Source organism: Notechis scutatus, chromosome Z (assembly GCF_049901735.1).
Source record: "Notechis scutatus isolate UNSWTSFEM ecotype Mainland chromosome Z, rNotScu1.2, whole genome shotgun sequence".
NCBI lineage: Eukaryota > Metazoa > Chordata > Lepidosauria > Squamata > Elapidae > Notechis > Notechis scutatus.
Window position 1 is genome coordinate 5,286,502 of NC_142025.1, and position 72,089 is coordinate 5,358,590.

A 72,089-nucleotide genomic window follows, 5' to 3' on the forward strand; every position below is an offset into this window, starting at 1 on the left:
CCAGAAACAGGAAGTAAATGCTGGTTTCCAGAAAAATAATAATAATGAGTGATATAATGTCAATGGGGAAGCCGAATTCACTTAACATCCTTGTTCCTCACTTAACAACTACAGTGATTCACTTAATGACTCTGGCAAGAAAGGTCATAAAAGAGGGCAAATTAACAAATATCCCACTTAATAAGAGAAATTTGGAGTTCAATTGGGATGGTAAGTTGAGGACTTTCTATATAAATGGAGGCCAGTTGCAAAATGCCCAAATCATGGATAGGGGGAGAGGAATTTGAATACTGGAACTTTGAATCCGAATTGTAAACCCCCTTTCCAGGGTCTGTCATAACTTCAAAAAATAGCTAAGAAACTGATTGTAAGTCAAGGACTTTATAGCATTTAGTCTTGTTCACCTTGTAGGGAAAATCACATTTCACTTATTTTGGCCATGTGCTGGTTAGACAGTATATACCAGAGATGGTATACAGCTGGTTCTGACCAGTTCTGAAGAACCGGTAGCGGAAATTTTGAGTAGTTTGGAGAACCAGCAAATGCCACCTCTGACTGGCCCCGCCTCCATCTATTCTCTGCCTCCCATTGAGTCCCAGTTGATCAGCTGGGTTTTCTTTGGATGCCCTGCACAGGAAAACAGAGCTGGAAAGCAGGTTAGTGGGGTAGGGAGGGAATGGAGATTTTACAGTGTCCTTCCCCTGCCATGCCCACACCAAGACATGCCATGCCCACCAAGCCATGCACACAGAACTGGTAGTAAATTTTTTTGAATCCCACCACTGGTATATAAGTAGTTACTTTAGGAATGAGAGCTGCCCCCTTAAGGGAATGCTTCATGGGAAATGTAGTTAATACCTCATGGGACATGTAGTTCATGTCATGTGGTCACATCTGCAATCCTGATTGGTCACTGAATTGTTCTCTGGTTGGGCTGTGGGAGTTTTTTGGGCATTCTTACCTGAACCCAGCATCGAAGGGGAGATGTCCTTTGCTATAATGTTATGGGATGGAGATAACCATCTTTTCACACGATTGAGGCAAAGATTGGACATTAGATGAATATCAACATAACCGTGAGTTGTACTTTGAGGATGCCTAATATATCCAATAAATTAACTTTGCAGGGAAGCCTTTGTAGTGTTTAACAGCTTTCCCACAGGAGCGTGGGGGCATGAAAGTGAACTACATTTCCCATGAAGCATTCCCTTAAGGGGGCAGCTCTCATTCCTAAACTATATACTGTCTAACCAGCACAGGCCACCTCATGGAGGGGAATCCACTGGAGAAAGCAATTATGCTTAGAAGAATTAATGGTGCATTTAGTCCTTGACTTACAATAATTTGTTTAGTGACCACTCAAAGTTGCAACAGTACTGAAAAAAAAATGACTTATGCCTGTTTCTCACACTTACAACCCTTGTAGCAGCCCCAGGATCATGTGATCAAAATTCAGGTGCTTGGCAACTGGTTCATACTTATGACCGTGGCTGTGTCACATGGCTGAGGTTCTTTTGCAAGAAAAGTCAATGAGGAAGTCAGATTCACATCACAACCTGTTACTAATTTAACTGCAGTGATTCACTTAAAATCTGTGGCAAGAATGGATATAAAATGGGGAAAAATCCACTTAACTGTCTTAGCAACAGAAAGTTTTGGGCTCAATTGTGATCATAAGTGGAGGACTACCTGTAAAAGGAAAACAGGCTATCAAAGAACATGGTAGCTGGATACCATCAAAACTGACCCCAGTCAGACCATAGAAAAACTCAAAGAAAGCATTGCAAGATTGGAAGATGTGGAAAGACCAGGCTGATCAAATCGCCAAAGAATTGGACACCATTGAATAGATAATGCCTTATGCCTTTGTAGGGCTGACATCATCCCAGGTAAGGACATAAAAGTTAGGATAATGGCTGGAACACGACAATTGAAGCTCCTGCTGTTCTTAATGTGCAACCCAATGCACAAAGCATAGCTGGAGCTTTGATCACAGGGTTGCATCAGCACCGTGAAATCTGGACCTCCCCCAAAGGCAGACTGCCAAATTTCCATGGCTTTCCAAGTCAAATTTGGACAATTCAAGAGGCTGCAAACGTGGATAATGGATTGTCAATAGTGTTAGCCAGGGAAGTATTAAATGCATACGTCATGATGTTTCTGAGCAAGGACTGGATTGTTCTAAGTCACCTTGGGGCCAGGGGTAGTGGGCAGGGGAAGCTTAGTGGGAACAGAAAGAGAAAGTTTGATCGAAAGGTTAAGGCACCCGGTGAGAAACCAGGAGATGGTCAGTTCGAGTCCTGCCTGAGGCATGAAAGCTGGCTTGAGGACTTTGGGCAAATCACCAGGAAACTGGGAGTTTTAGTCCTGCCTTTGGCATTAATGATTTTGGCATTAATCAATAGGAGACGGTAAGTTCTAGTCCTGCCTTTGGCCTGAAAGCCAGCTGAATGATTTCAGGACAATCACTAGGTGACAGTAAGTTCTAGTCCCACCTTAGGCATGAAAGCTGGCTGGGTGACTTTGGGCCAGTTGTTCTTTCTCAGCCCAACTCACCAACTCACAGAATTGTTTTTGGGAAAATAGGAGGAGGCGGGGGTATTATTGTATTTTATAGCCTCATGCTACCTATGGAGTAACAAAGGCAGGATAAACACCCAATAAATAGGTAAACATTGTCAGAAGTAGCTTTATCCTGAGACTTTCTTTTGGTTCTCCAAATTTCTGGAGTTCCAGGCAGAAGAAGATTGGTGAATTCTTCCCCTAGACCTGGCCCCATCGAACTGGATGTGAGTCCCATCAAAGGCAATCAAAGGTTCCAGTCTGCTAGCAGATTCCTGCTCCCATAGGAGGCCATCCCCATCTTTTGAGGGCCTGGAGATATTTGGTTCCCCCCAGTGCCCCTTTCCTCCTCACGTCTTCCCTCTGTTCATGTTCATGGACTTTTGGTGGGGAGGGAAAAAAAGCAAATCTTATTCAAGTAATCCTTGGCCTACAGAAGTTCATTCAATGATCATTCATAGTTGAGATGGCACTGAAAAGTGTGACTTATGAGTAGGACCATTTTTCACACTTACTGTCGTTGGGGTAGCCTCATGGCCATGTCATCAAAAAAGCAGGCGCTTGGCAACTGACTTGTATTTATGACGGTTGCAGTGTCTCAGGATTATGTGATTCCCTTTTGCGACTTTCTGATAAGCAAAGTCAATGGGGAAGCCAGATTCACTCAACAGCTGTGTTACTAAGTTACAACTGAAGTGTGTCAACTAAAAAAATACCCCTTTGGTCTTTTTAGTTGCTAGCGGAAAGGGAGTGGGAGAAAGCAGTGCATTCCTTAAATGCTTCAGATAATCACCTTGGCAGACCAAATCTGTTGGCGCTCAAGATTATTACTGGAGAACACGATTGATGACTCTTGGCTATGGATGTGTCCCATTGGAGAATATACATCCAGGGGGTGGGGGGAAGATTAGGGTCAAAGGGGAAAGGAAGGATGCATTTTAGCGTCGGCCGCACCCAGCTAACGCCGACATGGTCACTCCTAATAAATCTTTTTTTTTACTCTGAGAGATGCGGCTAGAGACTTATAATTTGAATGAGGGTGGATTTGTTGGAGCCCTGACACAGTGACTCACTTAACAACTGTGACAACAAAGGTTGTAAAATGGGACAAAACTCACTTACCAAATGTCACAACAGAAATTTTGGGTTCAATTGTGGTCATAAGTCAAGGACTAATCAGATATGTGCAGGATATTGCACTCCACTTAGAGGGGATGTTGATTAAAATAGCAATAGCCCTTAGACTTATATAGCATTTCACAGTGGTTTACAGCCCTCTCGAAGCGGTTTACAGAGTCAGCCTATTGCCTCCAACAATCTGGGTCCTCATTTTACCGACCTCGGAAGGACAGAAGGCTGAGTCAACCTTGATCCAGTCAGGATCGAATTTCTGGCAGTCGGCAGAGTTATCCTGCCATGCTGCATTCTAACCACTGCACCACCAGGTCTCTGCAAAAGCTACGTGTGGCTGGTTTAAGCAAAACACTGCTTAGCATAATGTGCCAATACTGTTAAAAATGCTTCTGGTGAAACAGCGCGTGAGCAGATGGTCAAATGTATTTATTATTTATTTATTATTTGTTAAGCAAATTTATATAGCCACCCAACTGACACTTAAATGACTCCGGGAAGCTTATAGCATTTAAAAAACCCACCTGATAATTTAAAAAAAAAACCCCATGAATTCAACCCCTATTCTCCTCAGTGGGGTACAACAGTGTGGGAGCCAACCGTACCTCAGGGAGAATGGCATTCCATAAAGAAGGGGCCACCACCAAGAAGGCCCTTTTTTTTGGTCCCACCAGATGTCCCTCCCTAATCAATAGGACCCATAACATGCCCTGACTTCCCATCCTGGTGGGTTAGGTGGATGTAATAGAGCAGAGACAGTCCTTCAAATAGCCTGATCAACTCCAAGTCATGGAGACTTTAAAGGCAATGGGGAACACCTCAGGATACAGAAAAAGAAAATGGTTCAATCTTTCTTTTTGATGTTAATTTGGTCTATGGTTCTCATGTACTTTGGTGACCAAAATCACCCCTGTATATAATGTAGTGACTTTAATTTCCTGGAGGAAGATTTACTGTAGGAAACCCTTTATTTTATTTTTACTTTATTTTACTGACCCGTAACATGCCCCGGCATGTGTCTTCATTTGTAGACCAGTGCTTCCCAAAGTTTTGACCTCGTTACCCAAAACCACTTATCAGAAAGTCTCTTCAAACTTTGAGGACTTGTCATAAGTCCTTTCCTCAGCAGTGTCATAAAATTGAATAGTCACCGAATGAAGGGTCACAACCTGAGGACCACCTGTATTATAAAAACACCATAGAATGATCTTTATGTCATTTCAACCGTTGGACCGGTCATAAGTCATTTCTTTCAATGCCATTGTAACTTCAAACAGCAGCTACAGAAATGGTCGTGAGTGAAGGATATATTACAGAAATTATATATTACCTGTATGCTACCTGAATACAGCACTGTTTCTCCACCTTGGTGACTTTAAGATGGGTGGACTTCAACTTCCAGAATTATCCAGCCATTTATGCTGACTAGAGAGTTCTGGGAGTTGAAGTTCACAAGTTGCCAAAGTTGACAAGTGCTGATCTACAATAGGTGATTGTTGATAACTTTTTATTACCAAATGATAGGAAAAACATATTTTTCTGAGTACTAAAATTGACATAAAAGAAAAAAAAAAGGGGGGGGGTTTAAAGGGATTAGTACTATAATTGTTGTTTTTGCCATTAATTATTGGGTTTGAAACTTTGAATGGATATACCCAGCCATCTTTTATTTAAGAGTTGGTCTGAACCAACTCATGAAGAGAAAGGAGAATTCAGAGGAAATTTGAACCCTTTCAGCCAAAACACAGCAAATAATCAACACAAGAAAAACAACTACAAACTAGTTTTCAGAAGTCATTTGTTTATCTTCATATGGAGGTTAAAAAATACCCCACAGGATATCTAAAATGTTCAGTTGAGAATATACAAAAAAGGCATAATAAAATTTTTATAATTGATTTAAACATGGTTGCAAGAGGTAAGGGAAGCAATGCCTCTAGAATAAAATACATACTAACAATTGATTAATTACAATCCTAAAATAAAAAAGAGGATAATAAAATCATTATATGTTTAACTGCCTTCCTCACTTGACTAGACAATAATGTTCCCCGTTTTTCATCAGAGGGGACGCAGTGAAGAAAATTCTTAACATTCTGTAATTTCCTCTAATATGTTACTCTTGCTAAATAGTGCTAACAAATCTGCCCAAAGAAAGTGTAATAAAACTAAAAAGGGATAAACTCTTTACTTTCATTTGGGGAATATCCCCCACACTCATTTTGTGATGTATCTCTATCAGAGAAAGCATTTGGGAAGAGAAATCTCCCTAGGTGTACAAAAAAGGAAACAGAGAAAAATAGAAAAATAGCAATAGCAAAATGGCTAATAGCAAAAAGGGCCAGAAAATTAGTATATTTCTCAAAATGACAGCTGGTTTGGTGTAATATGGAGGCCCAAGACTAGAAACCAGGAAGCCACGAGTTCTAGTCCCACCTCAGGCATGAAGTTAGCTGAGTGATCTTGGGCCAGTCACTCTCTCTCAGCCCTGGGAAAAAGGCAATGGCAAACCACTTCCAAAAATATTGTTGGGGAAAATTCAGTGATTAATCCAGGCAATTGCCAGGAATTGAGATTGACCTAAAGACACATATAAAACAAAAATCAATCTTCAAAATATTGCTTGAGAACGACTCTAATTTTGTCACTCAAATTAGATGAAATTCTGTCCTTCTGTTGAATACCCTAAGGCAAACATCTTCAGCTGCGATGGATGTTGTTGAAAGACGCCATCTTGTTTCTGTATTTTATTTTGTAGTTTTGGCTTTTTCTTTTCTCTATGGAACTGGAAACCTGGATTTCTACTGAATTGAAAGTCATTTTAATCTTCAAGAACCAGCTTTGAAGGAATATCTTAAACTCATGCCCAACATTAAGACTTATTATTCAGAGGGCAAAGAGTGTTGGGGTTTTTGTTTTTTTTTGCTCTTCCTTTAAAAAAAAGAGTAATGGCCACAAGAACAATAAAATTGCTTGTGGGTTTAAGTCCTTTTTAAATCCCAATCGAAGTAGTTGAATGCTGAACGGTCAACATCAATGATCTTGTTGACCCCAATAGTTCAGCTCAAGGATGTTTGCTTATTTCTTCACTGGCTTAGAGTTGCTAAAGGTGACAAAGACCACCCCTGTTTCTTGGTGACTATCATCTGAAGGAAAATTTGCTGGACTGTTGAGATATCGGCGAAGTATCGGAGAAGCTGTCACTTCGTATCTGGTTGGGCAAGACACCATGTCACAACTGGAGGAAGTTTGAGTTTCTGATTGTTTGGTGACGGTTGTGGATGATGTGATGATTTTGTTTCCGAATTCATCTACCTCCTCGTACTGCTCAGTCACTGTCCGGGTAGCCCCATAGAGTTTGGATCCATCATGGCTCGTTTGCAATTCTAGGATACTTTTCTGTCTCCTGGGATTGGAAGGACTTAAAGCACTTAAAGAAGTCTTGGAGTTGTTATCAGAAGCTCCTTCTTGGGCTGTGTCCTTTTCCTTGGTGTCATTACTATTCTGGTGTTGAGCCAAGTGCCTAGGGCTGCTGAGTTGCTGCTGTTTAATCAAACTTCCTCCTGTCTTAATTTGGATCACCTCCTGATCCCCTTCATCAAGAGTCCTGCCGTAGCCATCGGACCTCACCGGTTTACTCGGCAAGGAACTGAAAAGATCTGGAGATAATGCGTCTCTTTCGGTGGCCACTTCCATAGGGTGGGGTGAAACTAAAGGCGCAACCTGGGGTGACTCTGTATTTTTCCGTGCAGCAGATTGAATGGAGATGTAGGATGGAGAAGAAGGAGAACCTGACCGAGGCTGAATCACATGTGGGACTTCTAGGGACAGTTTGGGTACCTTGTGCTGGTCAGCCATCTTGTCTTCTTCCCATGATGGATTTTGTGTCCCTTTTACTTGTTTGGCTTTGCTGGATATAATACTGATTTTCCGTATGTTGTTCCCCACTGGAAGACTTTGAGAACTTCCAAGCGATTCCTTTAGAAGACCTGAAAGTCCAGCAATGTCTGATTCAGACTTGAGGCTAGAAATGGAGTACAGAGCTTTCTTAATGGCGTCTTCAATATCCAGAAGTCTACTGAGGGTTTGCTCCTTCAGATGAACAATCTCAGCACTGGCTCTCTCCAGATCTTCGAACGCTAACTCCACCGAGGAGACGCTCTCTGAATCTTCTTTAAGTTCCTTCAGCTGCTCAGCTTTCTCTACTTTGGGCTGTTTTGTCTGCTGAGTCTTTTCGTCTCCCACCCAATCAGCCACATTCTCAAAGAGATTTCTCAAGGCTTTGACATCCACCTTTGAGGTCTCCTCTTCAAACTCCTTCACTTGGGTCAAGATTTCTTCGAGAGCCTCCTGTTTCCGTAAGTTTTCAAATATCTCCATGGCTTCCTTGACATTTCCTTTCATGATCTCCTCTTTGTGGACGGATAATCTCTTGCGACGTTCTTCTTCAGTTTCTTTGCCAACCTTTCCCCTCATGACCACCCCAAGATTTCTCTTCTCTGTATCGCAGTCATTCTTTGTTCCTGGGTCTCTTGAGGCATCCCTGTTGGCATTCGGATGTCCTGTAAAAACCTGTCTGGCTTCTAAGTCAGAAGACCCCAAAAGAGCAGATGCCGACCTGTCTGCCTGTGATTCCACGTTTGCTCTTTCTGACTTTGATGATGTGATATGTGTCATGACAGTTCCTTTCCTCAGAACATTGGCGTGGCATTTCGCAGACAAATAGGGCTTCCTCTCAACTTCTAGATTAGGAAGGTTCATTTGGCATTCAAAAGGTGTGAGAGAATCTTGCTTCTCCAGTAAAGAACATCTCTTTCCTTCTTGGGGTATTTCCTGGAATCCTTGAAGGTCCTTGGCTAGATGACATTTTCCTCCTTCTGGACTATGCAACCCAGTTTTTATTGTTTCTAACGGAGAGCTGTGGCCAATCAAGTCCACTTTGGCCCTCTCCTCTTTCCTTGCCTTAGATTTCTCTTCTTTGTCCTGCAGAGGCAATTTGATGATACCTTTTCCCGATTTCTTCTCAACACTGATGTCCTCAACATCAGTCACTTTGGGTAAAGGACACATAGCTGAATCCTCTCTACATCCCAAATGCCCCCAGATCTCAGCTCCGCATGCTTGGTTCCTCGTAGGCGAAGTGTTTGGCTTGTTCTGTTCAATCAAGGTGGGGGACTTGGAAGGAGAAGGGAGTGGAGGTGCTTTTCCTGGTTGTCCTCTGTTGACACCAGCAGGATGGGGGAATCCCTCCTTCAAAAGGAATTCTGGTTTTGGGGGAATAACGGGCCTTTTCCTTGGTGAGGCGATCCCATCAGGTTTGGGTGGCAGTTGTGGCTTCTCTGAAGGTCTCTGGTGACCTGCTTTGGTTGGGGAAGACAAGGGAGTTTTGAGGTCACATGGCTGCGTGGAAGGGGAACAGCACCGAACTTCAGCCTGTCTTGGTTGGGATGAGGCTGTGTGGACATCAGGCCTCATCAATGAAGCTGGAGGAAGAGGAGGAGGAGGAGGAGGAGGAAGAAAGTCATTAACATCTAGTGAGTCTGCAGATGCCACTACTACAGTAACTGCCTGGTCACTAACACACTTAACCTCCTGCCTCTTTTTACCCATGGAATGTGACTGCCCTGCATTTCTGTATATCATGGCTGCTTTAAAGTCGCCTTGGGACACATTAACGTTAGACTTCTCCAGAGACGCGAGCGCGGCTTTTAAGTTGCCACGGACCACGTCCTCTTTCTCGACTTGTCTCTGCTCAGTTGCAGCATTCTGCAGGGCTCTGATAGCTGTCTTTACATCCCCTCTGATTATAACATCTTGCTCGCGTTCTTCAGGAATGGAGCGCTCTTGGTAGTCCGATTCAAGGAATGGGTTTACATAGGACTTCATGGGCTTGGCTGTGTAAAGGCCGTCCTTAATACTAAGATCTGTCCTAGGTAACACTTGGCCAGTTTGGTGGGTTACAAAAGGCTGTGTCCCTCCCTGTCTTTCCTCAGAGTCACTGACCTTTACGGGCAAGGACGCCGGGCTCTTCTGAGACAGGTTGACGCCAGGCTCCAACACCTCCTGCCTTCTAGAAGAGGGCACTTTGCTACTTGGCTGTGGCTTGCTGGCCTCACAGCCTTCTTTGGGCATTGTGCTTTGCACTGTTGCATCGCAAGTTTGGGTCCCGCACAGTTGCATGTTGTCAGTCATCCTCTGCAGCTTACTCTGCACTTGCTGCTGCAGAGTTTTGGCTTCTGCTGTGGCTTTCCTTAGACTGTGCATTGCAGCTTGAAGATCGTTCCCAGGAACCTGCGTGGGGGATTGAGCTGTTGTTGAGTTGATTTCTCCTGCCTTACAGCTGTGGAGAACTTCAACCATCTTCTGATCTGCCGCTAGCATGGATGTTCTTTCCTTTCCACCTTCCAGAATTATTTGTTGACCTGGTGTTCTTTGGCTACTATTTTGGGCTCCTTGCACCAACTGGGAGGGCAATGTGACAGGTGGAGGAACTATGCATTCTTTGGATGACGATGGGGTCCCACATTGTACCAAATGAAAGGGGGTACAACTTTGATGATTTGCATGGGGGACTTCTTTTTCTGACACTCCTTCTTTGGTCTTCCACAAGAATGCTTGCTCAGAGCGGTCAGGATTCCCTTGGATCACATCTGCCATCATCACAACTCCCTCGCTCTGCACCATGGTTGGTGCCGCGACCTCTTGCCTGATTTTTGGCGGTTCTTCTTTCGCTTGTGTAGAAACTAGCAATTCTATCTCTGACTCCCTCTGGAGGTTCTTTAAGTAGTCAAGATCTCCCTTCTCAATGCAACGAGTATACAATTGGACATTCCCTTTCTCGTTGTCCTCTGGTCTGATGGTTGCTGTGGTTCTTTGCTCTCGTGAGGAGGTCAGAAGATTCCCGATCACCGACTTCACATCGCCTTTCACAAAGGTATGCTGTTCAGCCACCCACTGGCGTAGAGAATAAATAATCACCTTTGTTGAGCCTATGTCTGTCTCCTGCATAACTATTCCCTTCTTAACTGAGATCTCTTGGCTAAGAAGTTCTTCAAGAGTCCTTGCCATGTTGTTCCTCATTTCCTCTTTGCTCTTCTCAGCTTTGTCAGTGTCCAACAGCTGTATGGGATTAATTTTGATACCACCATTCTCCTCTTCTCGCACGAGCAACCCACAGGCCTCCACATTACTGTTCTGAAGGAGTTGCAACAAGACCATTTGCAAATTGTCTTCCACAACCTTTTCCTTTTGAACTTTGGGGGTTTCCTGGTTATTAAAGTGGTATGCCGCCATCTTGATGCCCTCCGTGTGACTGGCTTCAATAAGGATGCCGTTCTTTTGGATCAACTGATGGAAGAATAACAGTTCCAAAGTATCTGATGGTGTCCTCTCCTTCGCCTCTGTTTCTCTAGGGCTGAATTTGTCCAGAGGAGTACTTTCAAACAACCATGTAGTGCTTTTTACACAAGCCTGAGGAATTTCTTTCAGGGACTCTGTGCTTGTTGAAGCCTCTGTGTCTTTGAGGGTGTCCATCGGTTGAGTCTCAAAGAGCCAAGTGCAGCGTTTGACATCCCCTTTATGGACATCTTCTCTCTGGACTGTGGTCAAGCTACAGGCACCTTCAGAGTCTCCTTTCAAGGAATCCATGGGTTGATTTTCAAAAAGCCAGGTGGATGTCCTTACATCTCCTTGCTGGACATCACTGACGCTAACCATCCTCACGTACTTCTTTTGGCTGAGTCGTTCCGACTCAAAAAGTTGCTTGTTAGATTGGACATCCCCCTTCTGTAGATCCTCAGCGGTCTTCAAGGCGGGCCTCTTTTCTTCAGCAATGGAGCCGAGAGGCTCTGTTTCAAATCTCCACCTGGCTGATTGGACATCTCCCTTCTTGAAATCTTCTTGCGTTACAGCTCGGATCACAAAGACCTCTTCATCTTTCTTGATTTCATCCAACGGTTTCGTTTCAAATTGCCACCGGGCACCTTTCACGTCCCCTTTTATGACTTCTTCCTTCTTCACCGAGGTCACTTCGTGGTACCCCCCATCTTTGTCCTGAATGGCGTAGAGGGGCTGAGTCTCAAACAGCATAATGCAAGAGTTGACGTTAGTTTCTCCCGATGTTTCTTCGTGGACTTTTTGGGTTTGCGTCTCGTTCTCTTTTTCGTGGATCTGATCAAGAGAGAAGGTTTCGAAAATGAACCTTTTGCCCCCAACATCTCCGCCTTGAATGTCCTTTTCCAGAGTTGTCTCTTGGAGACTCTCGGCACGGCTCTTCAAGGTGTCCATGGGGCAGTTTTCAAAGATCCAAGTGAATTTGGGCACGGCGCCAGGCTCAATGTTTCCATCTACTGGGATTTCTTTCATGACTGTCCTTGATTTAGCTGCTGTATCCAAAGGCTTGGCTTCAAAGAACTCTTTGACTCTGGATACCTCTCCAGACTGTATCTCCACCCGGCTGGAGCACCGGATCATTTTCTGGCTGTTTTCAGGGATATGACTGGACAGAGGTTCCGTTTCAAAAAGGTGCCGGACAGTTTTCACGTTGACCCCTTGTAATTCTTCCTGGCGGAAGGACTTTCTGACTTGTAAGTGTTGTTCTTCTTGACCTCTCAGGGTATCCAAAGGTTGAGTTTCAAACATCCATGTATATGACTTGACATCAGCTTGAGGCACAGGGACTTCTTGGTCCTCCTTCATCTCATCTCTTTCACACAGGGCATCCATTGGCTGTGTCTCAAACAACCAGAGGCAAGTCTTTACGTCTCCTCCTTGAGAAGCTTCCCTTTTCTCGGAAATGCTCTGCTCTTCTTGGTTGACTTGGCTGTGGATGACATCAGTGGGTTGGGTTTCAAAGAGCCACTTGGCTGTCTGAACGTCTCCAGCCATTATCTCCTGCTTAGTGATGCCCTTGATCACATCCACTTTTTGGATGCTCCCATCAAACTCATCTAAAGGTTTGGTTTCAAACATCCATTTGTAGTTCTTCACACCTCCACTGGTCACTTCCTCATCTCTACTCACAGATGTGACCCGGTGGAAGTGGCCAAAGCAGTCCTTAAGGGCATATAAAGGTGTTGTTTCCAACAGGAGCTGGTTGCTTTTCACCTGCTCAGAAGGGATGTCTTCTTCTCCATTGGTGACCTCCTCAGTGCTGACTTGCCTGATGCTATCTAGAGGAAGGGTCTCAAAGAGGCTCTTGAATGCTTTCACATCCCCTTTCTCTACCTCTTGGACAGGTGCAGTAGAGAAATCTTCAGCTGGAGATTTTGAGATGCTTCCAAAAGGGCAGGTCTCAAAAAGATGCTTTGTTTGCTTCACAGCTCCTTTCTCATCTTTTGAAAGCTCCACTCTCTTTAAAGGCCCAACTTCAAAATGATCCCTCAGGGTTTCCATAGGCTGGGTTTCAAATAACCAGAGAGTTGATTTCACGTCCCCTTTGACAACTTCTTCCTTAGCTGGAGGGCTGTTGGAGGATTCACCTTTCAGGCTGTCAAGAGGTTGAGTCTCAAAAAGTAGGCACTGTTTGCCGACATCGGCTCCTTGAATAAGGTCTGGAGAAGCCTTGAAATCTCCTTCGGACACTGTGAATTCCTTTATGGCGTCTAGAGGTTGAGTTTCAAACACCCATTTTGTTCCACTGACATTTCCCTTGGCAGCTTCCTCTAGAGATATTCCACGAATGACCTGCACTTTGGAAGTATCCTTGTTGATGGTGTCCAACGGCTGGGTTTCAAACAGCCACCGAGCCGTCTTCACGGCGTTGGTTTGTGTTTCTTCTCTGCAGATGGATTTGATCTCGTGAATGCTTCCCGTTTTATCCTGGAGAGCACAGACGGGTTCAGTCTGGAAAAGCTTGATGGTTTTTTTGACGCCTCCTTTGAGTTCCTGGATTTCTGACTTGAGCTGTAGGATGTTCTCCTCCTCCACAGAGTTGCAGTGGCCCAAAGCTTCTAAGGAATGAGTTTCAAAGAGTTGGGCTGCTCCTTTGACATCTCCTCTCTCAACGGGTTCTTTCAAGAGTGCTTCTTGCACATCTGCTTCATCCAAGTACATCTTGTTTAAAGAATCTAAAGGTTGAGTTTCAAATAACCACCGAGCTGTATGTACGTCTCCTTTTGATTCTTGTACCTCCGATGCTTTGGCTGAAGTGAGCATCCCGTCTCCCTGAGAAGGTTGGCTTTCAAACTTCATGGACCTGTTCTTTACATCTCCACTTGGGATGGCTTCCTCCTCAGACAGCTTTTTAGCAGCTTGGCGTTCCCCAATGGAGTCCAGGGACCAGTTCTCAAAGATCCAACGCATGGACTGAACTTCACCTGGAACCACCGCGTCCTGAGTCGCCATGTCTGGCTCATTGGGGTCATCTGGACTCAACATTTCTGCCAGGTCTTCTGACACAGCCTCTTCCAGATTTTTTCTTAGCTCAGGATGCATGTGGCGGTAAAGCCTTTTCAACTCGTTCACTTGGCGTTGCTGGTAGAACTTGGAGAAGGATTCTTTAGGTGGAGGTAAAGGAAGAGAACTGGAATCCTGTGTCACAGGGGCAGCAGGAGAGTCCTGGAGGTGAGGAAGAGGAGGAAGAGGAGGTGGTGGTAGATCTTCCGCTGCTTTTTTCACATCCGCACTGGAAGCCCATTCACTCTGAGCGTCTGCCATCTCTAAGGAAACAGGGTTTTCAGCATCAGTATTAGGCCACCATCAACCATCCTGTTAGTGTGAAACTCCAACTTCATGCGACAGGTTGGGTTAATATTGAAAAGAGGTACCTTCATTCCAGACTTCACACATGCAACAGGTTGGGTTAATATTGAAAAGAGGTATCTTCATTCCAGACTTCACACACACACACACACACACACACACACCGCATCCCACACCACTGAGAATTCTACCACCAATACTACAGTAGTCCTTGACTTGCAACCACGATTTCAGTTGTAAGTCATTTCAGTTATAAGTCGAGGCACCACTTGACTGGAGTTGGTATTATGATTGTCGTAAAGCAAGCCACCATGGTCGTTAAGTGAATCACATGGTTGTTAAGTGAATCCTGCATATCCAATGTACATTTTTTTGGCCATTTTTTTTGCTGGAAAACACAATTGTAAATTGGGGTTGGCGTGGCTGCAACTGGTCACAAAAGAGAACTGGTGGCCCAGTACCCAAAATGCAATCCCATGACTACAGGTATATCAGCTGTAACTTTGAGGATGGGTAGCTAGAAGCTTTTTGAAATACCTTTTAATTTTGAATAATCATTAAGCAACTGGCCACTAAGTGAGGACTACCTGTACTTTGTGAATAAGTGGGGTAAAAAGGTGTCTAACTTGACACCAAAAGACAGCCAAAGTGGTACTCTGGTGTTTAATGCCTTATTCGGACATTCCAGAATGTAACGAGGGTCACGTAACCTGGTTGGCATGAGGTATGGGTAGCAGGGATAGAGGTGGCAAAGAGCAGTCCACAACTACTTGCCTTTGGACATTGGACATCTGCTCCTTGTGAATGGATATCTCCACTTTCCCAGGAATCTTTTTTGCTACAGGCTCAGATATCCCCTATCCTAGCTCTATTAATGCTATGCGATAGCTGAAGAAAGAGAATTCATTGTATTCCATGAGTAAAGCAAGCCAGCCTTTTGCAAGCTGTAGATCTGGCTCACGCTGAAGTGTTACACCCGAAAGTTTGGAATGAACAATGTTCAAGAGACTGATGTCCCTGTATCAGTCTCTTGACATTATTTATTGGGCTCCTCTAGCAAGCTCACCTGAAAAGAAGAATTAAGAGTGACATAATAACAATCTTTGAATATTTGAGAGGCTGCCGCACAGAAGAATGGGTGAACCTCTTCCCCAAAGGCAAAACAAGATGGAAACTAATCTAGGAGAGACCCAACCTAGAAATTAGGAGGAACTTCCTGACTGTGAGAACAGTTAACAAGTGGAATGGCTTTTGCCTTCAGAAGTTTGGAGGTTTTTAAGAAGACCGAAAAGCCATCTGCCTAGAATGGTACAGGGACCCCTGCTTCAACAGGGGGCCGGCTAGAAGATCTTAAAGACCCCTTCCAACTCTATTATCCTGTTATTCTTGCATGTTTGAAAGTTGCTGATCATTTTCATTTTTTTCATTGCTTAGGAAAACCGACAAATAGGAATGTGAAGCAGCTCCAAAGATTAGAAGCCTTCCAAAACCATCCCTTATATTTCAACCAATTGTGTTAAAACGATTGATGGATTCATTGGGACCCAATAAATCGGCACCAAGAAAATCTTGTTTGGAAAGAATCACTTAGGCATCCTATTCCTTCAATGGTTTCAGCTGGAGAGTTGGAATTTCAGTAATATTTGAGGGGTTCCTACAAAGATGAAGGGGGGGGGGGTGTCAAACTATTTTCCAAAGCATCCAAAGACAAGACGAGAAGCAATGGATGGAAACTAAACAAGGAGAGAAGCAACCCAGAATTAAGGAGAAATTTCTTGACAGGGAGAGCAATCAACCGATGGAATGGATTGCCTTCCTAAGTTGTAGGTTGCTCCATCACTGGAGGCTTTCAAAAAGAGACTGGAATGGCATAGTCTCCTGCTTGAGCAAGGGGTTGGACTAGAAGATCTCCAAGGTCCCTTCAAACTCTATTATTCTGTGTTCTATGCAGGGATGGGCTCCAGAAACGTTAGCAACGGGTTCTCTGTCCAGTTGCTGGGTGGGCGTGGCCACGGTGGGCGTGGCCTAGTTGGCCTCCTGCACCACAGCGAGGGGAGGGGTGCGATTTTGCCCTCCCTGGGCTCGGAGGCTTTCCTTGAGCCTCTGGGAGGGCAAAAATGGCCTCCCCAAACTCTGGAGGCTCTCTGGAAGCCAGGAACAGGCCCATTTCTGGCCTTCGGGGAGGCCCGTTTTTCGCCCTCCCCAAACCTCTGTGTGCGCCCTGCACTTCACCTGTATCCAAACCAGGCCGTGTGGGGACTCCTGCGAGAGAAGGGGAGGGGTGGGTGGGGCCAGCCAAGAGGGGGGTTTGGGGGTTCTTCCAAACTGCACAGAATCCTAGCTAGGGGCTCTCCCGAACCCCTGCGAACCCCCAGAAGCCCAGCCCTGGTTCTATGCTTGTTGAAGTAATTATTATTGAAAGAATTATATATTGGAGCTTAGGGGGTCTGTGTGGTGCCATGGTTTTCATATAGGTAGCCCTGGACTTATGATAGTCCTAAACTTACGACGGATCACTTATTGACCGACTGAAGTTCTGACATGTGGGAGACGTGCAACCTGGATTTGAAGTTCTGATGGTCCAATTCCTCCCCCCTCTCTCTGCAATTGAGTCCCTTTGATGGATATTTGCAACTGAACCGCACCCACAGGAAGTGGCCGTGGTTAGAAGTGTGGACTTCAACTCCCAGGACTGGCTGGGGAATTCTGGGAGTTGAAGTCTGCACACCTGAAAGCTGCCAAGGTTGAAAACGGGATGATTTTTCAATTTCCCTATTTAGTCTACAGCTCTGTGATTTCCTGGTGCACACTTCACTTACCATAGTTCACTTAGTGAGTGTTCACAGTTACAACGACACTGAGAAAGGTGACTTATGATTGTTTTCCACACTCAGAGCCATTGCAGCATCCCTGTGGTCATAGGATCAAAATTCCCCTGCTTGGCAACTGACTCATTTATGACGGTTGCAATGTCCCAGTTCATGGGGATCACCTTTTGCAAATTTTGCACAAACAAGGTCACTGGGAAGCCAGATTCACTTAACAACCTTGTGATTAACTTAACTGCAGTGATTCACTTAACAACAGTGGTGGGAAAGGTTGTAAAATTGGGCAAAATTCACCTAACAACTATCTTACTTGGCAACAAAAAAAATTTGGACTCAATTGTGGTCATAAGGTGAGGACTACCTGTATCTTTCATGCAGCTATTAATGGGCCTGATTTTCTTTAGCTTCGTAACCCAAAGGAGGTAAGAGATGCTGGCTTCTATAGCAGGCAAAACTACAGAAAGAAGGAAGGATACAATGGAGGAAAATAGCTGGATTATTTGCTTTTCATTCCTTGCTCTCAGGACCTGATGAGTTGTGAATGGACTTGCATAATGTACAGAATCAAAGAGATCCCTGAATTAAAACACATGAATCCAAATCCTATCTCCTACACATTTTTAACATGGTGAGTTCTTCAGTTATATGCATGGACATATATTTTTCTTTTAATAAGCAAGAAACTAACATATGAGTAAGCTAGAAGAAGAAGAAACTAGTTTTGTGTTAGCGGAGTTCCAAAAACATGATTATTTTGGACATCCTAGAATCACACAACTGCAGGCAGTTAACTGCAGAAAGTGGGTTAGTCAACCATAGTCTAAGAATTTCCTACCTGCTTGCTTAGTGGTTATCAAGAGTATTATAAGGAATCTGCTGTATGAAATTCTGAATAGAATATAGAAAAACAGAAAAGCAGTTTAGGTGGTGCATGATTTATATACAGGTAGCGTATGATATAAATTTAACAACAAATTCTTTCTTTCTTTCTTTCTTTCTTTCTTTCTTTCTTTCTTTCTTTCTTTCTTTCTTTCTTTCTTTCTTTCTTTCTTTCTTTCTTTCTTTCTTCCTTCCTTCCTTCCTTCCTTCCTTCCTTCCTTCCTCCCTTCCTTCCTTTCTTCCTTTCTTTCTTCTTTCTTTCTTTCTTTCTTTCTTTAAAAATTTGGCAACTGATTCACATTTATGACGGTTACAGTATCCTGGGGTCCTGTGAACCCCCTTTGCAACCTTCTGACAAGCACAGACAATGGGGAAACTAGATCCATTTAACAACTGGATTACTAGCTGAATAATTGCAGTGATTTACTTAACAACTGTGGCAAGAAAGGTTGTAGAAGGGGAGATTACTTAATGTAACTTACTTGTTTAGCAATGGAAATTTGGGGCTCAGTGGTGGCCATAAGTTGAGGACTGCCTATATTTGCTTGTTCGTTAGGAGGCAGACTCACTTTCCCCTTATGCCAAACCATAATGCAAACACATTGCATTCGGTTCACTTTTCTGTGGTGTCCCTTTGATTGCAGAGTTCGCCAATCTTTGCCATGTTAAGATGTGTGGACTTCCAGAACACGACAGGCAGCATTGCTGGCTGGGATATTCTGGGAGTTGAAGTCCACACATCTTAACGTGGCTAAGATTGGCGAACTCTGCTTTGCTTGGTCCTTCATCCTCCTCCCCAGCCTAAGAGGGATTCACTCTTAAGTGGTCATTCGTTGGATCAACATTAGAGTGGCATTTTTCCTCCTTTTTTCCGTCACCAAGAAAAACACAGCATCAAAGTACATAAAATCTTTCGGTTTTATGATCACCCATTAATCTGGAAAAAAAAGTCAGGTTAAAAAGGCAAAGAAAATAACAATGGGGTCGTAACAATGTAGTTTTTTGTCAAATCGAGGAAGAAGCATCAGTTCAGTCACTAAGAAATGAGTAAGTGTCATAATAAATTTCAGGTGCAGAATTAAATGAATCGTAACTGGGTATCAAGGAACTGATGGAAGTTACAGATCTCTAAGTGAGAATCTGTATTCATTCCCTTTCTTCCTCCCTCCCTCCCTCTTTCTTTCTTTCTTTCTTTCTTTCTTTCTTTCTTTCTTTCTTTCTTTCTTTCTTTCTTTCCTTCCTTCCTTCCTTCCTTCCTTCCTTCCTCCCTCTATCCCTCCCTCCCTCCCTCCCTCCTTCCTTCCTTCCTCCCTTCCTCCCTCCCTCTCTCTCTCTCTCTCTCTCTCTCTTTCTTTCTTTCTTTCTTTCTTTCTTTCTTTCTTTCTTTCTTTCTTTTGTTCTTTCGTTCTTTCTTTCTTTCTCTCTCTCTCTCCCTCTCTCTCCTTCCTTCCTTCCTTCCTTCCTTCCTTCCTTCCTTCCTTCCTTCCTTCCTTCCTTCCTTCCTTCCTTCTTTTTTAGTTACTTACTTATTTACTTACTATAGCTGCTGATCTCAACCAAACGACTCTGGGCGGCTTACACATCTAATAACCCATCTGATTGTCAGCATAATTTCTGGCAAATTTGCTGGTTATAACAAGAGTTCCCTTGGGCAGTAACATACAGCATCACCCATTCGTAGTAAAGTTCATCTTTCCTGACTCGAGTCTTTGGAGATTCATATCCCATGTTTCTCAGCCAGTATGGCAAGGAACTATGGGCAGTGAAATCTACCAATTGAAAGCTGGTATAGATCTGCCTCTAAAACCTTTCTTCGTGCATTTGGATGGCAGCCGAACCCAGGATTTCTATTTTTTGCACTTTGGAGTTTGCAAATTTTTACAGGCCTCCTTTGCCCATTCCTGCTTCCCCTAACATTCAGATGCATGGGACACTTTTATATGGAGTTGGTTGCCCAAGGGGCAGTTTTGCCATGAAAGCGCATCACGGCACTGAAAAGTTTTTTGTTTTTTTTAAAGGACTTTTCCATCCGAATGAATGAACATTTGCTGGAGAAAGACATTGCTCAAATAGTTCTAGAGAGGCAGAAACATGGCAGAAATGCAAAGCATGGGAAACTCACCCACTCTGTCCGACGGTTGGTGGAACAAACAGCAGCAGCTGCTACCCGGGAAAGATAGAGAGCCGATCGTTCCTTGACGGAGAGAGATGGAGAGAATCCCCCTCCTTGAGGAGGCGTGAGACTTCTGTTATCAGAAGCAGCTAAAACTCCTGGGAATTTTTTATCTGAAAAAGGAAAAGAGGGAGAGTCCAAAAATTAAGAGGCATCTCAGGGCGCCAGCACCAGTAGATCAAGGTTTATTCCTGGGTGGTTTAGGACAGCTTTAAGACTTTCAATTCCGGGTCAGGCTGGAGGACAGCGATTCTGGCAGGACGAGGAAAGGATGTTGGACTCGCACTGCCCCAGCTCAAGTTTATCATTAGTTGTGGAGGTGCTTGGAGAACTTTTAGGCCAGTGCTTCTCTGCCTGACCAACCTACATCAAAGCACTGATGATGTTACCTAGTTGGGTAATGAAATGTCCGCAAGGAAACCATGTGAGTTCTAGTCCCACCTTAGCCATGAAAGCAACCTGGGTGGTCTTGGGCCAGTTGCTCTCTTTCACCCCCCCAACCCAGCAAGTAAGACCAGAATTATGGTTGTTAAGTAGTGCTGGACATTAAGCAGGTCATCAGGTGACCCTGAGTGATTTTATAACCTTTAGTGCAACAGTTGTTAAGTAAATGCTGCATTAAGTGATTCCGTTGTTTGCCATGGGCCTTTTTGGGTGGAAACCAGAATTAAACATTTGTTTTTCCACAAACAAACATTGGAAATCGTGGTCACATGACTGTGAGATGCTGAAAATCAATAGAATGGTTTGCCTCCAGAAATTGTGGGTGCTCCATCCCTGGAGGTTTTTAAGAAGAGAGTGGACAGCCACTTGTCTGGAACAGTATAGGGTCTCCTGTTTGAGCAGTGGGTTGGACTAGAAGACCTCCAAGGTCCCTTCCAACTCTTCTGTTACGAACAGCCACGAATGCCAGCCAGTTTCCAAGCATCCAACTTCAGGGGAAGGAGCTGGGCTACAGAACTTCAAAACCAAGTCATCTGTAGCTTTTTGGGTGGGATGTCTCAAGGGGTGGGATTCTACCGGTTCAGACTGGTTCTATAGAACCGGTTGTTACGATCCTGCACAGTTAGGAGAAGCGGCAAATTGTGGCCCTGGCTGGCCCCGCCCCTCTCTGCCTGCCCCCCCTCCCCGCCCAATCAGTCCTTATTGCGCATGTGTGACATCGCGCACATCCCTGACAGTGCTGACTGCATTCTCCCCCGCCCAGTCACTCCTTAAGATATTTCTTTTTTTTTCCTCCCGATGATCAGCTGTTCCAATGATCAGCTGTCCTGGGATCACCCTTGCTGTCTTACTGCTTCACCCAGGAGGCTTCCCTGAGGCTCAGGATGTTTTTTTTTTAAAAAAGGAGCCACACCCACCCAGTCACATGGCCATGCCCGCCTAGCCACACCCACCTAGCCATGCCCACAGAACCAGTTGTAAAAATCTTGCATGGGTGTCTCTCATAAGTTTGACCAATTGCTAAATGATTGGTCGTTAAGTAAGGACTATCTGTAGCAGGATTCGCAGTGGGGAAAAACAGGGTGAAATCTACTTTTAACCATGGGATCCTCCTTGAAGATTCTGGTCAGTCTTTTCTTTCTGGATGGACTGTCAGGATAATGGTCTAGTAGAAAAGATGCCGGACTTAAGAACAGGAAGATTCGGGTTCCAGTTCTCCTTTAGCCAGGAAATCTCACAGGCTGGTTTGGGCCAGTCCTTCCTCTTATTAGTCCAACAGCTAACATAGCGTAGTGGTGAAGAGGGCAGGACCACTCAGCCACAAAAGCTTCTTGTGAGGAGATAACGTACCATGCACTCTCTCACATCCGACCTACCTCCCAAAGTTGTTATGATACGAAACGTGGGTGGAGGAACTGACTTCTTTGATTAGAGAAAAAGCTACATTTATTGGTGACTTTTTGTATAAAAACAAATCAAATGTGATAAAAGGTTTTGAGGATTACACAGGATAGATTATAGACAGAAAGAGTTGTACGGTTCATTTAGTGACTGTTCAAAGTTGCAGCGGCACTGAAAAAAGTGAGTTATGGCCATTTTTCACCCTTAGCATCCCCATGGTCACGTGATTTACATTCAGATGCTTGGCAACTGATTCACATTTACGACGGTCGCAGTATCTTGGCAACTGATTCACATTTACGACGGTCGCAGTATCTTGGGGTCATGTGATCCCCTTTTGGGACCCTCTGACAAGCAAAGTCAATGGGGAAGCTGGATTCACTTAGCAACCATGTTACTCATTTAATAACTGCAGTGATTCACTTAACAACTGTGGCAAGAATGGTTGTAAAATGGGACAAAACTCACTTAACAAATGTCTCACTTATCAGAAGTTTTGGGCTCAAGTGTGGTCGTAGGTTGAGGACTACCTGTAGCTATGATTGTTGTGAAGAAATTTAGAAGCCACTTTTAACTTACTACTTATTTGTTAAATTTGTTTGCCGCCCATCTGGCTGAAAGGTAACTCTGTGCAGCTTATAAGATGAAAAGCAATAAAGCTATACAGAAATGATACACTTCTTTACGTCTTCCTGTTTTTCCCTCTTTCTTTTTCTATTTTTGCTTCTTACTGGACTTTTAGCCTTTTGAAGGGAGGGAGTCCTTGACCCGTCTAGACCTTGATCTGTACAGAGTCCCATGTTCATATGGCTGGGTTTTACAATGTTTTTGCCAAAAACCATTATTTAGTTCCAGTTTTTGGCAAAATAGTGAAGAGTTGCTTAACCATTGCAATGTACATTTAATAATCACCATAAAAAAAGCTCATAAAATCAGGCTGGTCTCGTGGATGATCAGCTTTACAACCAGCGTGACTTATCAGCATGCTACATTATGGTTGTAAATTGAGGACTATATCTACCGTATATAAAAATGAGGCCCTTTGAACATAAAAGACTTGCTCATCCATTCTGCACCCCCATTCCACCCTAATATAGTTTGCTCTTAGTAAGACCTCTGAAAACAATCCAGGAAGAGCAACTGGAATTCAAGTCTTTAAAAAAAAAATAAAGTTTTTTTTAAAATAAATAAAGGCAAAAACTAGAGAAGAAGAAATTCATTTCACCCCCAAATCTATGAAGAAAAATATTTTCCATAGAAACATTGATGGCAGAAAAAGAATTTGTGGTCTATTGAATCTACTTTTGAATTTGTTTTGGTTTTATTTTTAATTAATTAATTATTTTTCTATTATTACTATTATTTTTGTCGCATGATGGTCGTGTTTATCCCAAGCATGTTTAAACTCAGCTTGATGATTGAGTCACTACCTCTGCTGGAAGTTACACTGCTCTTTCTTTGAAGTAAGACTTTCTATTTTTTTTTATTAAAAAACTTTATTAAACGTTAAAAAGATATATTCGAAGTACAAAGCATTTCATTAAAAATGGAACAAAAAACGTATACATTACAAATTGGTTAGACGGTGCTTTCTTATCAAACAATATTCTAATACTTGTTTAATATATCTGGTCAGTACTCCTACTATAACCTCTTTATATTATTTTGAAATAAGACTTTCTAACATGACTGAATTTTCTAAGTTCCTTGTTGCTTAAGCACCCATTTTGAGGAAAAAAAATGAAAAAGGGAGAATCTCTTTCTTTCTCTCTCCCTCTCCCTCCCTCCCTCCCTCCCTCTCTCCCTCCCTCCTTCTTTCCCTCTCTCTACAATTTGAGCAATGCATACATTTCAGGAAAGTTGAAAAAATATCATACAGGTCTTGTTAAATTGGAAAGGGAGATAAACTGTGGTTCTTCAGTAAATTGTTCACAAAGGGTAAATCATTCTTGAGTCAGGAGAAAAATATACAGGTGGTCCTCAACTTACAACCACAACTGAGCCCAAAATTTATGTTGCTAAATGAGAAATAAGTGAGTTTTGCCCCATTTTACGACTTTTCTTGCCACGTATGTTAAGTGGATCACTGCAGATGAGTTAAATTAGTAACACGGTTATTAAGTGAATCTGGCTTTCCCATGAACTTTGCTTGTCCAAAGGGCGCCAAAGGGAATCACGCGACCGTCATAAATTTGAGCCAGTTGCCAAGCAACCCAAAAATTTTTTGGGGGGGAGGGGGATATATTTTTTATTGTTTGCAACTGTAAATACACAATGGTGCTGCCATTTTGGTGTTACATATACCAAACATACAAAGATATTGCTAAACCATTAACTTTCATATTATTAACACAGTATTTGCTTTTTGGTTCTATTCATTTTGTCTATTTTTTTCCCAACTTTTTTTTTGTAGCCACTGATAAAACTTATTCCATGTTTCATAGTAAGCTGATTCCCCTTCATTCTTCAATTCTAAAGTTAACTTATCCGATTCTGCACAGGCTATTATTTTCTTTTATTATTTCTCTTTCTGGTGGTGTGGTTTCATTTTTCCAATGCCGCACATATATCATTCTCGCCGCTATCAAAACGTGTATAATTAAATATGGTATATCTTTCCTATACAACCAAATTTTGATCCTGTGACCCTGGGATGGCTGCAACAGTCATGTGGGTGAAAAACAGTCCTAAGTTACTTTTTTCAGTGCCATTGTAACTTCGAACGGTCATTAAATGAACCATTGCAAGTCAAGGACTAACTGTAAAGGGAAAATAACTGCATACACCTCCAACTGCACCATCTCCTCAAAGAACGCTGGACAGACAGAAAACTTCATCCCTGTATTAGCTGTGAAATGTGGTATCTTCATTATTGAACCCCATTTTTTTGCATCTTCTGCCTTTGTTCCTAGTAAATCTCCTCCTGGGATTATTCACCCCTGGAGGCCAGCTGAGATGATGCCAGAAGATGGGAGATACTGCAGGCAGTCCTTGACTTACAATCATCATTTAGCAACCATTCGAAGTTACAACCGCATTGAGAAAAGTCACGGCCATTTCCCCACACTTACAACCGTCACGGCATTCCCCACAGTCATATGATCATGTGACTGGCATTTACAGGATCCCGGAGTCACCTGATCACCATTCGTAATCTTCCCAGCCAACTTCTAACAGGCAAAGTCGATGTGGGGAAGCCGGATTCGCTTAATGACTGCAGGATTCACTTAACCCCTACTGGAATTCCCTTAACAGCCATGGCAAAAAAAAAAAGTTGGTAAAATCAGGTGTGACTCATTAAACGATTGCCTTGCTTAGCGATGGAAACTCTGTGGTCGTAAGTCGAGAACTGCCTGTACTTTAATGCTGTCATAATTAAGGAGGACATGAAGCTGTCTCGCTCGTGGGTTGTGAATGGGATGAAGACAACACTGTGGAGACAATGTCCTCACGAGGTGTGGGCATGACCAAAACCTTCCCTGAGTTGAATGTGACTCCTATCTGTATCTTCCAGGTAGCAATATACTTAGTCCTCGACTTACAACAGTGATACTCAAAGTTACAATGCCACTGAAAAAAGTGACTTAGGAACATTCTTCACACTTTTGACCAGGGGGTCCCCAAACTTGGCAACTTTAAGACTTGTGGACTTCAACTCCCAGAATTCTCCACAAGTCCACAAGTCTTAAAGTTGCCAAGTTTGGAGGCCTCTGCTTTTGAGCATTGCGGCATCCCGTGGCCAAGGGATCAAATTTCAGATGCTTGGCAATTGACTCATATTTAGGACAGTTGCCGTAACTCGGGGTCATGGGATCCCATTTTGTGACCTTCTGACAAGCAGAGTCAGAATGGGGAAGCCGAATTAAATCGCCTTGTTACTAACCTAACAACTAGAGTGATACACATAAAACCGTGGCAAGAAAAGTCATAAAATGGAGCACAGTTCACTTAATGTCATGCTTAGCACCACCAATTTGTGGTCTCCGTTGGGATCTACTCATACGCAAATGGTTTGCCATTGCTTTCCTAGGTCCTTCTATACCTCCCATCTTGTGGTTAGATCTGGGTGCATTCTGTAACGCCCAAGGCTCCTTTTTCCAAGAGGCAACTGGACTTTCTTTGTTTTTCTTTTGAAGACCTTTCGCTTCTCATACCCAGGAAGCTTCTCCGGCTCTGAGCTGAAGGATCTTCTTGGAGGAGAAGTGAAACGTCTTCAAAGAAAAACAAAGGAAGTCCAGCTGCCTCTTGAAAAAACACCTTTGGGATAACCGTGACCTGGATGACTTAACACTCTCTCTTTGCAGTCTTTCTCCTCCTCCCCAACACACACAACAAGATTTAAAAAGTTGAAACCAGCAGAGAGAGGGAGAAGAACGCCAACCTGTCTGAATTAATGCTGTTTCAGGCTTCCAAGCATCCCTTCTGAAGGCAGCTCTGACCCCCTTCTCTCCCCCCACACCCACTTCGGCTGCTGGTGACTCAGGCCTCAAACAATGCAACCCACCTGTTCAAGGCCATCTTCTCTTGCCCCAAGACCAGTGACCTGCTGCATTCATCCCGTTGGTGTCATCAGAAAGAACTTTTCAAAAAAGATGCAGCCAATGCGCCTCAGTGCTGGATATGCCCAAGAGCATTTCGTCCACTTTAAAAGGGACAGTTTCTGCTCTGAACAAATATGCTTCCCTAAGCAAAACGTCTATTGTGTCCCTGTGTAAGCTTGGTGTCAGCCCAGTGCCAATTCCATGGTAATAGAAATATGCGGTATAGAACACGGAGTAAGTCCCTTTTTGTCCTCTCTTTCCTCCTCCTCCTCCTCCTCCTCTGACATATTTTTCCCTTAGATCTCAGAAGCGGTGGATTCCCACATGACTTAAAACTATCTGGGTTCTAAATGCAATCTCTTTGCCTGCTTCACTCCATCTTTATGGTTGCTACATGCATGCATATCTATGGAGATTCTGGCATGACCTCTTGTGTTTCTCTTCAGGTGGCTCCGAATTTTTCGGGGCAACTGAATTCCTGGCAGTGGTTTTGATGGATCTACATGATCTGTTTGGCTGTGATTATTAAAGATTGCCCCATTTTGATCACAATTCCTCATGTAGATTGTAAGATCGCCATTCCTCATGTAGATTGTATGTTATCTCAAATCAGGGAGTTGAAATCCATACATTTGAAAGTCCCCGAGTCTGAAAACATTGCTCTAGAGCTCTCCAGGGTTTGTTTGTTTTTTGCCAAAAGAGGGATTTGTGCCAGAATATTGTTCATTGAACAAATGAGTTGGATGAGACCACTTAAGGACTGTCTATGGAGATTCTCAATCATCCAGGTCATAGTTGCATCAAAGGTGTTTTTCCAACTGGAAAGGCAGCTGGACTTCCTTAATGTTTTTCCCCTTTGAAACATTTCACTTCTCATCCAAGAAGCTTCTTCAGTCTTAACTGACTGAATTTCCACCCTTCAGTTAGAATGAAGAAGTTTTTTGGGTGAGAAACGAAACGTTTTCAAAGAAGAAGAAAAACAAACCACACCAAGGAAACTAGTTGCCTTTTGGAATAAAACACCTTTGAGGTGCACCCTTCATGCAAAGACTCTTGAGAAATTCCAGAAACCTCACCAAAATTCCTTTGAGATCTTTTAAAACAATGTTTCTCAACCTTAGCAACTTTAAGACGTGTGGACTTCAACTCCCAGAATTCCTCAGCTAGCATGTTGGTTGGGGACATCCGGGAGTTGAAGTCCATGGCACCAGCTAGCAAATTCTGGGAAATTTCTTTTCTTTTCTTTTATTGGCATCTACAGAGGTCATGCAATTACTGATATACAACACTAATAAATATGTTATACCAGGGGTGTCAACCTTAAGGCCTGGGGGCTGGATCCGGACCTCCAGGTGCTTAGATCTGGCCTGCAGGGCTGCCCTGGAAACAGCGAAGGACCAACTCTCAGTCCTTCTTCCTTCCCAAGCTCTGTTTTTGCTGGCAGAGGGTTGCAGGAGGCAGTCACAACTGAAACGGAGCTCGGGAGCCCGTTTTCACTGGCAGTGCTCAGGACACCACAGGTGCCCCGACATGAGTGACATTGAGTTGGCCACGTCCTCTGTGGCCACGCCCCCTCAGCCCCCCAAGGTCAAACACAACCCGGATGCGGCCCTCAATGAAATCGAGTTTGACACCCCTGCGTTATACATACAAACAGAAATACAATAGACAAGATAAAACATTAACTTAGAGTAAAACCATTATAAAATTGCCATAATAGGGCACCATTGAGTTGCAATATGATAGATGTCATAGTCCAACATCTAAAGAAGCTAACCATCTAACTCAGGGCTGTCAAACTCATGGTCCACGGGTCGGATGCGTTACACAGTGGCCACGCCCATCCCTGGTTTAGCAAAGGGGAAAAAAGTCCTGATACATCATGTGACACCACTGTGATGATGCAAGTTTGACACCCCTGTTCTAGCTGCTTGTGATGTGGCTGTGATGAGATCATCCCAGGTGCCTTAACTTTCCTAAGGAGACATTCTCCATCTATAAGCAATACATTTTGCTCCAGGGCATCACAATTGCATTGTGGACTCTCAGCCATTCCCTACTTAAAAGAGATTTGCCTTATTCCTGGCATGTCCTCTTGTGTTTCTCTTCAGGTGGCTTTGCATTTTTTGGGGCAACTGCATTCCTGGCAGTGGTTTTGTTGGATCTACACGATCTGTTTGGTTGTGGTTATTAAAGATTGCCCATTCCTCATGTAGATTGTAAGGCTGTGGTGTGTTACCCTAAACCTGGGAGTTGAAATCCATACATTTGAAAGTCCCTGAGGCTGAAAAACATTGAATAGAATAGAATAATAGTGTCAGCCTTGGAAGTCATATTGTTCTTAGAAGCTTCCAGGTTGCCACATTTATTTATTTATTTATTTATTTATTTATTTATTTATTTATTTATTTATTTATTTATTTATTTATTTATTTATTTATTTATTTATTTATTTATTTATTTATTTATTTATTTATTTATTTAATTTGCCAATTGTTTACAAGATAATAAGTATAAGTGTATACATAGTTGTGAATACATGAAATGGGTACATATAAGAAAAATAAAAGAAGAATAAGAGAAACAATAGGACAGGGACGGTAGGCATGTTGGTGCGCTTATGCATGCCCCCTACAGACCTCTTAGGAAAGGGGTGAGGTCAATAGTAGACAATCTAAGGTTAAAGTTTTTGGGGTTACTGCCTGGGAATTTGGGAGGGGGGATTTCTTAGTGAGTAGAAGAGTAGACTCAACAACATTCCCTCCTTAAAACTCAAGGACAAGTTATCCTGCACCTGGAGAGGAGTGTCTGGAGGAATGGCTCCAGGTGGGACGATGTTTGGCTGGGTCATGTGATAGACTGATGGGTGCAGGGGATGAATCTTTGAATTTATCTTGGGGAAGGGAAAACCCGGAACCCTCAGATTCGGGTTTTCCCAGGTGTGCCAGTATGACTTCTCCAATAAATTCTTACTTGGATGGACTTTTGTCTCTGAGTGCTGAATGAGTATGGGGTTTTTGTTAGAATGCTGACAAACAGAGTTAGAGGGGACCTTGGAGGTCTTCTAGTCCAACCCACTGCTTAGGCAGGAAGCCCTATACCATTTCAGACAAATCCAAGCTCTTCTTAAAAAGTATTCCGGTGTTGGAGCATTTACAAGCTCTGGAGGCAAGTTGTTCCACTGATTCATTGTTCTAACCTTTGCTTTAAAGTTTTTCATGAGTTTTTCCAAAAGAGGGATTTGTGCCAAGAATATTGTTGGTTTTGAACAAATGTGTTGGATGAGACCCCTTAAGGACTGTCTAGGGAGGTTCTCAATCATCCAGGCCATGGTTGTCCCAAAGATAGCCTTTCCCCCTGTTGCCACAAATTCAGCTTGGCAATCTCTTTGTTCTTCTGTGTTCCATGCCTTGGTTAACCTCATCCCCAAAACCCCTCAGGCTTTCTCTCCCCCCCCCTGTTATCTTGGAGAGGGGTGAATTGTAGAGACTGGCAGGGTCAGGGAAAAGGGACAACAGAGACAAGAGACGAACTAGCAACGAGGTTGGCACAAGCATACCAGGGTCTGTTGACTCAGGGATGGGTGAGAGACACTTAGATGCCTTTTCCCACTGTACCTGCCCCCTGCACCTGTACCTTCCCCCCGCCCTCTGCAGGGTCTCTTAACCTCTTTCTTGGTGCCATGTTCCCATGATGTCCTTCAGCTCGTGCCCTTCCTGGAACCAGCCTCATTCATCTTTAGCTCTTCTGGTGTGAAAGTGGTGTCTTGTCATTGCCAAGTGTTGAAGATTACCTATAATCCTCCTTCCCTCCCTTCCTCCCTCTCCTTCTTTCTTTCTTTCTTTCCTTCCTTCCTTCCTTCCTTCCTTCCTTCCTTCCTTCCTTCCTTCCTTCCTTCCTTCCTTCCTTCCTTCCTTCCTTTCTTCATATTATCTTCCTTCCATCTTTTATTATCTTCCACCCACCCATCCATCTCTATTATCTTCTGCCCTCTCTCCCTCCCCTGTTATCTTCCTTCCTTCCTTCCTTCCTTCCATCCATCCATCCATCCATCCATCCATCTCTATTATCTTCCTCCCTCCCTCCCACCCTTCCTCCCTTCCTCGAAAATTAATCAGTAGAACAACTTGCGTCCAGAAGTTGTAGATGCTCCAACACTGAAGTTTTAAAGAAGAGATTAGACAACCATTTGTCTGAAATGGTATAGAGTTTCCTGCCTGAGCAGGGGGTTGGACTAGAAGACCTTCAAGGTCCCTTCCAACTCTGTTATTCTATTCTATTCTATTCTATTCTATTCTATTCTATTCTATTCTATTCTATTCTATTCTACTCGATTCGATATTCCATATTCTACTCTACTGTACTCTACTCTACTCTACTCTACTGTACTCTACTCTACTCTATTCTATTCTACTTTATTTTACTTTAGTTCCTACTCTGATCTGCCTCAAAAGACTGTCTTATTTCAAGACACAAGTTGGAAAACAGAACCAGCGCTGATTCTTCCAGTTGTGCCCGCCCTTCACACAAACCAGATTTTTAACAACTAGCTCGGCTCTGCTCTTGCCCCAAGGCATGCTGGCCTCTTGACTGATGACCCCTCCAGCACCATCCCAGTCTTTAAATGGCCTGGGGAATCTGTGGCTGGAAGTTAAGGAATTCAGTTGTGTGGCCTGTCCCTTAATCCCTCTGGCCGTTGCTTGCCTGGTGGATAATTTGAGCCCCAATGCAGACCCACTGACTGCTGGCGCCGCTTATATGCCTGGTGTTGTTGACTCCTCATAGATGGATAAGCAGTAATAATAGCTGGAGGAGAAGCCAATGTGGCAGCCAAAGAGAGCTCTGTCTGCCTGCAGGCCGCATTCATTTAAGGACTATCAGCTCAATTGCCTTTTTCCCCTCCTGTCCCTTCTGCACGCGAGTTGGCTATTGTTCCCAGCATCCAAGCCCTAATCCTGTCTACATTCCTGGTCCAGCAAGTCCTTGCCACTTCCTGATCACCAATCATGGTTAGAAACAGATGGCAAAAAATTACAGGCTGGTAAAAAGAGATGGGTTGACTTGAATCATCTCACAGAACATAGAATAACAGGGTTGGGAGGGGCCACGGAGGGCTTCTAGTCCAGCCCCCTGATCAATTTCAGACAGATAGTTGTTTAGTCTCTTTTTTAAAAAAAGCCTCCAGTGATGAACACAACCAGATTTCTCCACCAGGTGTTCCTTTCGCTGCGCTTTTGAAATAGCAACTTTGGGAATTCTCTCCCCAGCCCAGTTTTTGATGGACCGTCAGTTTTTGGACATCACAGGTCCAAATCCCTTGGAGGCCATGGGTTCAGGAGCAATTCAAATGAAAGATTTGGACCTAACTAAGGAGAAATTTCCCAATGGTGAGAACAATCAACCAGTGGAGCAACTTGCCTTCAAGAACTTGTGAGTGGCCCCATCACTGGAGGCTTTCAAGAAAAGATAGGACCAGTGTTTTGTCTGGAATGGTATAAATTCTCCTTCTCGAGGAAAGGGTTGGACTAGATGACCTCCAAAGTCTCTTCCAACTCTTATTCTATATTCTATTCTTTCCCGATCTTTGGAATAAAAGAGCTTTGCAGGTTGATGTGTAGCTGCATAGTTCTGAATGAAAGAATAACAAGAGTTGGAATGCAGAGGTGGGTATTCAGCAGGTTCTGACCAGTTCTGGAGAACTGGTAGTGGAAATTTTGAGTAGTTCGGAGAACCGGCAAAATCCCACCTCTGACTGGAGATTTTACAGTATCCTTCCCCATCAAACCACGCTCACCGGTAGTAAAAAAAAAAAAGAATCCTACCACAGGTTGGAAGTGACATTGCAGGTCTTCTGCTCAGGCACGATCTATGTCAGGAGTCCCCAAACTTGGCAACTTTAAGACTTGTGGACTTCAACTCCCATAGCTGGCTGGAGAATTCAGGGAATTGAAGTTTACAAGTCTTAAAGTTGCCAAGTTTGGAGACCTCTGATCTATCTCATCTATAGTCCTATGGCTGATTCTTATACAAGTAGTCCCTGGCTTACTAGTCTCATTCCCTTAACAACCATTCAAGATTATGATAAAAAGTGATTTACTACTAAAAAGAGTGATTTAAAAGGTCCTCTTGTTTGTTTATTAAATTTACATGCTGCCCACCTCACTACCCAAAGCAGCTTACTTAAAATCATTGCAGCTTTATGAAATCAAAATTTGGGCATGTATATAGAATGGTTGCTGTGTCCCAGGGTCATGTGATGGCTGATTCCAGGGCGATTATGAGAAGCAAAGATTCACTTAATAACTACAACAACAAAAAAGATCACAACTCACTTAGCAATTGCCCCTTTTAGCGATGGAAGTTCCCAGTGCCAATTATGGTTGCATATTGCAGCATCCTATAATGGGGAGGTAGGAGCTAAGCAATTCCCAGTTCATGACTATACAGGTAGTCCTCAACATAAGACAGTAATTGGGATCAACATTTGAGTTGTTAAGTGAGTCACACCTGATTTTATGGGTTGGTGTTTTTTTTTTTTGCCAACCTTGTTAAGCAAATCAGTGCAGTCATTAAGCGAATCTGGCTTCCTCTATTAATTGTTTTTTTTTTTTTGAGCCGGCTGGAAGATCACATGTCCTTGGATACTGTAACCACCATATATAGGTGTTGCCAGATGTTCAAATTTTGATCACATGGCCATGTGGAAACTGTGATGGCTGTAAGTGTGAGGATAAGTCATAAGTCTCTTTTTTCAGTGGCATTTTAATGTTGAATGGTCACTTAACAAATGTTGTAAATCAAGGACTGCCCAATTCAGCAACCCCACTTGCAACAAGGCATGTGCACATTGCGTATCCATAACAAATACTGAGACTATCTATACATTTCAGCAATTACATTTTTTATGTATATTTTTCCAAAGTTTTCAATGTGAAAAGGCATTTGGCCCAAGGTTTCTGGTTTTTTGCACCATTGTTTTCAGTCAAACTCTTTTTCAATCTTAATTTCTACAATGCTAAATTTGGAGAGAAATCAAGATGCTTATCTTGGGTTTAGCTCCATTCCTCATTCAGCTGCAGCAAGCGACCTCCCAAACAGCAGTGGATAAATATAGACTTAACTATCCGAAACACCAGTTTTATCATTTTATATGAGAAGAATTGATCATACAGGAGAATTGTGCACCCAAATCAAGAAATGTTTCATCAAGGCAATAAAAACAGCAGGATTGCCAGGCTGAACAAATGCAAAGGGAGGATTAAATCCATTCTACATTTGGGAAGTCGTTTAATCTCGGACTCCACCTAGAATGGACTTTGCAATGAGTGAAATTTTGGTTTTGCATTTGAAGTTGAGAAGGGCCTGGAGAGAGCTGAAGTCAAAATAACCTGAAAGAACCTCATGCCCTTGAGAAAAGAAAAGTTAAAACGAATTCCTGGATCTAAAATATAATTGAATAATAATCCACAATTTTGGAATTGGGGGGGGGGAGTTATGTCCTTTTAAACTTCCGAAATGCAGTTTATATTTGAGGCATTTTCCCCAGGCAAGTTATCTTTGACCCAGAGAGAATAAGAGCAAGTTTGAAATAACACAGCCCTTCTATTTCTGACTCAAAAATTCAAGGGCGGCTCTGCCAATGACAGCTGCTTCTGGCATTTGGAGAAGGAGGGAAGGATAGTGTTTTTCAGCGGGCAGCTGGTGGTGAGTGAAGGCCACTCGCGGGGGGCTCCATTCCCAAGGACTTCTGCAAGCGCTCTAACTTTTTGGAATAGCAAAAGAATGAATGCAAACTCAAGGAATGGCCACCTCAACGGGTACAAAGGACTTCCATGGGCCCTCAAACTATTATACATTTTATATATATTAAACATATTATAGTGACCAGAGTCTACGTTCTTTATGATAAAGGGAAGTTCTTTCTTTCAGAAAACTATCCTTTATGTTTATTTAATTCAATTATTAATTTATTTAATTCAATTATTAATTCAATTATGACTGTCTCAGTATAGGTAGCCCTCGACTTAATGACCACAACTGAGCCCAACATTTCAAGCGCTAAGCGACAAAGTAGTTATGTACTTTTAACTCATTTTACGACCTTCCTTGCCACAATTGTTAAGTGAATCACTGCAGTTGTTAAGTTAGTGACATGGTTGTTAAGTGAATCTGGTTTCCCCAATGACTTTGCTTGTTAGAAGGTCGCAAAAGCGGATGACGTGACTCCAAGTTATCCTGCAACTGTCATAAATAGGAGCTAAAGTGAAGTGTCTGAATTTTGACCACCTAACCCAGGGGATGCTGCAATATCCTAAGTGTGAAAAACAGCCATAAGTCACTTTTTTTAGTGCCTTTCTAACTATGAATAATCATTAAATGGATGATGAGTAACACTTCTTTCCTGATAGCGAGAGCAATTAACCAGTGGGACAACTTGCCTCCAGAAGTTGCTGCTGCTCCAACACTGAGAGTTTTCAAGAAGAGACTGGACAGCTGTTTGTATGAAGTGGTATAGGGTCTCCTGTTTGAGCAAGGGGTTGGACTAGAAGACCTCCAAGGTCCCTTCCAACTCTGTTATTCTGTTATTGTAAGTCACAGATTACCTGTAATCTTGCTATCCTTTATGGTGCACAATCAATCTTACACTTAGAATGTGGGTATATATCATGATCAGTGGTGGGATTCAAAAGTTTTACTACCGGTTCTGTGGGCGTGGCTTGGCAGGTGTGGTGTGGCTTGGGAAGGATATACTGCAAAATCTCCATTCCCTCCCCACCCCACTGACCTGCTTTCCAGCTCCGTTCTCCTGTGCAGGGTAACCAAAGAAGACCCAGCCAATCAGCTGGGACTCGATGGGAGGCGGAGAATAGAGGGGGGCGGGGCCAGTCGGCGGTATTTCTCCGAACTACTCAAAATTTCCTCTACCGGTTCTCTAGAACTGGTCAGAACTGGCTGAATACCACCTCTGCATATGATCCAAACAAAATGGTAAACACCTTTGCCTCTCTTGATCAATAAGTTTCAAAATGTTTATAATAGCTTTCCCTAAGACAGGCAAAAAAAAACAACCCTACAGAATACAGTTCCAATAATAATGAATAATAATAATTATGGATCCACACTGAAACAATTTTTTCAAAAGTATTCCAATTAATAAGCAAAAGAGACTCTGTTTTTATACAACAAACTCAACTCGCCTACAAGGATTGGCTTACAAAAGAATGAGACTCACTTTCCCACTGCGCTTTGGATTCTGAAATTGTGCCAAAGAAATCCAATCTTCATGTATACAGATAGTCCTTGGTGTACAACTATTTATTTAGTAACCTTTTGAAGTTACAACAGCACTGAAAAAAAGAGACTTATGACCATTTTTCATACTTAAGACCATTCATTGCAACGTCCCTAGGGTCATGTGATCAAAAATTACACAGTTGGCAACTGACTCATATTTATGACAGTTGCACTGTCCCAGGATTTTGTGATCATCAGTTGTGACCTTCTGAAAAGTAAAGTCAATGGGGAAACCACTTTCACTTAACAACCATATTACTAATTTAACAACTGCAGCGATTCATTTAACAACTACTACAAGAAGGGTTATAAATTGGGGGGAACTTATTGAACAGCCACGTCTTAAGTTAAGGACAACCTGTATTTAAAATTAATCTGTAGGTTTACATTTATAAGCCTGGCTCCACTCTGGACAGAAGATCCTAGAACTTCCTAGATAACAATATTTTCAATTTTCTTCAAAGAAACGAATGCTATAAAGCTGGGTTAGTCTCAAATATATTTGATAATCTTTTCCTGCCCCTTGAAACATGTTCGGTTTAATTTCAGCCACACTTCTTGAGACAAGAAACTCCACATACAAGCAACTATTGATTAACTGAAACAGGAAAAAAAAATCTGATCTCAAATTCCAATCTCAGATATCCTCTTTCCACCTCCAGAAATGCTAAACTCTCATTTTTCAGCCTGTTATTTCAGTGTTAAAGGAGAAACAATAGGTTTGCTGCTCTGTGTCAATGTATATATATAGCAATGGGTGAGCCATAATGTAAATTTCAATCCCATATTTTAGCGTTTCATTCCTATAATGTTTTGGTGACTTATTTATTTATCTCATTTGATTTGATTTGATTTGATTTGTCAATCGATTACAAGATAAGAGGTATAAGTATAAACATGAGTATGAATACAGGAAATAGGTATGAATAAATGTGAACAATAGGACAGGGACGGTAGGCACGATGGTGCACTTATGCACGCCCCTTACAGACCTCTTAGGAATGGGGTGAGGTCAATAGTGGATAGTTTGAGGTTAAAGGAGTGGGGGTTAGAGGATGTAACAGGAGAGTCAGGTAGTGCATTCCAGGCATTGACCACTCTGTTGCTGAAGTCATACTTTCTGCAATCAAGTATGGAGCAGTTAACACTGAGTTTGTATCTGTTGTGTGCTCTTGTATTGTCACTTCCGTCACTTGGAAGTCATTCCCAAATATGCTCCTGAAAATCCACAGGAGAGTTTCACCAACTTTTAAGACCAGAAACCAAGGGGAAAAACAAAAGCCTATAACCCCCTGCTGGGAAGAACAACCAGACCAACCCTCCTTTGCATCATCATTTCCCCCAATGCAACCTTCAACAGGCTAAAAAACAGGGAGGCTTTTAGATAGCCAAAGTTGCCCTCACTTGCTCCACTTTGCCAACTATCTCACTTTCGGCTTACAACCATTTATTTAGTGTCCATTCGAAGTTACCATGGGGTTGAAAAAGGTGATTTATGACCGTGTTTCATAATGGCGACCTTTTTTCAGCACCCCCATGATCACGTGATCAAAATCCAGATGCTTGGCCACTGACTCCTGTGTTTATGATAGTTTTAGTGTCCCGGGGGTTGTGTGATTCCCCCTTTTGTGTGACCTTCTGACAAGCAAAGTCAATGGGGAAGCCAGATTCACTTAACAAAATCATGCTACTAGCTTAACAAATGCAGTGGTTCGCTTAAAACACTGTGGTTAAAAATGGGGAAAAACTCACTTAACAAACTGCCTTGCTTAGATTACAACTAAACTCAAAAGTTGTTCAAGAGTTGTGTGCACTGCAAAGGTAGTCCAGGAAAAATAGGTTAGTGAAGATTCTCCATCTCCCAGGTACTAAGTTGAGTCATAGCAATTAGACTTATTTACTTATTGGTTTGAAATGTTTCTCAGCTCTCGGAGCAAATTGGTTAGCAGAGAGTCGTTGGAATGTACTAATTCCTCCTCTTCCTCCCCCTCCTACAACAAAGCAGCTTCCTCGGTCTGAGCCAGATGGCTAGGCGAAGAGTTTTTGGGATGGACCAACCCCTCCTCCACCAAACCACAAGATTTCTTCTCCAAAATGTGCAGCAATATGTATAAGAAACTAAGCCCAGTTGCCATGGCTCAGCTAACAGACACCTCTACATGGAGGTCTCAGAATCTGCATTGACATATTGCCATGAATCTGTGAAACGGGTACATTCCAGCAATTTTCTGCTCAGCAGCTTGCTCTGACTGGAGGAAGCTGCTTGAATGAGCTACTAAAATGGTGGTGGGTTTGTTATGTCTCCAAACTTGGCAACTTTGTGGACTTCTCCAACCAGCATTCTGGGAGTTGAAGTCCACAAGTCTTAAAGCTGCCAAGTTTGGAGTCCTCTGTACTAAAACGATTGAAATCAACGAGAAGAGAAGTCCAGGTGTCATGACTCAACGTACAGATAGTTCAGGAAAAGTTCGTCCATGCAAGTAGTCAGACATTTAAGGCTGCTCTCGTGTCTCTTGGCTCTGTAGGGTCAATTACTCTTTTTTCAACTGAGATCTGATTGGGTTATAGTGGGAAATGGAGAAGGAACCGATGCACGGAGCTCAAGTCTGAAAGCAGGAGAAAGGTAGTCCTTGACTTACAACCTTTTGTTCAGCAACCATTCGAAGGATGGAAACTAATTCTAATCAACTAATAATCAAGGACTGATCCACTAATCAAAGACTAATCAAGGAAACTAAGCAAAGAGAGAGGTAATCTGGAATGCAGGAGAAAGTGAGGATAATTAACCAGTGGCCTTCAGAAGTTGTGGGTGCTCCAACACTGGAAGTTAAAAAAAGGAGACTGGGCTTCCACTTGTCTGAAATGGTACTATAGGTTCTCCTGCTTGATGAGGGGGCTGGACTAGAAGACCTCCGAGATCCCTTTCAGCTCTATTCTGAATTTGAATTTGAAAGCTAACAAAACATATGAAGAACAGTTGCTGGAATTGGGTATGTCTAGTTTAATGAAAAGAAAGATTAGGGATGACATGATAGCAGTCTTCCAATATCTGAGGGGCTGCCCCAAAGAAGAGGGGGTCAAGCTATTCTCCAAAGCATCTGAAGGCAAGACCAGAAGCAACAGATGGAAACTAATCAAGGAGAGAAGCAACCTAGAACTAAGGAAGAATTTCCTGACAGTTGGAACAATTAATCAGTGGAACAAGTGGCCTCCAGAAGTTGTGAATTTTCCAACACTGAGGTTTTTAAGAGGAGACTGGATAACCGTTTGTCTGAAGAGGTGTAGGGTTTCCTGTCTAGGCAGGGGGTTGGACTAGAAGACCTTCAAGGTCTCTTCCAACTCTGTTATTCTATTCTATTCTATTCTATTCTATTCTATTCTATTCTATTCTATTCTATTCTATTCTATTCTATTCTATTCTATTCTATTCTAAATGCACTTTAAAAAGTGAGTTTTGACCATTCCTCGCACGTACAACCATCGCAGCGTTCCAAAGGCCACAGGGTAAAAATTCAGGGTGGTTGGCAACCTACATGTATTTACGTGATCCCTATTTATGATCTACTCAGTTTGCTTCTGACAAGCGAAGTCAATGGGGAAAGCCAAGTTTGTTTAGTGATTGCTTGATTCAGCTAACAAATTGCAGTGATTCATTTAACAACCATGGCAAAAAAAAGGTTGTAAATTAGGACGTGACTCATTTTACAACTACCTTGTTTAGCAATGGAAATACAAGCCCCAATTGTAATCGAGAAGAGCAACCAGGATGATTAGGGGACTGGAGACTAAGGCATATGAAGAACGGTTGCAGGAACTGGGCTTGGCTAGTCTAGTGAAGAGAAGGACCAGGGGAGAATTGATAGCAGTCTTCCAATATTTGAGGGGCTGCCACAGAGAGGAAGGGGTTAAGCTATTTTTCAAAGCACCCAAAGGCCAGACAAGGAATAATGGATGGAAACTGAACAAGGAGAGATTTAACCTGGAAATAAGGAGAAACTTTCTGACAGTGAGAACAATCAACCAATGGAACAGAAGTTGCCCTCGGAAGTTGTGGGAGCGCCATCAGTTGAGACCTTCAAGAAGAGATTGGACTCCCATCTGTCAGAAATGGTGTAGGGTCTCCTGCTTGTGCGGGGGGGCGTTTGGACTAGATGACCTATAAGGTCCCTTCCAACTCTGATTATCTGTTATCTGTAATCACAAGTTGAGAACTACCTGTTTACAACTCACAGCCAATTCACACCCATTGTTTTAAAGCCATAATGAATCTTTTAACATCTGGATGGCAAAATTGGGTTACAGCCAAGAAGTGAGCTAAGCTATTCACTGGGGCCAAAGGATATTTCATGCCTGTCCGTCAAATCCTCATTATAGTTCAACAATTGGAAGATCAAATATCTTAAACCAGCATTACAAAGTGAGTTTTGTTTTTTTTCAGCAATCCGCAGCTCTGGCTTTGATTTGGCCCAGTGAACATGCAGTTCAATTCAGGTAGTCCTTGAATTACAGCAGTTCGTTGAGTGACCATTCTAAGTTACAATGGCACTGAAAAATGTGATTTGTGACCATTTATCACACTTAACGACTGTTGCAGCATCTCCATGGTCCCGTGATTCAAATTCAGGGGCTTTGGCCACTGGCTCAGAATTATGATGGCTGCAGTGTCGCAGGGCGTCATGTGATTCCCCTTTCTGCGACCTTTTGACAGACCTGCTACTAACTTAGGAACTGCAGTGATTCACTTAACGACTGTGGCAAGAAAAGTCATTAAATGGGGGCAAAACTCACTTAACAAATGTTTCACTTAACGGAAATTTTAGACTCAATTGCAGTCGTAAGCCGAGGACTGCCTATACCAAGAGGGGTTGGGGGTTTTTTTTTTGCATGAAAGATCTGGCTCCCATTTAACCACCCTTTCCAGCATCACACCCTGAAAATTGACTTACAGATGGGAGGGGGGCCCGGAAATCTGGAACGGAGTCGCTTAGTCCCAAATCCCAAATCCCTCGGTCCGGTCTCGTTCTCGGTGTCTCTCTCAAGAGGAGTCCTGCTCCACTCTTCTATATCTTCAGCCTGGCTGGAATCTCTTGCTGGCCCCCTTGCAAGCGGATTATATCTGGGAGCCCTGAGCTATGTTGGGAGAATGAAAAATGTGGTCTATTTTTAGAGGGTAACCAAGTTGCTATTTCACCGGGCTGAGTCAATCATAGCTCCTTGTAACCTTGATGGGGAAAGGAGAACGTATTTTGGAGATAACCGGAAGAAGCAGCCCACCCAGAAAGCTTGCAATGCCCAAAAAAGTTAAGTCATGTGAAAAAGCCCCCTATGTAAGAGAGGCCGAATTTCAAAGAAGTCAGCCAGGGGGAAAGAAACCCTGAGTCACTTGAGAAGGATTCAGGGTCATGGTGACACACCATGATTGTTGGATGACGTTGCCATGATGTGATCTAAAGCTAATAACGGGTCTGTCTCTTATTCCATGAAAATCCTGGGGCTTCCTCAAATTCGTCCCATTGACACACAATGCTGAATGGTGGACATATCGTATCCGTATTCATATTTTTCTATTTCCGTCTGTCTGAATCCACCTGCCTTCTTACATTTCTCTCTAAACTAGTCAATCTTTTCTCATGCACGCCGTTAAGTCATTGCTGACTCTTAGTCACCATGGTTTTCTCAGGTATCTATAAATCTGCTTAATTTACAAATTTTCTCTCTGTATAAATGGGGCATAATATTCTGTCTTCAGTGTGACTGCAGGGTCTCACTTCAAACTGGAGACCACACCGTGACCAGCTGTAAGCTGAGGGCGTATATTGTCCAGTCTTTGATTTTTAACATAGATGCTGTGCTTCAGTGGTTAGATGGCTTAGACATTGGTATTTGAACATAGATCTTCTTAACATTTATATTTTACCATGTTTTACTGATCTAGTTGAAATGTTAATATATATTGCTAGTCCATGTATGATATGCCGTATATGTTCTAAATAATACTTCTGCCCAGCTTTCTAAACACTTATAACATTAAAAAACAACAACAACACACACATACACACACAATTGTAAAGTTTTTAAACAGCAAAACCAACTTTGTCCAATTTGCTATGGTTTCTTTTTTCCAACCATTCCACATATATAGGTGGTCCTCAACTTACAAAAGTTCATTTAGTGACCATTCAAAGTTGCAATGGTGCTGAAAAAAGTGACCTGCGACCAGTTTTCACGTTTACAACCACTGTGGTCGTGTGATCAAAATTCAGATGCTTGGCAACTGGCTGTCAGGGCTCCGGTAGTTACCCCACATTTAAATAATGAGTCTCTAGCTGGATTTTCAAAGCTCAAAGAAGATTGATTAGGCGAAGACATACCGGTGCTGCCTGGGTGTAGCCGACTCTGAAATACATCATTCATTGTCCCCTTGACCCTGGTTTTCCCCCACCCCCTGGGTGTATCATAATTCATATTCTCCAATGGGATACATCCATAGCCAAAAGTCATCAATCATGCCCTCCAGTTAGAATTTTATGTGGCAGAAACTTCAGTCATCTGGAAACTATCTTTGAAAACATTTATGGAATGCACTTTCGGTTTTACAAGCTGCTGCACTGCTCTCCCCTCCCTTTCTGTTGGCAACTCTAAAAAGACCACAGAAATATTTTATGAAATTGATATTGGCATTTATTTATGAGAGTTGCAGTATCCCTATGTCATGTGATCCCCTTTTACGACCTTCTGACAAGCAAAGTCAAAGGGGAATTCACTTAGCAACTATGTTACTAGCTTAACAAAGTCAATGGGAAGCCAGATTCACTTAACAGACATGCTACAAACTTAGCAACCGCAGTGATTCACTTAACGACTGTGCAAAATGTTCTAAAATGGGGCAAAACTCAACAACTGTCCCACATAGCAAACAGAAATTTTGGGGGCCAATCGTGATCATAAGTCGAGGACTATCTGTAATTCTTATCAGCTTTAGTTCTTAAGATGACTTTGTCAGATATTAATCTAGACCAAAATGACCTTGGAGGTTCTGGATTCATTAGTTTGTGGGAAACCCAACTTTGATTTTATAGAGAAGAGGTCCGTCCCGTTACACCATCATTTGTTAGGGCATCACATGTGATGTAAGCAGGAGCATTTTGCTTTTTTGCTAACCTAGATTTAAGTTTCAGATGCTGGAGCCTTCAAGTTCTCGGATCAATTCCTGAAGTAGCTTTGATCACATCAAATCTGGAAATGCCCTTTTGTTAGACATGTGATCACTTAGAAGTGATAGTCTTTCCCTACCAAAGATCCTAATTTTCCAATAGATTCAGGGAGCTCAAAGATATATTACGTCAGTATCAGTGGTGGGATTCAAATTTTTTTTAGTACCAGTTCTGTGGGCGTGGCTTGGTGGGCGTGGCAGGGGAAGAATACTGCAAAATCCCCATTCCCTCCCCACCCACTAACCTGCTTTCCAGCTCCGTTCTCCTGTGCAGGGCAACCAAAGAAGAGCCAGCCAATCAGCTGGGACTCGATGGGAGGCAGGGAATAAATGGGGGCGGGGCCAGTCTGAGGCGGTATTTGCCTGTTCTCCGAACTACCCAAAATTTCCTCTATCGGTTCTACAGAGCTGGTCAGAACCTGCTGAATACCCACCTCTGATCAGTATCAAAAATACCAGGTGAAACTGGCCTTTATTTTTCTTTGTATTACTTATATTTATTTACTTGATCGAGTGTGATTAGATACACAATGATTTTCTCCAATATAAAAACACTCAGTGTACTTGCAAAACAACAGAATATAATAATAGTAAAATGTACAGCCAATAAAAGAGAAAATAAAATAAATAAGTAAAGGGGATAAAGGCAGGCAGTTCTCAACTTACGACCACAATTGGTCCAAAATTTTTGTTGCTAGGTGAGACTGTTGTTAAGGGAGTTTCACCCATTTTGTGATCTTTCTTGCCCTCGTTGTTAAGTGAATCGCCATAGTGGTTAAGTTAGTAACCCGGTTGTTAAGGGAATCTGGCTTCCCCAGTGATTGTGCTTGTTAGAGGGTTACAAAAGATGACCACACGACCTTGGGCCACTGCAACCCGTCATAAATATGAGTCAGTTGCCGAGCGCCTGAATTTTGATCACATGACCATGGAGATGCTGCAACGGTGATAAGTATGAAAAACTGCCATAAATCACTTTTTTCAGTTCCGTTGTAACGTTGAGTGGTCACTAAGTGAACTGTTGTAAGTCAAGGACTACCTGTGATAATATTGCAGCCACACCATATGGGTTAATATACATTCACGTTAGAAAGAAGAAGAAAATCGTAGTCACTGGATTTTGCCAGCTGCGAAAATTAGTTGCTTTAGCAGAGTGATGGCATGAGGGAGAAAACTGTCTCTGTGTGTCTCCGTGTAATGGTTTAGGTTGTTCTACTTGAGTATGGGGTTGGATTGGGAGCAGAGGTGGAATTCAGCAGGTTCTGACCAGTTCTGGAGAACCGGTAGCGGAAATTTTGAGTAGTTTGGAGAACCGGCAAATGCCGCCTCTGACTGGCCCCGCCCCATCTATTCTCCGCCTCCCATCGGAGTCCCAGCTGATCGGCTGGGTCTTCTTTGGTTGGCCTGCACAGGAGAATGGAGCTGGAAAGCAGGCTAGTGGGGTGGGGAGGGAATGGAGATTTTGCAGTATATCCTTCCCCTGCCACGCCCACCAAGCCCTGCCCCCCAAGCCAAGCCATGCCTACCAAGCCACGCCCACAGAACCGGTAATAAAAATTTTGAATTCCACCACTGATTGGGAGTCCTGCAAAGGTCCCTTCCGGCTCTATTCTATTCTACTTATTTGCATTTGTGTGCTTTTGAACTGCTACGTGGGTAGGCGCTGAGGCAAGGAATGGGAGCTCACCCCCATTCTGCAGGGCTTGGGTCTCAAACCTGGACTGTCGGCTTTCCAGCTGAGAAGCTCAGCATCTTTATCCGCTAAGTCATCATGGAGGGGATGACAAACCACTTCAGAAATGTTGCCAAGAAAACTGCAAGGACCTGTCCAAGGAGCCTCTGTGGCGCAGTGGTTAGAGTGCAGTACTGCAGGCTACTTCTGCTGACTGCCAGCTGCCTACAGTTTGGCAGTTCGAATCTCACTAGGCTCAAGGTTGACTCAGCCTTCCATCCTTCCGAGGTGGGTAAAATGAGGACCCAGATTGTTGGGGGCAAGAGGCTGACTCTGTAAACCGCTTAGAGGGGGCTGGAAAGCACTATAAAGCAGTATATAAGTTTAAGTGCTATTGCTATTTCCCAGGAGTCAAGACTGACTTGAATGCACCCATTCCCCAAAAGACATTAGGAAGAATAACCAAGGTATTGAAGACAACCAGCAAAAGTGATAGACATGAATTTATTTATTCCCATCATTTGCTTATCACCTTTTGTAATAAATATTTCCCCAAGAAATGGATAAACTATAAAGAAATCTTAGAGGCTGAGAAAGAAAGAGGAATACAGGTAGTCCTCAACTTATGACTGTAATTCAACCCAGAATTACGGTTGTAAGTCATGGGGGTTGTTAAGTGAGTTACCATGTGACCACACCTGATTTTAATTTCTTTACAGTGGTTGTTAAATAAACGCTGCTGTGATTAACACCGTGATCGTTAAACGAATCCATTATATCCAATGGGCATTTTTTTTGCTGGACACTGTATGTAAAACCTGGACACTGGCAAAAAAAGAAAATAAAAATTGAAAATCTTGGTCACATGACTGCAGGATGCTGCAAAGGGCCACAAATGTGAGCTGCCAAGCACCCAAAATATGAGTACGTGACCACAACAAGGAGGAGTGCTATCCTAACACTGAAATTAGTTCATAAGTATCTTTTGGGAGGTACATCATAACTTTACTAAGTGACCAGTCATTAAGCGAGGACAACCTGTATTTCAAGTCATAATAAGCAAAGAGCATTTGGATGTTTAATTGGTCCTTCATTTAAGTAGGAGAAAGAAATTCATGTTTTGTATGCGTTTGCTACTCTTTCATTGCAATTTTTTTTTATTATTGTTATTACCCGGGTAGGTTACATCATCAGTGCATTGGGAGGAAGAGTTTGCTGGCTTTTTATAAATAGCACCTTGTCCTACAACCTTACTTGGGGTATGGATTCTTCTTCGTCGCACATCTTATGAACCAATACCAGATAAGCACCAACAGAAGACAATTTCTGAAGCATTGCATTGAACTATGGGGTCCTTGAGGTACTCTGAGCTTGGTAGATTTTTTTTGCAAATGTTTCATTATCCAATTGGGTAACATCATCAGTACCAGAGGAAGTGGGCTTTGCTTTCTGTTTATATATACAAGTGATTTGCCCTGTCAGTGTTGGCGGTCTTGGTAATTCTTTGGTCAGGCTATGGTTTAATGTTAGTTTGTCTGCCTTAGTTGTAGTTCCTTATGTTGTTTGTTGCTTGATTATGGACCTAATGTCAACTCTGTGTTAACCCCTGCTTATTTAGGGTGTTGATTGCTTGCCGGGTTTCCTTTTTAGTTTTTTGATTGTCTCCTTTGGATGGGGTGAGGATGTTGACTATTTCTATGCCTGCTGACAGCTGATATGTCTGAGTTTCAAGCTTCAGGAATTCTCAGAGAAACAATCAAACACTAAACAGCAGCCTATTCAAGGAACCATCCAGGCAACCCTGAGAGGCAAGCCAAGCCAAAAAGGGGAGCCAATTCCCTTTTTACCTACTGGTAGTTGAATAATGAAATATCTGCAAGGAAACCACCCTGCTCCGAGAGGATCAAAGACCCCAGATAAGCAGGAAGAAGTTGAAGATAAATAGGAACAATCAAGAAAGAAACAACATTCCAATTAAGTTTCTCTTCCTCCAGGCTCCAGTATCCTTGACTCTAAAATCACCTCTGTTTTTAAAGAGAAAGGAAACATCATTCCAGGAACCAAGTACTCACAGTTGTTGGCTTTTAATGCAGGATAAGCCAAAGTGAGCTTTGTGGACGGTGCTGCCCTGTTGATTCTTTTGCATGGAGTCAACTAGAAGTGAGAGAATGACAGAAAGGAATGAGAATAATATCTTGAGAAATGATGAAGGATGTGAGCTATGAGCTATGAAGGAACTGGTTCAAATTTTAACAGAGTTGGAAGGGACCTTGGAGGTCTTCTAGTCCAACCCCCAGATCAGGCAGAAAACTCTATACATTTCAGATGAATAATTTAGAATAGAATAACAGAATTGGAAGGGATCTTGGAGGTCTTCTAGTCCAACCCCCTGTTCAAACAGGAAACCCTACACCACTTCAGACAAATGGCTATTAACAACTTCTGGAAGCAAGTTATTCCACTGATTAATTGTTCTAACTGTCAGGAAATTTCTCCTTAGTTCTAACTTGCGTCTCTTCTTAATTCCACCCATTGCTTCTTGTCCTGCCCTCAGGTGCTGTTTGAGGAATAGCTTGACTCCCTCTTCTTTGGGGCAGCCCCTCAGATATTGGAAGACTGCTATCATTTCTCCCTGGTCCTTCTTTTCATCAGATTACACATACCCAATTCCAGCAACTGTTCTTTTTATGTTTCAGCCTCCAGTCTCCTAATCCTCTTTGTTGCTCTTCTCTGCACTCTTTCTAGAGTCTCAACATCTTTTTTTATATTGTGGTAACCAAAACTGAATGAAGTATTCCAAGTGTGGCCTTACCAAGGCCTTATAAAGTGGTATTAACAAACTTCACATGATCTTGATTCTATCCCTCTGTTTATGCAGCCTAGAACTGTGTTGGCTTTTTTGGCAGCTGCTGCACATGGCTGGCTCATATTTAAATGGTTGTCCACTAGGACAGTGGTCCCCAACCTTTTTTGTGCCAGGGACCAGTTTCAAGCACAAACACTTTTTCAAGGATCGGGGGTGGGGGGAAGAATCCGAGTTTGGTGAGTTTGCTTGCAGACGTTTCATTACCTGACTAGGTAACATCTGATGTTGTTACCTAGTCGGGTAATAAAACGCGCTGCCAGCAAACCACCAAGTTCAGGGAGCGCCTCGGCCCTGCCTCCCTCAGCCCCATCCCTCAGGTGTCTCCCTCCCTCCTCAGGTGTCTGCCTCGTTCCTCTCTCAGTCACTCTCTCGCTGCTCCACCAGCCCAGGAAGAAACTGCTTCAAAGAAGCGGGGGTGGGGTGGCTTTTTCCTGTCGCCGCAGCTCCTCCGGCACCCGTTTACCCCCACCCCGCCCATCCGCGCGCAGGTTCAATCCACAGTGCTCCGTTCTGCCTGCCTGCCTGCCTTCTTCGCTTCGGAGCAGCTTGGCTGATAAAAAGAGGCGGATAGTTATTATTCTCAGCCGAAGCTGCTCCGAAACGAAGAAGGCAGGCAGGCAGAATGGGGCACTGAATTGAACCGCGCGTGGGCGGGCGGGGTGGGGGTAAACGGGCGCTTCAGAGGAGCTGCGGCGACAGGAAAAGCCACCCCCCCCTCGGCTTCTTTGAAGCAGTTTCTTCCTGGGCTGGTGGAGGAGCGAGAGAGCGGCTGAGAGAGGAACGAGGCGGGAGGAAACCGAAGCCGCTGAGCCATAGAGCAGGACAGGCTTTAAGAAATAACATCATAAATATGAGTCAATTGGTAAGCACTTGAATTTTGAACATGATATGGGAATGTTGCAATGGTTGTAAGTGTAAAAGATGGTCATAAATAGCTTTTTCAGGTGCTGTTATATCTCTGGATGTTCACTAAACTGTTGTAAGTGGAGGACGGCCTATATAATGCAGTGATGCATTGGTTAGATCCAAGTTCCTACCTCAGTAGGGACAACTTCAAAAATTCGACATCTTCATAAACACTCTAGATGAGGGGATGGAATGGGAACTCATCAAATTTGCAGACAACATCAAACTGGCAGGAATAGCCAACACCCAAGAAGATAGGCTCAAGACCCAGAAGATCTTGACAGACTAGAACACTGCACCCTATCTAACAAAAGGAAATACAGTGGTGAGAAAAATAAGGTTGTACATTTAGGCAGAAAAACCAAATGCACAGGTATAGAATAAGCCTAGGTGGCTAACCTTTTTGGGCTCCCATGCCAAAAATTGCAGCACCCAGAAGGCAATGGGTGATGAAAGTGATGAAACAGGCCCATTTTTCGGCCTCCGAAGGCTGCAGAGGCTTCCCTCGATCCCCCAGGAGAGCGAAAACAGCTTCCCCTAGGCTCCAGAGGCCCTCCGGAGGCTGAAAACAGGCACTTCCGGTATTTCTGGAAGGCCCATTTTTCGGCCTCCCAAGGCTACAGAGGCTTTCCTTGAGCCTCAGGGAGGGCCTCAAACAGCCTGAAAATCACCTGGAAGGCACACGCATGTGCAGTGCAGGTACGTTTGGCTGGGGCTCGTGTGCCCACACAAATGCCATAGGTTTGCCATCATGGGAATAGGCAGTACCCAACTCACTGTAGTAACGGTGAGAGGATCTAGGTCAGGGGTGTCAAACTCAAAGCCCAGGGGCCAGATCCGGCCCATGGGGTGCTTAGATTTGGCCTGCAAACCTATCCTGGAAACAGCAAAGGACTGGCCTGCAGTGCCTCTGCCAGCGAAAACAGAGCTTGGGAGATCCACATGAGATCCTTCCAAGCTCTGTTTTCACTGGCAAAGGGTTGCAGGAGGCCTTCACAGCCGAAAACGGAGCTTGGGAGCCCGTTTTCACGGGCACAGCACTCAGGCCATCACAGGCGCCACCGAAATGAGTGATGTTGCGCTGGCCATGCCCCTGCCCCCCCGAGGACAAACACAACCCTGATGTGGCCCTCAATGAAATTGAATTTGACACCCCTGATCTAGGTGAAATTCACTTAAGTATGAGCCAGCCTCCAAAGCTGCCAAAAAGACCAATGCAATTGTAGGCTGCATCAACAGTGTACCACTTTATATTGCATTAGTGAAACCACACCTGGAATATTGCATCCAGTTCTGACCACCACAAAAAAATAATAATAATGCTGAGGCCCTAGAAAGAGTGCAGAAAAAAGCAACATAGATGATAAAAGTTTTGGAGGCTAAATAGTATGATGAATGGTTAAGGGAACAAGACATATCTAGCCTAACAAAGATAAAATTTAAGGGTGACATGTTATCTGTCTTCCAATACTTAAGGGGCTGTCACAGAGAAGAGGAGGTTGACTTGTTCTCCAAAGCACCTGAGGGTAGGAAAAGAGACAATGGGTGGAAGCTCATTATTTCTAGGTTCCAACCTGGAATTAAGGAGAAATTTCTTGAAACTGAGAGCAATCAATCAATCAGTTAGCTTCCTAGAGGTGCTCCATCATAGAAGGTTTTGAAAATAAGATTAAACAGCCATTTTCTGGAATGGTAAAAGGTCTTCTGCCTTGGGAAGTAGGTTGGACTAGAACAGGGGTCGCCAACCTTTTGGACTTCACCAAACTCATAATTTTAAATCCCGCGGATCAGAGACCTTGGGAAAATCCCCAAAAAAAGTCTGCAGGGAAATTCCCCACCCCGTTTTCCTACCGATCAATCGTTCTTTATTTGGGATCACAGGATATCATCTCCAGCTCCATTGTCAGGGGGAGAGAGAGGGAGAGACTTTTGGCTTCATGCAAGGAAAGCAGCAGAAGCAGCAGAAGTCTTTCTTTCTCTCACCCAAACTCCGCCAGAAATGATTCTTTGTGAGACTTGTGGCGCTGGCGCAGCCTCTTGGAGCAGGATGCCTTGCAGGGTCCCAAAGACTCATTTCTGGCGGAGTTTGGGGGAGAGAAAGAAAGACTTTGGCTGCTTTCCTTGCACGCAGCCAAAAGCAGAAGAAGAAAGAAGCGGAAAGAAGCAACCCGGTGGCCAGGCCAGGCACATGGGGTGAGTGGGGCAAGTTCCCCCCCTCTGTCCTTTCCCCCCTCCCCTCACTACCTTGTATTGCTCGCAATGCAAGCGACACAAGCCTTGTGTTCCCACAGGCCATGTGGGAGGCACAGCCTTGTGTTCTCGTGCAGCCTGGATTAATTGGTTTGGGGGTGACATTTCTCTATGGACCACCAAATTTTTCTTGTGGACCACCAGTGATCCCCAGCCCACTGGTTGGGGACCACTGAACTAGAAGACCTCCAAGGTCCCTTACAGGCCGATGATTCTATTATTCTAATTCTGGAATGAAGGCATGTTGAGACCTGGAAATCCCAAGCTTCTTGGAAGAAGAGGTAGACGTTAATTTAATAGACAAAATAGTTGCAAAACATTGGATTCACACGACATACCTCCCTGTTTACCAAACTAACCCATTTTCTGGATTTTCACTGTACTGAATGATAAACAGAACAAATGGGTTGAGTATTTGTAATAGTATTGAAACACAACTTAAGCAAACAAACAAAGGGAAATCGGCAAGTTACGAAGTTGTGACCACTAAGACATTGACTGACTGGTGTGGCATGGACTGTCACTTAGTGTTATCTGAAAAAAATTGCTGGTCAAGGTGTTTTTGTATGAATGATATATTTCTGTGTGCAATAAATATTGAGTAGGTTTTTCCCCAAGTTTGGCCATTTCCAGGTATATGGACTTCGACACCCAGAATTCCAGAGCCAGCACAGCCATTGCTGAGGATTCTGGGAGTTGAAGTCCATATACCTGGACATTGACCTGGTTGGAAAAACCCACTGTATCCCCTACCACCCCATTCAGTTTATAACCATGGTAATAATAGTTTTGCTAGGAAAATACAATTAATTCATAGTCCTGGTTTTCATATCATAGGTGTTTCTTTTCATGAACAGGGGATGCCCCCACCCCAAAAAATCAAGATGGCAGCTGTGCCTATGGGAGTGAAGCTGCATCTCTTTTTAACATGCACTGTGTATGCAGTGTACTTTAAAAAGGAACGTGGCAGTAATCACATAGTTGCAGCTACCATTTTGACTTTTTTGACCACTCTTGTGCCCCTGCCTCTCTTGGTTAACTATGCTCATATTTGGGAAATACAACAGTTAGATGACTCTGATTGTGCTTTAAGATTATTGTTCTTCGTACTTTTAATTAGATTTTTAATCCACCCATGAATCACAGTTTAATGCACGGGGCCCAAAATCTTTTAAAAATATTAAATCCAGTGAAAACAACAGGGGCAATAAAATGTATTACGAAGAAGCACAGGAAGGTTAATAAATGCTATTACCTAATATGGGGACTTAAAAAATGAAAATCTGACTGAAAAAAAGAGGACAATCTGGCACAATTAGTTTTGTACGATTACAAAAGAATTTTATTTACTTATTCGTACCACTAACCTCACCATGAACTTGGAGGTTTCTAGATAATGTTGAACACAAAAAAAAAAAAAGAGGGGAAGAGGAAGATTAAAAAAGGAGGACAGGAGAAAGACAAGGAGGAGGAAGAAAGAGGAGGAGAGGAGGAAGAGAAAAGCAGGAGGCAGACAAGGAGGAGAAAGGAGGGAAGGAGAAAGAGTAAGAGAAGGAGGGAAGGAGGAAAAAGAGGAGGAGGGAAGGAGGAGAAGAAGAGGAAGAGGAAGAGAAAGAGGAGGAGGGAAGGAGGAAAGGAGGAGGAATAAGAGGAGGAGGGAAGGAGGAAGAGGAGGAGAAAGAGGAGGAGGGAAGGAGGAGGCAGACAAGGAGGAGGAGAAAGGAGGAAAGGATGAGGAGAAAGAGGTGGAGGGAAGGAGGAAGAGGAGGAGAAAGAGGAGGAGGGAAGGAGGGAAGGAGGAGGAGTAAGAGGAGGAGGGAAGGAGGAAGAGGAGGAGAAAGAGGAGGAGGGAAGGAGGAGGCAGACAAGGAGGAGGAGAAAGGAGGAAAGGAGGAGGAGAAAGAGGTGGAGGGAAGGAGGAAGAGGAGAAGAAGGAGGAGGAGAAAGAGGAAGAGGGGAGGAGGGAAGGAGAAGGAGGAAGAGGAGGAGGAGGAAAGGAGGAGGAGAGGAGGAGGAGGGAAGAAAGGGGGAAAGAGGAGGAGGAGACAGGGAAGAGGAGCAGGGGAAAGAGGAGGAGAAAGAGAGGGAAAAAGGAGAAGATGAATGAGGAGGAGGAGCCAAGGGCAAGAAGCTGAAGTGGAAGGAAAAGATAGATGAAGGAAAAGAGAATAAATAGATAAGGAGGAGAAGGGCAAAGGAGAAACCAACATCACAATTAAAAAGACCTAGAAATAACAATTTGCAAGAAAAAGCATCCTTAAGCAATTAGTTGGCACCAAAGTCTCACTGAAAGAGCAAATGTGGGAAGTACCAGATTTCAAGAGCCCATTTCAAATAAGATCAGGGTGCGAATTGTATTCGGAGTGTCAACACACACCACACCACTTGTGCCTCTTCCGGGACGGGGGAGAGCGTGCCACAGGGTGGGGCAAGAAGGACTTCAATCTTGCCCTAAAGCAGAGCTCTCCAAACTTGGCAACTTTAAGACTTGTAGACTTCCAACTCCCAGAATTCTCCAGCTGGCTGAGTTGAAGTCCACGAGTCTTAAATTGGCCAAGTTTGGGGGCCCCTGACCTAAAGTCATGGACCTCATAAGCAGCAGGGGTTTGGACCGACCCCCAGCAGCTTCCTCCAAATAACCAGACTGGATGAGTAGATTCATCCCGGTAACAGTATATTTAACTAAAGGGATGGGATTACCAGATGGTGCCTTGTCCTCTTTTGGGGTGTATCTTCCCTTCTGCTTAACTTCACTGCTCTAAAAGAGCCACCTCCTCTTTTAAGGTAGAGAAAGGCAGAACTGAAACGGCGGCTTTCTGGCCAAGCCCTTCTCCCTCTCTCCTCTTGGTTTAGGAAGAAGAAGAAAGACACCCACCTTTTGGCCAGAATTACCATCATCCACAGCTTGTTCTTCCCTCCTCCTGGTGCCGAGCGAAGAAGACACCGGATGCTCTACCCTAGGCTCAAATCTGATTTTGGGGTGATGCAAGGTTTCCATCTTCTTCGCAGTCTTGGTTAGATGAACGTTAGAGGGTTGGTTTACACGTCCCACCATATTTGGTGAAGATGGGTCAGATCTGCTCTGGGAAATTTTCTTGGTGTTTGTTGATGATGGGCTCACTTGCTGGAGAACAAGCTTCTCTCTCGATTTCTTGTTCATAATGTCCAAGTTCCTGTTTGGAGAAATGCGCAGGTCGATTCCTGGTTGAGCAGCTTCTCTCTTCTTGGAATAATTTTTCTCCCGGATCTGGAAACACATCAGAAGCAAAACAACAAACAGGCTGAATTTTCTACTAAATATAATGAAACACCACTCTGCTATTTCAGCTCATGCCAGTCCTGCAATGTTTAACCTTCTTTGGCTTTAAACTTTGCCCTACGGATGTCTGGCCTTTTACACTTGAATGACTTGCAGCAGCCATTGTAAAAAAACAACAACAACAACCCACCAGCTTATTTCCCAAACATTGGATTGAAGATATCAAAATTATTTTCACAATTTGGATCTGCTGATTCTCCTGTCACCCCCTTTCGTTGAGTTCTGGGGAACCCAAAATTCTTGAAAGGTATACTTTGTAAGGAAATGGAGTGGCTGAAGAAGCAGAGGTCAGAGGGATAGCTAAATTTTAAAAAGTAAACCAGGGCAAAAGCAAGAGCCAAAGTCAGGGCTGCAATTCATGCAGCTGCTTTTGACTTCTGGTGCAAAGCCAGGGCCCCATAGAACGTAAAATAATAGAGTTGGATGGGACCTCGGAGGTCTTCTAGTCCAACCCTCTGTTCAAGCAGGAGACCCTATACCTCCATGTCCGATCTCTTCTTGAAAACCTCCAGTGTTGGAGCACCCACAAGTTGTTCCACTGATGGTCAGGAAACGTCTCATTAGTTCCAGGTTAGCTCTCCTTGGTTAGTTTCCAACCATTGTTTCTTATATTGCCTATTGGTGCTTTGGAAAACAGTTTGAAAAACTTCAGAAATGGGCTACGGTTTGTAATCTTTTCAGGTGATTTGCCATGCATCTCATAGAAAATGCATGCACACCTAGTCCGATGCACATACAGGCAGTTCTCGACTTACGATGACAATTGAACCCCAAATTTCTGTTGCTAAGTGAGACACTTGTTAAGTGAGTTCTGCCCCATGTTACGACCTTTCTTGCCACCATTGTTAGGTGTGAATCACTGCAGTTGTTAACTTAGTAACACAGTTGTTAAGTGAATCTGGCTTCCCCAGTGACTGCTGGTCAAACGGTTGTAAAAGCCAATCGTACGACCCTAGGACAATGGAACCGTCATAAATATGAGTCGATCGCTAAGCGTCTGAATTTAGATCACGTGACCATGGGGATGCTGCAACAGCCATAAATGTGAAAAATGGTCGTAAGCAGAGGTGGCATTCAGCAGGTTTTGACCAGTTCTGGAGAACCAGCAGCAGAAATTTTGAGTAGTTCAGAGAACCGGCAAATCCCGCCTCTGACTGGCCCCGCGTGCATCCATTCTCCGCCTCCCGAGTCCCAGCTGATTGGCTGGGTCTCCTTTGGTCGCTCTGCACAGGAGAACGGAGCTGGAAAGCAGGCTAGTGGGGTGGGGAGGGAATGGGGGATTTTGCAATACCCTTCCCCTGCCACGCCCACCAAGTCACACCACGCCCACCAAGCCACATCCACAGAACCGATAGTAAAAATTTTTAAAGCCCATCACTGGTCATAAGTGCTATTGTAACTTTGAACGGTCACTCAGTGAACTGTTGTAAGCTGAGGACTAGTTGTAGTGTGTATTATGGAAAGGTGAGATTCAGAATTTTGCAGGAAAGATACTCTGTTTATAATAAGGATTTTTTTTTTAAGGATGTGCCAGGTATCTTTTTTTACTATTTATTTATTTATTCTTAAATTGAAGTTCTTGTATTTCTTTTACAGCAAATTTACAACTGTTCATTAAATGACCATCATCTTGACCCAAGACAACTCTATGGTAGTTTAAATTATCCAATTTATGGCTGATTCAAAAGATAGCCAGCATGCAGGTTCACACATAACATTCATTTGCTTGGTAATCAGGTTAAGATTATTGTGGTTTATATGCTTGTGAATCATGGTGATGATTATCGTGGTTTATGTGCTTGTGAATCATGGTGATGATTATCGTGGTTTATGTGCTTGTGAATCATGGTGATGATTATCGTGGTTTATATGCTTGTGAATCATGGTGATGATTATCGTGGTTTATGTGCTTGTGAATCATGGTGATGATTATCATGGTTTATGTGCTTGTGAATCATGGTGATTATCGTGGTTTATGTGCTTGTGAATCATGGTGATGATTATCGTGGTTTATGTGCTTGTGAATCATGGTGATAATTATCATGGTTTATATGCTTGTGAATGAATCATGGTGTGTGTGGTTGTCCCCCCCCCCCTTTTGCTTAAACATTTCCATTTGGTTGGAGAGCGATTGCTGTATGAGGCAATCTACGCTGTGATTGGTTGTGTGGGGCAAAGGGGGCGTTCCTCCTTTCCCCCGCCTTTTTCTTCCGTGTGCTCTGCATACCGCCTAAAATTACCTCACGATGTTCCTGTGTTCCTTGCTACCTTGTCTGCTGTATATAAAAATGTTAAATAAATTTGTTTATGTAAAACCTGAAGTTTGTGTCAGTGTTTCTGACTTCATTTGGACCCTTGAGGCACAATTCCCTGACAAACTGGCTTAGTAAACCTAAAGCGTTTGGTTAACTGCTCTTTAACAAGTTGTAGGAAGCTGGGAAATGGGTCGAATCAATAGGGAAGTTGTGTGAACGCAACCCAATTTGTAATTTTTTTCACAGCCTGCTGAAAATGCAACTGTTTTCTCACCTCGGCCTTCTGATCAGCTGAGGAAGGATTTGCACAATCCAATATGTTCTGGTACCTATAAAAGAAAAAATCGATGAGGGGAAGTGTGAGGAAGACGTGTGGATTCGAAGCAAAATTAATTGGGGAAGGGGCTACGTGTGAATAAATTTATACAATCTCATTGAATGAAACTGTTATGGATGTTCTGAATTCCTGTTCAGAGAGATGGAGAATTTGTAGTCCCATTTCGTACAACAAAATGGAGCCCAAACTTTCCACTGCTAAGTGAGATAGTTGTTAAGTGAGATTTGCACCATTTTATGACCTTTCTTGCCACAGTTGTTATGTGAATCACTGCAGGCATTAATTTAATAACACAGTTAAGTGAATCTTGTCTCCCCATTGACTTTGCTGGTCAGAAGGTCACAAAAATTGATCACGTGACCTTAGGAGACTGTGACCGTCCTAAATACCTGCCTGTTGCCAAGTGGTCAAAATGTGGATCACGTGACCTTGGGGATGCTACACAGGCATACATGTTAAAACTGGTTGTAAGCCACTTCCATCAGTCCCGTTTGTAACTTTAAATGGTCACTAAACAAATAGTTGTAAGTCGAAGAGTACCAGTAGTTGGAGCAACATCAATATGCAAAGGATGCAAATGACACAATCTGCATCATTTGCTAAATTCCAGAATTTCATTGAAGGAGCCCAAAGGTCTTAATCACTGTCATGCAATTTAATTAAATGTTGCTTACCGGGTGACTAATTCAGCAACTGAATTCCTTCCCTGGAGTGTCGCCACTCGAGAATTAGATCTTGGAGATCCAGACATGCTAGAAAAAGGTTGCAGCATAAATCAATTTTTAGTGCAAGAACACACTCTTGTTAAAAACAACCACAACAACCCTGCACTGCACTCTTTTCACTTGTGAGCTGAAGTTAGCATGGAGAGGAAACTGAGCTTAAGATGTTTCTGCTGGCCAATAAACCAAGAGTTTTATTTATTTATTACATTTTTAGCACACTGATATTACTTTATAAATAACTAGCTCTATACCCGTGCTTTGCTACAAAACTATGTGGTCGGGCTTATTTTTTGGGGAGGAAAATAAGGGGAAAAAATTCTTCCTCTGCCTATTAGCATCCGTCTGTATTCATCTGGCTAGTGTCCTGTCAGTGCGTGAGAGAGTTGAGGGCTGTTTGGAAACTGAAACAGTATTTTTCATGTGAGCAAGAAGGAGACAGCAAGGAGCCTGGGCGTGGCTTAGCTCAACTGTTCTGTACTAAAGCTGTTCGCTGCTGTGAAACTAAAACTGAAACTGAAACTCCTCTGCTTGTGTTTTGCATTTGGAACAGGTTTCTTTTCAGGTGGGGAGGGGGAGTAGAACTCCTTGGCATCAGAGCATGTTAATAATAATAATATAGGAAACACTAAGGCTCTGATGGTCATTTCGAAAAATCCTTTCTTAGTGAGCGCCTAGAAGCCAAGAGGAACATACGTGCCGAATTTCAAGTTTGTAGGCTTTACAGTTCTGGAGATTTTGTGATGATGCATGAGTGGTATTTTGCTTTTATATAGAGAGATTCAAGGCAGCGAACCAACCAAACCTTCTTTCCTCTCCCTATTTTCCCCATAACAACAATCCTGTGAGGTAGAATAGGCTGAGAGAGAGGGATTTGACTGGCACCAAGTCACCCTGCCTAAGTTGGGACTAGAACTCACAGTCTCCTGGTTCCTAGACCAGCATGGAACAATTTGGTTTGATGTCTGAGGAGAAGGGTATGGTTTTATGGTTACATTTGAACTATGGTTTATGAGCTATCTATAGTCAGTAGGCTTAAGTTCCTGAAAATAAATTAATAAATAAATGTACCCTATGACTATCATTAAGTGTTCTACCTGATGATTCTTGACGAATGTATCTTTTCTTTTATGTACACCGAGAGCATTTGCACCAGGACAAATTCCTTGTGTGTCCAATCACACTTGGCCAATAAAAGAATTCTGTTCTATTCTATTGTGGTGGAGTCTCAGTGAAAAGCTAGCATACAAGTGAGATGCAATAATTTGAGGTACAGGTAGTCCTCGACTTATGACCACAATTGAGCCCAAATTTTCTATTGCTAAGTGAGACATTTGTTTAAGTGAGTTCTGCTCCATTTTACAACCTTTCCTGCCACAGTTGTAAACCGAATGGCTTGCAGTTGTTAAGTTAGTAACACGATTGTAAAGTGAAGCTGTTTCCCCATCGGCCTTGCTTATCAGAAGGTCAGAAAATGTAATCAACGTGACCCCAGGACAGTGCAACCGTCATAAATATGGGTCAGTTGCCAAGCGTTCAAATTTTGTGACCACAGGGATGCTGCAGCGGTCGTAAGTATGAAATAAGTCACTTCTTTCAGTGCTGTTGTAACTTTGAACAGTCACTGAGTGAGCTGTTGGGAACTAACTGTATGTCTTAGGTGTACATGCTGCTTATTCCCAAAACCTGAAGAGGAAGTGCATAAAATTTCTATCTCTAATTTTATCCCTGCAGTGAAATATGGATGAGATGTCAGCTTGTATCTCCCCACCGCTAGTCCAACATTTAACCAGGATTCCACCCTGGCTGTCGCTTCTATTAAAATTGCAGAGCAGTTCCCAAGGGAGTGGTGGTACTTACTTTTCAAGATTCTTCTCAGCCAAGAGATAATCTTGCAAGCGTCTCTTCCTATGTAAGATCTGAAATTCCTTGCCTTTTTGTTCTGCTTGCTCAGATCTTGCTAAAAGGAGGCCAAAGTCCAACATTGTTCAAATTAAATATTAAAAGTTATGCCTTAGGCTTGTTGGCTGAACATGAACAAGTCAAGGCTGGAATTAAAAAGGAGAGAAGGAAGTTGGATGGACGGGTTCTGCAAACTCCAAGCGACCGCCGTCTGCCTTTGAGAGACACTAGGATGTCTCTAGCTTTCTAACGTCAGTGGAGGTAGTTCTCGACTTACAACGTTCGATTAATGAGCGTTCGAACGTACAGCAACACTGAAAAAAGGGAATTATGACCATTTTTGACATTTATGTCTGTTGCAGCATCCCCATAGTCACATAATTTACATTTAGATACTTGACAACTGGTTCATATTTATGATGGTTGCAGCGTCTCAGAGTCATGTGATGATCAGGGTCACATGATCTACAGACCCCTCACATCCTGGACATAAACTGTTTCAGCTTCTACCCTCAAAATGACATTATATAGAGCATTGTACACCAAAACAACTACATGAAAGGACAGTTTTTCCTCAAATGCCACCACTCTGCTAAACAAATAATTCCCTCAACACTGTCAACTTATTTATTAAGACTGTATTACTATTATTCCTCTACTATTAGATTATAATAACACTTCTTAATACCTATCTCTTCCCACATGACTATAACCATGTTGTTTGTATCTTTACAATTTATATTGTTTTGTTTCCTAGTATGATTTGACTGCTTATTAGTAACCTATGGCTATCACTAAGTTTTGTATCTTATGATTCTTAATGAATGTATTTTATTTTTTCTTTATGTAAAATGAGAGCTTATGCACCAAAGACAAATTCCTTGTGTGTCCAATCACATTTGGCCAATAAAGAATTCTATTCTATTCTATTCTATTCTATTCTATTCTGTTCTGTTCTGTTCTGTTCTGTTCTGTTCTGTTCTATTCTATTAACAACTGCAATGATTCACTTAACAAATGCGGCAAGAATAGTTGTAAAATGGGGCAAAACTCACTTAACAAATCTCTCACTTAGCAACAGAAATTCTGGCCTCAGTTGTCATAAGTTGAGGACTACTCTCACAGTTAATCATCAATGTATCACCATTCATTTAGTTACCACGGAAGCTACAATGCCACTAAAAAAAAATACTTACAACTGGTCCTTGCACTTACAACCTTCACAGCCTCCCCACGGTCACAGGATTAAAATTCAAGTGCTTGCCAACTGGCACGTATTTACAATGGTTGCAGCATCCCAGGGTCCTGTGGTCACCATTTGCAACCTTCACAGCCAGCTTCCAACAAGCAAATTCAATGGGGGAGGCCAGATTCACTTAAGAACTGTGAGATTTGCTTAAGAACTACTGTGATTTGCTTAAAAACTGTGTGGGGGAAAACTTTAGTAGAATATGGGGTAACTCACTTAATAACCACCTTACTTAGCAATAGAAATTCTGGTCCAAATACTGGTCATATGTTGAGGACCACCTGTAAAATCCTACTTTGAATTGTTTTTTGTTAATCAGTTTAGCCACAATTGGGCACAACCAAATTCTAGTTGCCAGGAAAGGGATGCAACAAACGCCAGATTCTCTAAGCATATCTGGCAGGATCCATCCTGCTTGAAAAAAATGCCCTTTATCAAATCTGGGTTTTAGCAAAACTTTTTAAAAAGTAATGAACAAGAAAGATGGAGGAAGGGCACCACCTGTTGGTTTTATTTAGCAACATTTTTTCTCAGCCATACACGAACGCAAGCATTATTTAGCCAATCCAGAAGTTCAGAGAAGGCCAAACATGTTGAAGGAAGTTTATTGGATTAAAATGGTGGGGCAGAGAATATTTGGAGGTAGTTAATTCTTCTACATCTCCCGTATGCTCTGAGTTAGAGACATGAAGACAGAAAAGGCTTTAGCTGTGGCTACAGACGTCCACTGGGCAAGACCTGCCTTTCTGGATCCATTCAAAAGACCCAGCTAACCCTGCATTTTGCCTCCAACAGTGGATAGCATTCTTTCCGTTTTGGATCCTGGTGCTCTTAGGAAGCAGGGTCTGCAGGAAAAAAATTATCATTGCATCTTATTATTATCAGAGGGAGGGAGGGAGAGAGGGAGGGAGGGAGGGAGAGAAGGAGGGAGGGAGGGAGGGAGGGAGAAAGGAAGGAAGGAAGGAAGGAAGGAAGGAAGGAAGGAAGGAAGGAAAATGGAGGGAGGAAGAAAGGGAGGGAGGGAAGGTGGGAGGGAGGGAGGAAGGAAGGAAGAGAGGAAAGAAGGTGTCGTGTCCATCGAGAAAGGAAGCTCGGAGTCAGTGACTTGGTTTCAGCTCTTTATTGGCTCCTGATACAGCTTAAGCTTGAAGGGAAAAACTGCGGCTTTTTATTCCCGAGCCGCGGCGGCCCCGGCCAATGACACCGCTTCGAATCTCCCGCGATTAGTTTCCACCAATCGCGGGGGATTCGCAACGGACCAATCAGTGCGGCTCGCTCGACCAATCCGGTCGCCGCGCGCCTTAACCAATCGCGACGCGGGGCTACGAGTATGTAAATTGACTTGTACAGAACACCCCTCCCCTCTTGGTTCAGTCCTACGTAACGTAGTCCCGTAGGTAGGCGGGCTTCGTACTTGTCTATTTGACTTGCGCAGCTTAGTTGTTGTTTGGTTCCCGGCCGGTTCGGTCGGGACTTCTGTTTCTCTTGGCCCTGTCGATGGAACCCCCTGGAAGGTGTCGCTGGGCCTCTTGTTGCAGCTCCCTCCCGGTCTACCCGGGTTGGTCGAGCTGCGACTTTCGCCGCTCCTGCCTGGTCTTCCCGGGCTGGTTGAGCTGGCCTGGCTGTTCCTTCCTGGTGAGACTTCGGGCTGGCTGTTGACTGGTGAGTATTGCTGGTTATTTCCTATTTGATCCTCTGTATCTTCCCTCCCTCTTGGTTTGTGTTATCGGGTCGCCTGTGTTTGGTTGCGTGTCGGTTGTGTTTTTTGTTCTTGATCTTATTTGATCGATGTGGCGTTTCCATGTTTGTCCGTCGGTTGTCTGTAGCCGGTAGGAGTGGGGTCCTGTCAGTTGGGTTATAGTTGCTGGTACCCATAGTGGGTCTCCGGTAAGGTTTTTTGCATAGACTCATGTCGCCTGGTGCAAAAACCCGGTGCTTGCTAGATGAGTCCGGGGTTTTTCCGGGTTGTATGTGGGGTGTAGTCTGTCGAGTGGTGACCTTAGTTTTCTCCCCATTAGTAATTCTGCCGGGCTTTTGTTAGTCGTTGTGTTGGGGGTGATATGTTGTATTAGGAGCATTTTATTTATTTTTTCTTGTATGTCCCCGTGTTCGATCTTTTGGAGGGTTCTTTTTGTAAATTGAACCATCCGTTCTGCCCTACCATTGGCCGCCGGATGCGCCCGTCGCTGTCAGTGCGTGTCGTATGCCTCGCTCCGCTAGGAATCTTTCAATTCCAGCGAGGTGAACTGGGGTCCGTTGTCTGACACGATGACATCCGGGAGACCGTGGGTTGCGAAGAGTTTGTTTAAGACCTTGGTTACCGCATCTGTTGTGGTGGTCTTCATGTTGCTTACCTCCAGCCAGTTGGAGTAAGCATCCACCGTGATGAGGAATGTGTTCCCTTTGTGGGCCCAGCAAAGTCTATATGGAGTCTCGACCATGGTCCCCTGGGCGTTTCCCATTCTAAAATTGGTGCTGCGGGGGATTTGGTCTGGTTTCTTGGCAGCGCGAGCACTTGGCTACCCAGGCCTCGATCTCCTTGTCCATACCTGGCCACCAAGCATAGCTTCTGGCTAAAGCTTTAGTCCTCACAATCCCCGGTGCCCTTCGTGTAATAATTGTAATACCTTCCCTTGCAGTTTTTCCGGTATGACCACCCTGTCCCCCATAACAAACAACCTTTCTGTAGTGACAGTTCTGTTTGCCGGTTTCGGAATGTCCTGAATGCATCATCGCTGTCTTTCTCTGGCCATCCCTTTGCTACCCAATGTGATACCCGCGCCAGACGCTTGTCTTTATTAGTCTCTCGGGCAATGTCTGACGCGGTTATGGGTAGGTCCGGCAATGTCTCTATGCTGAGGGTGGTCGCCGTGGGAGCTGGATCGTCGTCTAGGTCGGGAAGCGGCGAGCGGCTCAACGCGTCTGCATGGGAGATCGTCTTACCCGGTCTGTGTGTGAGCCGGTAGTCGTAGGCGGCGAGGAACTCAGACCACCTTGTCATCCTGGGGGATAGGATGTTCGGGTGGCCTTGTTCCCCGCCAGGATGCCTAGCAGCGGCTTGTGGTCCGTGATGAGGGTGAATCGGCGGCCGAGAGGTACTCGTGGAACTTCTTTACTGCTGCGACGATGGCCAGTGCCTCCTTATCTAATTGGCTGTAGTTTCTTTCGGGTTTGTTGAGTGTTCTTGAAAAGAAAGCGATGGGTGCTTCTTTTCCGTCTGGGAGTGTATGGCTGAGGACAGCGCCGACGCCAAATGGTGAGGCGTCGCATGTGACGGCGATGGGTAGGGTCTCATTATACTGAATGAGAACGGCATCCGAGGTGAGCAGGTCTTTGGTATTCTTGAATGCGGTGTCCTCCCGTTTCCCCCAGGTCCATTTGGCCGTCCTGTCCAGGAGCTCATGCAAAGGCTCCGCCGCGGTCGCTTTTTGGGGCAAGAACACATTGTAAAAATTTAGCAGTCCCAGAAATGCCTGCAGCTCTGTTTTGTTCTTGGGTGTGGGGCTTCCTTTATGGCTTTGACCTTGCTTCCGGTTGGGTGGATGCCATGTCGGTCTAGGAGGTACCCCAGAAACTCGACTTGCTCTGTGTATAGCTGGCATTTCTCTTTCTTCACCTTTAGCCCGGCCCTTTGAATTTTTCTAGTACCTCCCTTAGGCGACCCTCTAGTTCCTCCTGGTTGGCTGCTGACACCAATACATCGTCAAAATAGGGAACCACCCCTTGATTCCTCGCAGCAGTCTCTCCATGAGGCTCTGGAAGATTCCTGGGGCTACGCTGACTCCAAACTGGAGTCGGTTACAACGAAACGCTCCCGGTGGGTGACTATTGTTTGCGCCGGCGGTTTCTTCATCGACCGGCAGTTGCTGATAGGCTTGCGCCAGGTCGAGCCGCAAGACCCTTGCCCCCCAGCGAGTGTAATAGGTGTTGCACTACTGGGACGGGTAGGCGCTTTGTTGCAGGGCGCAATTGAGGGTGGCCTTATAGTCCCCGCAGATCCTTACTGACCCATCTGGTTTGACTGGGGTGACTATAGGGTCTCCCACCGGGCGTGGTCGATTGGCTGCAAAACCCCTGTTTGACGAGTTTGTCAATCTGCTCGTCTATTTTCTTCCGGAGTGCAAAAGGCACCCGTCTGGGTTTTAGGCGATGGGGGCGACATTTGGGTCTAGGCTAAAAGAGATAGGGGGCCCTTTGTACTTGCCTAGGGTGCCGTCGAATACTTCTTGGAAGTCCTCGCCAGCTGCTGCTCCCAGTCGGCCTCTGTGGTGTGGTTTACTCCCGTGACCTCGATCCCGAGTGGCGCGAACCATTGAGTCCTAAAAGGCTGGGTCGGTTCCGGTCCACGATAGTCAGGGGAAGTTTCATGGTGCGGTTTTTGAAAGTCACCACGAACTGTCCGGTCCCAATGACGGGGATGCGGTTCCCCTGATAGTCCTTGATGATCAGTTTCTGGTTCTCCAGTCCTCTTTTCTGGATGTTTGGCACCAGGCACTTGAGTTCTTTCCAGGCGACCATGGAGAGGTAGGATCCGGAGTCTACCTCCATCCGGCATGGTTCGCCCTCGATGCTCACCTCCACGTAGACCTTCCGGGCATCCGTGGTTTCGGCATGGCCGATGGTGACCGTCTGGTGGGTTTCTTCTCTCTGTCGGCCTTCCCCGCTCCGTCGTCCCTCGGTTGTCTCGGTTCCAGCGATAGTCGGCTTGGCGATCTCTGGTTCTCGGGGGTGTCGCCTCGCCCCGGTTGCTTGGTTCTCGCCGGCGGGGCTGTGTGTCTTTTGAGTCGGCAGACTCGGGCGATGTGGCCCTTCTTGTTGCAATGCCGGCAGATCGTGTCGATAAAACGGCACTCGGATCGAAAGTGGTTTCCCCGCACCCGGCGCACTGGTTCCCGACTTACGACCCCGTTGATCTCGCCGGTCCCGTCCTGTTTGTAGTCGGTGGACGTCTTCCTCCTCGTCCGTGGTATCGGAGGCGGAGTCCAGGTCCCCGTGGTGTGTGGTGGTTTCTCGTCGGCTTGTCTCGGGGTTTCAGTGTGGTCCCCGTTGTCTGCCCTCCCGAAGTCTGGCCGCTGACTTCCGGGTGGCTTCGGCTGCGGAAGCTTCGGCCAGGGCGTCCCCGAGGTCGATGTTGCCTTTCGCCATCAGTCGACTTTTTAGTGCCTGATCCCTGAGGCCTAGGACCACGCGGTCTCGGAGGACATCGTCCAGGTCCCTGAACTCGCACATCCCCCTAGGTCTCGCAAGGCGGCTATAAAGTCGCTAATGCTCTCGCCCTGCCGCTGGTTTCGCCGATAGAACTCATCCCGCCGGATGAGGATGGGCACAGCGGGGCGTAGTGGTTCCGAAGAAGTGGCTCGAGATCGGCCCAGTCCATCGCCTTCACGTCCTCTGGCTTCGCGAGGGCTTTGGCCATCTTAAACACTGCGGGCCCGCAGTGTGTGAGGAAGACGGCCCTTTTCTTCTGCCCGTCGCATCCTTCAAATTGCTACTTTCGAGGAACATCAGGAATCTATCCGTGTACGATTCCCAGTCCTCGGTAGCGGGGTTGAAGGGTGCTGGTGGGGTCATGCTGGCCATCTCGTCGGTCCTTTGTCTTCCTCGGGACACGTGCTCGGTGGTTATTCTCTGGATCCCACCATCGCCGCCAGTGTCGTGTCCGTCGAGAAAGGAAGCTCGGAGTCAGTGACTTGGTTTCAGCTCTTTATTGGCTCCTGATACAGCTTAAGCTTGAAGGGAAAAACTGCGGCTTTTTATTCCCGAGCCGCGCGGCCCGGCCAATGACACCGCTTGAATCTCCCGCGATTAGTTTCCACCAATCGCGGGGATTCGCAACGGACCAATCAGTGTGGCTCGCTCGACCAATCCGGTCGCCGCGCGCCTTAACCAATCGCGACGCGGGGCTACGAGTATGTAAATTGACTTGTACAGAACAGAAGGAAGGAAGGAAAATGGAGGGAGGAAGAAAGGGATGGAGGGAAGGTGGGAGGGAGGGAGGGAGGAAGGAAGGAAGAGAGGAAAGAAGGAAGAAAGGAAGGAAGGATGGGAGGGAGGGAGGGAGAAAGGAAGAACACAGGCACAAAAGGGGTGGGATTGCATTGTGATTCCACACTATTTGTCTGAAATGTTGTAGGTTTATAAGCTTGATCTAGGATTGGACTATTAGAAGATTTCCAAGGTTTCTTTCAACTCTTTTATTCTTTCCACCTTTTCCAGATAGGTGTTTACATAATTTGACTAAAGTCATTTCAGCAAAAGGTCGAAAGAAGTTTTAGCAAAGCCAAAAACACATGGCTTTTCAGATGCTACGGAAAGATTATGTTTATGGGACGTGGGATAACTTTGCTCCCCAAAAGGATGGGTTTTGTGATAGGTGATGGGAAACTGATATAAATCGAAGCAGGGAAGGAAGAGATCTACCCCAGTCTGTGGACCACTATTGGGCCTTGAGCTCTTCGGAACTGGGCCACGGAAGTGGTGGGAGAGCACACACATGTGCGTGTTTTCCCACTGGTCATGTGGAACCATCCCCTCTCCCCCCCACACCATCCTGGCCAGGCCGAAAGCCAGAAAGGTTGGGGAACTGTCATCTACTGGAATTGTGAACTTCTGTTACTTCCCCTTAGTTCAGTGTTTCTCCACTTCAGCAACTTTTAAGATGAGTGGACTTCAACCCGCAGAATTCCCCATGCTGGAAGTTGAGGTCCACCCATTGGCAAATGGCTAAGGTTGAGAAAGCGCTGCTGTTGTTTGAGACTCGCTTCGTTGGCTTCAATCTGGTGTCTGAATCCGGTGGTCTAAATTGGCACCACTTGTGTCAATTTAGCACCATCACTTGCATTCTGTGAAAAGGACAGAAGAGGGCGCTCTCATTTTATTTTTCAGGACAGTTTTGCTGATGGCATTTTCTAGCCAGGGAATTTTTAACATACAGGTAATCCTCGATTTATAGCCCACAACTGAGCCCCAATTTCTGTAGCTAAGTGAGACAGTTGCTAAGTAATTTTTGTCCCACTTTATGACCTTTCTTGCCACAGATGTTAAGTGAACCACTGCAGTTGGTAAGTTAGTAACACGGTTGTTAAGCAACTTTGCTTCTCCATTGACTTTGTTGGAGGTGGGTATTCAGCCAGTTCTGACTAGTTCCATTAGTGGAAATTTTGAGTAGTTTGGATAACCGGCAAATCCCACCTCTGACTGGCCCCGCCCCCATCTAGTCTCCGCCTCCCAATTCCCAGCTGATTGGCTGGGTCTCCTTTTGTTGCCCTGCACAGGAGAACAGAGCTGGAAAGCAGGCTAGTGGGATGGGGAGGGAATGGGGATCTTGCAGTATCCTTCCCCTGCCATGCCCACCCACAGAACCGGTAGTAAAAAATGTTGAATCCCATCACTGGACTTTGCTTGTCAGAAGGTTGCAAAAGATCACATGACCCCAGGAACACTGTAACCGTCATAAATATGAGTCAGTTGCCAAGTATCCGAGTTATGATGATGTGACCAGGGGATGCTACAATGGTTGTAAATGTGAAATATGGTCATAAGGCTCTGTTTTCAGTGCGGTTGTAACTTTGAACGGTCACTAAGCAAACTATTGTAAGTAAAGGACTACCTGTACTGTATTCGAATGCTAGGGAATTACTACATGTCTTTAAAATCTAAGCTAGTGCTAAGCTGCTTTAGAACAGGAGTTATTATTTTCTTTAGTAAAATAGCTCTATTAGATAGTAAAATAATATACTGGTAATTACCTATAAATCAATAGGAAAAATATGCTTCCTTTGCTATTGTAACCACCCCAATACAAGGATCAGTAGTCATATGTGTCCAGGTCTACTCTAATCTATTTGTTAACATGTTTTTTTTTTTTTTAAATGAGATACAGGTGGTCCTCAACTTACAACAGTTTGTTTAGTGACCATTCAAGTTTCAGCAACAGTGAAAAAGGAACTTACTGTTTTTACTTAACGACCGTTGCAGCATCTCCATTGTCATGTGATCAAACTTTGGACGCTTGGCAACTGTCTCATATTGATGACAGTTGTAGTGTCCTGTGGTCACATGATCACCTTTTGTAAACTTATACAATAAAATAAATGGGGAAACCAGATTCACTTAACAACCATGTTACTAATTTAACAACTGCAAGCAATTCAGTTAACAACTCTGCTCATAAAATGGAGCAAATTCACTTAACCAATGTTTCGCTTAGCAACAGAAATGTTGGCTCAGTTATGGTTGTAAATTGAGGTCTATATTAGGCTTGAGGCTTGTGTGATGTTTTCAGTATCAGTTCTTGTTGATTAGTTGCAATCCGCTTTTCAATCTTGAAATAGTAATAGTACTTACTTAGCACTTAGACTTATATACCTCTTCACAGTGCTTTACATCAGAGGTGGGTATTCAGCAGGTTCTGACCAGTTCTGGAGAACCAGTAGCAGAAATTTTGAGTAGTTCGGAGGAGTAGCAAATCCCGCCTCTGACTGGCCCCGCCCCCTTCTATTCTCCGCCTCCTGAGTCTCAGCTGATTGGCTGGGTCTTCTGTGGTTGCCTGCACAGGAGAATGGAGCTGGAAAGCAGGTTAGTGGGGTGGGGAGGGAATGGGGATTTTACAGTAACCTTCCCTTGCCATGCTCACCGCCCGGCCCACCTAGCCACGTCACACCCATCAAGCCACACTCACAGAACCGGGAGTAAACAAAAATTGAATCCCACCACTGCTTTACATCCCTCTCTAGGTGGTTTACAGAGTCTGCCTATTGGCCCCAACAATCTGGGTCCTCGTTTTACTGACCTTGGAAGGATGGAAGGCTGAGTCAACCTTGAGTCAGTGAGAATTGAACTGCCAAACTGTTGGCAGCTGGCAGTCAGCAGAAGTAGCTCGTAGTACTGCATTCTAACCAAGGCACCACCATGCCAATAGATCAATGTTGGTCAGTCTTGGCAAGTTTAAGATGTATGAACTTCAACTCTCAGAATTCCCCAGCCAGCATGTGGAATTCTGGGAGTTGAAATCCACACATCTTAAACTTGCCAAGGTTGAGAAGCGTTGCAATCGCTAAAGCCAGTTAGATAAAAAGGAACTCAGCAGTGGAATTTTGTGGAAGGAAACCATGAAGTGACTCACTCCTTTGGAACCTGAGATTTTTCTTTCAGGTTTTAGGTCCACATCTGGACATCTCCAAAATTAAATCGTAAACATTTCAACTTTGCATTTAAAAATAGTCTCTTAGACAGTGGAGGCCAGAACAGAACACTTATTTAAACTTTGGATGAAAGTAATGTTTGTCTCTGTTTGTCTAGTTCCAGACAATACTTTTAAAGACGATTGGAAGAAAAACTCAGCTGGAATCAGAGTTGTGACAATTTTTGCCTGGAATGTATGTGCTCTGCAGGCACAAGTACAAGAATGAAGAATTGGCAAAGCTCAACCAGACTCAAATGTTTTGGTTTACTGGATGTTAGAGTGGTGTAGTGGCCTAGAAGTAGAGTTCTTACCTCACAGTCACGAGGTTGTGAGTTCAATTCTATGTAGCAGCAGATATTTCTCTCTCTGGGCCCAATGAGTGACTGTCTGCTGCTAACTCTGCATAGGTGTCAGGAAGGGCATCTGGCCAGTAAATACTCAGCTCCAATCAGACCCCATCCCAAAGCAAGGAATTGCAGGATCATCAAAAGAAAGAAAAAATAAACAGCAGCTACAAAGGGGCTTCATGGATTGCCATGTTCACACAGGTGTGATGTTAATCTGAACACCTGTTTCCTGAGCTCTGTCTCCCTGATCTGGAAAAAAAACTAGATCTTGTCTTTTTCCCTCAGCCGTTCCCAGCATGCTGATTTCTCTCCCTGGAATGGGATTGACAAAGTCCTCGACTTACGACTCCAACAGAGCCCAAATGTCTGTGGAGATTCCCAGTCATCCAGGTCACCTCAAAAGTGCTTGTTCAAAAGGCAACTGGACTTTCTTTGTTTTTGCTTGAAGACATTTCGCTTCTCCTCCAAGAAGCTTTTTCAGTTCTGACTGAATGGTGGAGGATGGAAGCGGCTTCAACCACTCTCAGAGAGAGTGCGAATGACCAGATGACTGCAAGAAATATAAATTCTTCCATCTTCTACCATTCAATCAGAACAGAAGAAGCTTCTTGGATGAGAAGTGAAACATCTTCAAGGAAAAACAGATAAGGTGCAAGTTGCCTTTTGAAAAAAGAAAACAATTTTGGGACTCTTGAGCCCAAAATTTCTCCTTTCTTGCCACAATTATTAAAATGTTAATAACATGGCTGTTACGTGGGTCTGGCTTCCCCATGGACTTTGCTTTTTTTCAGTGCCATTGTACTTTTGAATAGTCACTAAATGAATGGTTGTAAGTAAGGGACTATCTGTATAGAAACAGAAAGGTGCCCTTTTAGGCAGTTCAGGTAATCCTCAGTTAATGATGGTAATTGAGACCGGAAATTCCGCTGTTGTAATGTGGTTGTACAGCAAATATCAGACCATTGCGCCACTTAGAGTCGGCAGATCAGCAATTCCCATTGCTGTCATTGTTATATATTTGCATACTTGTAATACTGCATTCTGATTGGTCCACCAATGCTGCCTATTGATTGGTCCATCCTGAATGCTTGAATACTGTTATGCAATTGGTCCGCCTGACGGCGGGAAGTTTAAGGAGCCGTCATTGGCCGCGAGCCGCGAGCAGCCGCTATAAAAGAGGCTGCCGCGGCTCCGGTTTTGTTGAAGTCACTGAGAACAAATAAAGAGCTGAATTCACACTGGTCTCGAGTCAGATCTTTTCCTGCGACAGAACAATCATTAAGCAAATCACAGCATGTTAAGTGAGGATCATGCATGATCGTGATTTCCAGCTTCCTCACTGATTTTGCTTGTGGGAGTCCATCAGGGAAGATTGCAGATGGCAACCACGTGATTGTGGGATGCTGCAGAGATTGGAAGTGCGGGCCTATTACCGAGCGCCTGTATTGCAGTCACACGATTACGGGGGTGCTGCAACTTAGGGAATGTTGAGGATCAGTCATAAGTGTTGTTCAGTGCCATCATTAGTTCAGACGGTCACTGGACAAGTGGTCGTTAAGCAAGGATTACTTGTAGGAGAAAAAGGGGGTCAGATTCTTTTCACACAAGGCATCTCAGGGTGACTTAAACTTTATACCCAGTTTGAGCGGCCAAAGAAAGCAACACTGTGGAGATGTGATAGAGAAGGAACTGTGTCAATGACATATTTGTGCGATCGCTAGCTACAAACAGCGAAGGACTCTTAATGTAATTGTGACCAAAGATTTGAAAGAACCCAGAGATATCATAGAGTTGGGCAGCATTACAAATTCAATAAAATCAATATAAAGACATCAATGTTGACAGGCACCAGAAAAACCTTACATGAACAGTCCCTTGGTTTTTATGCATGTGCTTGTCAAATTCGCATCCAC

General features: G+C 44.0%; 1 protein-coding gene across 1 annotated transcript; it reads right to left on the bottom strand.

The window, feature by feature from the left end:
- Positions 1-5,477: 5,477 nt before the first annotated feature.
- XIRP1 (xin actin binding repeat containing 1) lies at positions 5,478-54,202 on the bottom strand. Its single transcript, XM_087946732.1, has 5 exons — positions 53,737-54,202; positions 46,912-46,993; positions 20,224-20,387; positions 18,058-18,110; positions 5,478-14,351 (listed from the first exon to the last, which is right to left on the bottom strand). Exon 5 carries the CDS (start codon positions 14,347-14,349, stop codon positions 6,772-6,774), a length of 7,578 nt encoding a protein of 2,525 aa, XP_087802858.1. The 5' UTR covers positions 14,350-14,351; positions 18,058-18,110; positions 20,224-20,387; positions 46,912-46,993; positions 53,737-54,202; the 3' UTR covers positions 5,478-6,771.
- Between the last annotated feature and the right edge of the window lie 17,887 nt (positions 54,203-72,089).

What these genes read in the sequence shown, in the direction of transcription:
- XIRP1 (XM_087946732.1), bottom strand. Translation starts at nt 14,349, where the DNA reads ATGGCAGACGCTCAGAGTGAATGGGCTTCCAGTGCGGATGTGAAAAAA.